General features: G+C 42.6%; 2 long non-coding RNA genes across 2 annotated transcripts; one reads left to right on the top strand and one right to left on the bottom strand.

Moving 5' to 3' along the window:
- The first annotated feature begins 16,476 nt into the window (after positions 1–16,476).
- On the top strand, positions 16,477–18,259 carry LOC139538989 (uncharacterized). Its single transcript, XR_011667843.1, has 2 exons — positions 16,477–16,715; positions 16,963–18,259. It is a non-coding gene; the product is annotated as an uncharacterized lncRNA (long non-coding RNA).
- Positions 18,260–23,142: 4,883 nt separating this feature from the next.
- Positions 23,143–71,375, bottom strand: LOC139538209 (uncharacterized). The gene is made up of 5 exons (XR_011667695.1): positions 71,231–71,375; positions 57,069–57,152; positions 49,724–49,793; positions 47,677–47,841; positions 23,143–23,922 (listed from the first exon to the last, which is right to left on the bottom strand). It is a non-coding gene; the product is annotated as an uncharacterized lncRNA (long non-coding RNA).
- Positions 71,376–72,089: the final 714 nt, after the last annotated feature.

Genomic DNA, 72,089 nt, shown 5'->3' with positions numbered 1-72,089 from the left:
TAGAACCTAGACATTTGTGCATTTTGACTGAGTTTGGAGATGTCACGCCCTGACCTGAGATCCTTTTTATGTCTCTATTTTGGTTTGGTCAGGGTGTGAGTTGGGGTGGGTATTCTATGTTGTATTATTTGTATTTCTATGTTTTGGCCGGGTAGGGTTCTCAATCAGGGACAGCTGTCTGTCGTTGTCTCTGATTGAGAACCATACTTAGGTAGCCATTTTTTTCCACCTGTCTTTGTGGGAAGTTGACTTTGTTTGTGGCACATAGCCTTTAGCTTCACGGTTTGTTTTGTATTGTTTATTGTTTTTGTCGGCATTTCCAATAAAAAAAGGAATATGTACGCTCACCACGCTGCGCTTTGGTCCACGTCCTTCAACGGCCGTGACAAGATGTCCCTCGTGTCCTTGTTCAGGAGCGGCAAGATGCGAGCAGAGCCATCAGTGTGCAGTCCGGTCCTTCAGTCTGACCCTCAGAATGTGAACGTGTTGAGGGTTACCTCCTGGATGAACAGTCTACCTCCTGGATGAACAGTACGGGGAAGGTGAGATCTAATGAATATTTCATAATTTAATGGATTTATATAGTACTTTTGCATTGCTTAATGAAGCACTTTGACATAGTAAGGGAGGAACTCAACTCTTCTGTAATGGCATCTGACCTTTTCCTGTCTTAGTCGGGCTTGTCCATTCAACATGCCCAACAATGGAATCTTGTCAGGTGTGCTGTTCGCCATTGTCTTGGCAGTAGCGTTTCTTGATTGTTGTAGACAGATGTGTTATTCTGTAGGATGACAGTAGAGGGCACTATTTTACCATTAAGAGAAACAGAGAAAGAATGTATAGTCCGTCCATATGGAATTAAATGATCCGTGAAACACTGATTGCTATCCAATTAAATGATCCGTGAAACACTGATTGCTTATACAATCAAATAGAATTTTTCTCCTAACTAGTTTTCTTTCTGTTAAAAAACACAGCAATATCATTATAAATGCAGAGGGTGCATTCCCCCTCTAGTCTGGACCCCAGTAAGCAGCAACCTGGTGGGATGCATAGCTGTGCTGCCTCCCCGGCTGGAGTTAAGCACAGCCACACGCTAATCAAGCCGCTAGCAATTCAATGGTGGCGGTGTCAAGTGCCAACGCACACACACACACACACACACACACACACAGCTACGTCTTAGTCTACTTGTGAGGACTTTTTGTGGACCAACAATTGATTTCCATTCAAAATCCTATTTTCCCTAACCTTAACCCCTAACCCTAACCCCTAATCTTAACCCTAACCCTAATTCTAAACTTAAAATAGCCTTTTTACAAGTGAGGACCAGCAAAATGTCCACACTTCTCAGAATTTTAGTTGGTTTACTATTTTTGTGAAGACTTCCGGCTCTTCTAGTAAAACATGTGTACACACACACACACACACACACACACACACACACACTCAGTGTAGCTATCCGCTCCAGGCCATATTTTGAAAACTTGATAGCTGACATACAAAATATTTTGGGACTATATCAACAACGGACTAATGAAACAAATACCAAAAGATGGATGGAATTGTCCTTGTGTGGAACACAAGTCATTGATAGCCTTACCTGTGGTCTCTGGAATAGCTACAGTGTACTTTCAAATCCATGATATGTACTCTACTGCTATGTTAGGCGAACAATTCTCACTACAACATTCTCACTACAAAATGCTCACTACAAATCATTGAAAGACTTGTCAAGGATGTAGAATTAAATAGTAACCAAGGCAACAGTAAACATGTCATCCCCCACGAATGATGCAGCGCCCCCCACTTGAGCCAATTGAGATATCCCATGTGACTAACATTTCAGTTATCGTGTGTGATCACAGATGATCCATTATTTTGAGCAGATACTCAAGCGGCCGCTCTAAAGATCCATCCACACCAAGGACGATAACTAGAATGATAACTATAACAACATTGACACATAATTATAAACACTGGCAGACATCCACACCCGTGGACAGTTTATCATTCTGCAGGAGGCTACACCTGTCAATCAACTTATTAACGCATCCTACAACACTGTAGGCCTATTAATAAGGTGGTAACAGGACCATTCAGGGCCTCAAGGTGTGTTCATTGCCATAGTGAAAACTGAAAATAATACTTCAATGGACATGTAATGAGAAATAATATAAAACTCGTATTTAAATGTAGCAATTCAACTACAAACGCTGTTTAGCCTGTGCACCTTTTACATCAAGTCATTGCTTGCCTCGTTGCTCAAGTGGTTTGCAAGTGATATCCATTTTTCGAACGACTGTCAATTAGTTTGGATCTTTTTTTCCACTGTGCTCGTCATCTCTGCATGTCCTGTGCGACCACTTGCAACAATGTTATCATCCAAAGTGATCACACCATCATGCGCTCTCGCTCTCTCCTTTCAAACTCCCCTATTTTACATTCAGCAAGCAAGAGCAATCTGGCATCGCTCCTCGATATAGGGTAGTAGTAGTAAATAAAATGCTTGAAATTTAGTCGTCTAGCCTTTCCTGGGAATCCAAGAGCTAAGAAGAATAGCTGTAGCTGAGAGACAGTGGGGAGGCCAGGTGTGTAATTGCACAAAGACACTCGCAAAGATAGATTAGATGTAGCATACAGTACCAGTCAAACGTTTGCAAACACCTACTCATTCCAGGGTTTTTCTTTATTTGTACTATTTTCTACATTGAGAATGATAGTGAAGATCAAAACTATGAAATAACACATATGGAATCATGTAATAACCAAAAAAGTGTTAAACAAATCAAATATATATTTTAGATTCTTCAATGTAGACACCTTTTGCCTTGATGACAGCTTTGCACACTCTTGGCATTCTCTCAACCTGTCACACCTGCTCCCGCTCTTCCTCCCTCTGGTGCTCGAGGGCGCCAGACTCCCAACATTACGACATTACAACATTACGTACTCAAGCCACTTTCAGTACGCACACCTGCCTTCCCCCGTCACGCGCATCAGCGATCATTGGGCTCACGTGAACTCAATTACTTGTGTCATTACCTTCCCTATATCTGTCTGTTCTCAAGCTCTGTTACCTTCTTTGGGATTGATTTTTGTCATATGTTCTTGTTTACCCGTGTGCTGAAGCTGTTCCTGTCGTGTTCTATGTCTGCAAAACATCCCCACACCATCACACCTCCTCCATACTTCACGGTGGGAACCACCGCGTCTCACAAAGACACAGCGGTGGAAACCAAAAATCTAAAATTTGGACTCATCAGACCAAAGGACAGATTTCCACCGGTCTAATGTCCATTGCTCGTGTTCCTTGGCCCAAGCAAGTCTCTTCTTCTTATTGGTGTCCTTTAGTTGTGGTTTCTTTGCAGTAATTCGACCATCGAGGCCTGATTCACACATTCTCCTCTGAACCGTTGATGTTGAGATGTGTCTGTTACTTGAACTCTCTGAAGCATTTATTTGGGCTGCAACCTGAGATGCAGGTAACTCTAATGAACTTATCCTCTGCAGTAGTCCTCATCAGAGCCAATTTCATCATAGTGCTTGATGGTTTTTGCGACTGCACTTAAAGAATCTTTAAAAGTTATTGAAATTTTCCGGATTGACTGACCTAAAGTAATCATCATTAAAGTAATGATGGAATGTCATTTCTCTTTGGTTATTTGAGCTGCTCTTGCTATTATCTGGACTTGGTCTTTTACCAAATAGGGCTATCTTCTGTATACCCCCCCTACCATGTCACAACACAACTGATTGGCTCAAATGCATTTAACAAGGCACACCTGTTAATTTAAATGCATAAAGCTGGTTGAGAGAATGCAAAGAGTGTGCAAAACTGTCATCAAAGCAAAGGGTGGCTACTTTGAAGAATCTCAAATATAAAATATATTTTGATTTATTTAACACTTTTTTGGTTACTGCATTAAATGTGTTAATTCATAGTTTTGATGTCTTCACTATTATTCTACAATGTAGAAAATAGTAAACATTAAAAACCCTGGAATGAGTAGGTGTTTCCAAACTTTTGACTCGTCTGTCTTTTCGGTGTCCCAGGAAAAGCTAGACTCCAATAGTTTGTTGTACACTTAATTCAAGCATTTTATTTACTACTACTACCCTAGTATGAAAGGAGAGAGCGAGACTGCGCAATGGTGTGATCACTTTGGATGATAACATTGATGCAAGTGGTCGCACAGGACAGGCAGAGAGATGAGCACAGTGAAAAAGAAGATCCAAACTAATTGAGTCATTCGAAAAATGGAAATCACTTGCAAACCACTTGAGCAAGAGGCAAGCAATGACTTGATGTAAAAGGTGCACAGGTTAAACAGCGTTTGTAGTTGAATTGCTACATTTAAATACAAGTTTTATATTATTTGACTGGTACTGTAGATAGAAGTGTATGCAACCCATAATTGATTACTTAAATATTAGGCCTAATACTGCAGGGATAGCCTAATCCCAATTAATTATTCTCACAGTTAAATATAAAACATTTTAAAATGAGATTACGAAATTACAGGTAACCTAGGATAGTGTGCTCCCCAGGCTGCACTCCAGTTCCCACAGGGAACACTGCTCCAAAATCTGGAAATGGGGTAGGATAGGGAAGGCTGTGGTGGGGTAAGGGCACGATTAGGTGGAGTAGGGTTGGGTGAGGTAGAATAGGGTAGTATGTGGTGGGGTAGGGTAGGCTGTGGTGAGGTAGGGTTAGGTGGGTAGGGTAGGCTGTGGTGAGGTGGGGTAGGGTAAGATGGGGTTAAGGGGGGGTGTGGTGTGGTGGGGTAGGGTTGGGTTGGGTGGGGTAGTATAGGGTAGGCTGTGGTGGGGTAGGGTGGGGTGGGTTGAGGTGGGATAGGATAGCTGTGGTGAGGTAGGGTGGGCTATGGTTAGGTGGGTAGGCTGTGGTGTGGTGGGGTGGGTAGGGTGTGGTGGGGTAGGGTTAAGGTGGGTGTGGTGGGGTAGGATGTGATGGGGTAGGGTAGGGTGGATAAGGGTAAGGTAGGGTTTGGTGGGATAGGATGTGATGGGGTACAGTGTGGTGGGGTAGGGTACGATGTGGTGGGGTAGAGTGTGGTAGGATTGGTTAGGGTTGGGTTGGGTGGGGTGGCCTGCTCTGCTTGACCAGGTATTCCCAAACTGTGTTATGCGTAATGCCATCGGGGGTACGCCAAATAAAAAATACAAATAATTTTTTTTTAACATGATTGTACATTTTTTTCCTTCACAATTTCAAACAGTCCATGTATATTTTCCAACGGGGCTATGAATTTGGGTGAGTTTTTTTTTCTCTTCTGAGTAGCCTCATTTGACTGCCAAAAATAAAATGTGTGTTCAGCAAAATAATAACACAATATCAAATACAGGTAGCCTCGTCAAATAATTAACATCCAATCACCTTAACCATTACTCTCTCGCGGGAATTCCACTAACTGTCCGTATGTAGCCAAACGTAGCTGCTGCTCATGTTGGTATCTGTACTGATGGCGCAAAAGTCATGACAGGGAGACATAGTGGAGTGGTAACGTGCGTGCAAGCAGTTGCTCCCGACGCCACTTGGGTACACTGCAGCATCCACCAAGAGGCTCTTGATGCCAAGGAATGCCTGACAGCTTTAAACCTGTTTGGGCTATAGGGGGCGAATTGGAAAAACTGGAAAATATGCGCAAATTTTCAAACGGCCTTTTAATCAATTTCTGCTCTTACAATATGCATATTGTTAATAGTATTGGATAGAAAAGAGTCTCAAGTTTCTAAAACCGTTTTAATTTTTTCTCTGAGTGGAACACAAGTCCTTTGGCAGCACTTTCCCCGACCAGGAAGTAAAATGCAAGATGTTTATGCTCGCTTCAACGCTCTGCCTATACATGGTCATGCCACTTATGACCCGAAACACACCTCGTACGCCTTCCTCTGAGTGTCTAGAGGACGTCAGAGGAGAAATCATGCGTTTATCTTGTTTTGACGTGAAATAAGACCTATTTCTTTGACGTGACCGTCAATTTCAGGAAGTCAGAAGCGTGCGACTTGGGAGAGATATCATGTTTTGTTTTGCTGCCGTTTCGGATGTGAACTATCTCCAGCTCGGATTTGATTTGATAAATGAGACCATGTCATCGTAATGTATGTTTTTTCGTTCAAATATTTTTTTATTGAACACATATATAGTTTAATCAGATTATTTGAATTTTTTCGGGAGTTTTGCCGTGTTCCGTAATGTTTACTTTGTTTACGTTGGAGAGTTCCGTGCCACTCGACGAGTACCCCTGCTAAATGAAGATGGAAAGTTGCCATTCTGAATGGATTGAACGACTCTTCTGGACTAAGGACAACTTGATCAACATTCTGATGAAAGATCAGCCAAAGTAAGACCAAATTTATAATGTTATTTCATATATCTGTCGTGCATGTCAACTGGTCGCGCGCGCCCAAGTGTGTCTGTCTGGCGTGGCTATGCTAATTTAGCGCTACATTTAGTTTTCGATGTAAAACATTTAATAAATCGGAAATATTGTCTGGAATCACAAGAATCCTGTTTTTCAATTGCTGCACAGTATGTATTTCTCAGAAATGTTTTATGAGGAGTAATTCGGTATTTGATGTTGGTGTCTGTAAATGTTATGGCTGCTTTCTGATTGTAGCTGAAATGTAATTTATGATTTATACCATAAATATACACATTTTTCAAAAAAAAAAAATGCTATACAATAAATATGTTATCAGACTGTCATCTTATGAAGTTGTTTTCTTGGTTAGTGGCTATATATATATCTTCATTTGGTCGAATTAGTGATAGCTGGTGATGGACGTTGGTGTTAGAAAGTGGTGTCTTTTGCTAAGGTGGTTAGCTAATAGATTTACATATTTTGTCTTCCCTGTAAAACATTTTAAAAATCGGACATGTTGGTTAGATTCACAAGATGTCTGCCTTTCATATGCTGTATTGGACTTGTTAATGTGTGAAAGTTAAATATTTTAAAAAAATGTTTTTTTTGAATTTGCCGCTCTGCCTTTTCAGTGGAATGTGGGAGGAGTTCCGCTAGCGGAATTAAAGACGTTTTGGACACTACAGTGAAAATGGTTCACTTTGTTACTCCCGTGTATTTTATGCTCTATGCAATGATATGGGCAGCGACCAGGTAACACTTTTACAACATACAGAAGTGCGCTGGTTATCAAGGGACAAAGTATTGACACTTTGTTTTTAATTGAGAGCTTAGCTTCTTTGGGGTAGGGGGCAGTATTTTCACGTACCGGATTAAAAGCGTGCCCAGAGTAAACTGCCTGCTACTCAGGCCCAGATGCTAGGATATGCATATTATTAGTAGATTCGGATAGAAAACTCTCTGAAGTTTCTGAAACTGTTTGAATGATGTCTGTGAGTATAACAGAACTCATATGGCAGGCAAAATCCTGAGAAAAAATCCAACCAGGAAGTGGGAAATCTGAGGTTTTTAGTTTTTCAACTCTTTGCTTATCCAAGATACAGTGGAAATGGGGTCTATCCAAGATACAGTGGAAATGGGGTCATGTTGGACTTCCTAAGGCTTCCACTAGATGTCAACAATCTTTAGAACCTTGTTCGATGCTTCTACTGTGAAGTGGGGGCGAATGAGAGGGGATTGAGTAAGGTCTGCCATGAGCTGACCATGCGCGTTCATGTGAGAGTTAGCTTGATTTCCATTGCATTTCTGAAGACAAAGGAATTCTCCGGTTGGAACATTATTGAAGATTTATGTTAAAAACATCCTAAAGATTGATTCTATACTTCATTTGACATGTTTCTACGGACTGCAATATTACTTTTCTGTCACACCCTGACCTTTTTATGTCTGGTTTGGTCAGGGTGTGATTTGGGGTGGGCATTCTATGTTTTGTTTTTCTATGATTTTGTATGTCTATGTTTTGGCCGGGTATGGTTCCCAATCAGGGACAGCTGTATATCGTTGTCTCTGATTGGGAACCATACTTAGGTAGCCTTTTTCCCTCCTTTCTTTGTGGCACATATGCCTTAAGCTTCACGGTTGTTTTTGTATTGTTTATTGTTTTTGTCGGCGTTATCCTACTATAAAGGAATTTGTACACTCACCACGCTGCGCTTTGGTCCTCTTCTGCTGGCGGCCGTGACATTTTTGTCTGAACTTTGGCCTGGACCTGCCCGCGCGTCGTGAGTTTAGATTGTGTACTGAACGCGCGAACAACAAGGAGGAATTTGGACAAAAATGCTGGACATTATCGAACAAAACAAACATTTATTGTGGAACTGGGATTCCTGGGAGTGCATTCTGATGATGATCATCAAAGGTAAGTGAATATTTATAATGCTATTGCTGGCTTCTGTTGACTCCAACATGGCGGATATCTCTTTGCGTTGATTTGTCGTCTGAGCGCCGTACTCAGATTATTGCATGGTTTGCTTTTTCCGTAAAGTTTTTTTGAAATCTGACACAGCGGTTGCATTAAGGAGAAGTGGATCTAAAATTCCATGTATAACACTTGTATTTTTATCAACATTTATGATGACTATTACTGTAAATTGATGTGGCTCTCTGGAAAACCACCGGAAGTTTTGGAACTACTGAACATAACGCGCCAATGTAATTGATTTTTTGATATAAATATGAACTTTACCGAACAAAACATACATGTATTGTGTAACATGAAGTCCTATGAGTGTCATCTGATGAAGATCATCAAAGGTTAGTGAATAATATTATCTATATTTCTGCTTTTTGTGACTCCTCTCTTTGGCTGGAAAAATGGCTGTGTTTTTCTGTGACTTGGCTCTGACCTAACATAATAGTTTGGTTTGCTTTCGTCGTAAAGCCTTTTTGAAATCGGACACTGTGGCAGGATTTACAACAAGTGTATCTTTAAAATGGTGTAAAATACATGTATGTTTGAGGAATTTTAAATATGGGATTTCTGTTGTTTTTAATTTGGCGCCCTGCAGTTTCACTGGCTGTTGACGAGGTGAGACTCTACCGTCCCACATACCCTAGATAGGTTAAAGTTCTTTACTTACCATCATTTTCACTTGACTTACAGCTTGCATGATGACGAGTTTCTCACACGATTGGCCTATCAGGGTGATGTTTTTTCTCACCTGAATGATCTGAATCTATGGATTACAGGGACTCCCCGCAACTATATTCAGTGTGGGGGACAAAATTGAGGCTATGATTAAGAAGTTGGAGCTCTTTGTCTGCATTAACAATGACAACACACAGGTCTTTCCATCGCATAATTTTTTTGTGTGCAAATTAACTCAAGCTTACAGACAATGTCAAATGTGACATAGCGAACACCTGAGTTGGGTGCACAATTATGCAGGTACTTTCCCGAAACGGATGACACATTCGTTATCCCTTTCATGCTATGCCTCCAGTCCACTTACCGATATCTAAACAAGAGCCTCATCGAAATTGCAACAAGCGGTTCTGTGAAAATTGAATTTAGATTTCTGGATAGGGCTGCGCTCAGAGTATCCTGCCTTGGCAAATCACGCTGTTAAGACACTGATGCCCTTTGTAACCACGTACCTATGTGAGAGTGGATTCTCGGCCCTCACTAGCATGAAACTAAATACAGGCACAGACTGTGTGGAGAGAATGATTTAAGACAGACTCTCCAATACAAATCATCATTGCAGAATTATGTGCATTCTTTCAAGCACACCCTTCACCTGTGTTGAGTTATTCACAATTTTTAATGAAGAAATAAGGTTTTATATGTAAGATGGTTAAATAAAGAGCAAAATTATTGAGTATTATTATATTATTATTTGTGGCCTGGTCCTATAAGAGCTCTTTGTCACTTCCCACGAGCCGGTTGTGACAAATTCACCCACATTCTTATGTTTAACAAATGTATCGTATAGTGTGTGTGTGGCAGGCTTACAATGATGGCAAAAAACAACATTTGAGAGTGCGCTGACCCTGGTGCTAGAGGGGGTACGCAGCTGGAGGTTGAATGTTTGAAGGGGTACGGGACTATAAAAAGTTTGGGAACCACTGTATAGACCATGTAGAATACTGTATAGCAGAATGTAATTGTATTACCTCTGTTGGACCCTGTCACAGGAGTACTCAGAAGAAGGAGATCATAAAGGCCTACAGGAAAATGGTGCAGCAGTGGCACCCCGTCAACTTCCAGGACTCTGAAGAGAAGGTTGAGAAGAAGTTAATTGTACCCAGGACAAGGTAGTGCTCACTGATCCAGGTAAATGTCATATGGGCCAGGGTTACTCCCCATTGGCAGCTGTTACGCTTGTTCCAGCGATTATCTGATATACCACAGGTCATCATTCACAACTCTGTACAGGCCCACGTTTTAGGGTTCAGTACGTATTGGAATACGTGTACCGTTACACCCTTACTTAGTTCTCTATAGTGCATTTTCAAAGCAGCAGAAATATTAATACTTCATCTACAAGCCAATACGTCATGAGATTCCAATTTCACTTTTAGTTTACTTCTAGCACTTCTTTCTGCATACTGTATCATCATCTTAACCTCCTCTTAACCTTCTCTCAACCACCCCTTTTCCTCCACTTCCTGCTGGATGGTCAAACCTCAATGGTTATTCAATTTCTGCTTTAGAATTGTATTGATTTAGCAATACCCTTGTCTCATGCTATTGGTAAGGACTCAGGGCTGTCTACCTACCCTTTCAATTAACATCATATAAACTGTCTAGACTCTTGTCTAGGCATCTTAACTGCTCTCGACCTCTGTGTTTTGAACTAGTCTTTCACAGTTTTAAAACGCTGATTTCTTCCACTCAGTCCATTGATGCTCTCTGGTGGGTGGCATAAAGCTAGACTCCATAGTTGCTATATCCATTTTGGGACTTATATATTATACGGTATATATCCACTGATTCTTGAAGAATATAATTTATAAATGCCTTTGAGCTTTGTTTAACTGTCACACCTCATCAGAAACAATAGTATAAGCTTGTTTTACTTTTCAATGTAATCAAACACTGTATAGCCTCAAAAAAAGATTACAACTATAATTTGGTCTATGAATTGATAGAGTTGTCTAGGAGTTGGTTACATTTCTCCAGGCCAATCCATAACCTTTTTCCAAAACAGAAGCTGAGTGACAGTTCTGTTATTGTTTCAATTAATGATTCTAGCTTTAACATTGTTGTTGTGTCTGTCCGTGTGCCTGTGCAGAGATGAGGCAGACGTTTGACCATGGCGAGGACGCCATGGACACAGAGAGCCAGCAGGCAGGTCACCACCATCATCAGAACTTCCACAGCGGTTTCCAGGGCTTTAAAACCCCTTCAGCTCCGGACCCTTCAACTTCAATTACCAGTGAGCCCTAAGAGAGAAGCTTCATCTTCAAATTCAACTACCAGTGAGCCCTAAGAGAGAAGCTTCATCTTCAAATTCAACTACCAGTGAGCCCTAAGAGAGAAGCTTCATCTTCAAATTCAACTACCAGTGAGCCCTAAGAGAGAAGCTTCATCTTCAAATTCAACTACCAGTGAGCCCTAAGAGATGCTTCAATCTTCATCCATCATAGCTGGAGAGTTACCTTCCACTTTCAGGGTGAGCACAATGAATTACATGGTCACAGCACAATGAACTACATGGCCACAGCACAATGAACTACATGGCCACAGCACAATGAATTACATGGTCACAGCACAATGAACTACATGGCCACAGCACAATGAACTACATGGCCACAGCACAATGAACTACATGGCCACAGCACAATGAACTACATGGCCACAGCACAATGAACTACATGGCCACAGCACAATGAATTACATGGCCACAGCACAATGAATTACATGGCCACAGCACAATGAATTACATGGCCACAGCACAATGAACTACATGGCCACAGCACAATGAACTACATGGCCACAGCACAATGAATTACATGGCCACAGCACAATGAACTACATGGCCACAGCACAATGAACTACATGGCCACAGCACAATGAACTACATGGCCACAGCACAATGAACTACCCACAGCACAATGAACTACATGGCCACAGCACAATGAATTACATGGCCACAGCACAATGAACTACATGGCTACAGCACAATGAATTACATGGCCACAGCACAATGAATTACATGGCCACAGCACAATGAATTACATGGCCACAGCACAATGAACTACATGGCCACAGCACAATGAATTACATGGCCACAGCACAATGAACTACATGGCCACAGCACAATGAACTACATGGCCACAGCACAATGAACTACATGGCCACAGCACAATGAATTACATGGCCACAGCACAATGAACTACAGGGCCACAGCACAATGAACTACAGGGCCACAGCACAATGAACTACATGGCCACAGCACAATGAACTACAGGGCCACAGCACAATGAACTACAGGGCCACATGTCTGCTACAACTTAAAGACTAAAGACGTTTACTTGCCGCTGAATTATACATTTTTGGATTTTATTCAGCAAAAAAAAAGAACGTTCTTTCAGACACAATTATGAAAGTTTTGTAATGTGTGCACCAACTCCAGCCATCTTCAGGGATCTTACAGTTGAGAGTTCAGGGTTCATTCCAAAGTGACACGATGCCTTTCTATGGTGTACGTAATGAACATTGTCATCCATTCCTAAGACCAATGTGTACATAGATACAGTACTGTTTTTATATGAATGGAGTCATTTTTGGAATTCAGCAGAGTCCTTCTACACATTTAAATTGACTGTTCAACATGCAAGTGCGGACTGTCAAATGGTACCACAGTGCATCCCAATCCGTCTTATCTCCCAAAATGTGCCCTTGTTCACTCCCCTTCATGGATTTCATATAAAATGACTGGTGTATGATGTAGATTGCACTGCAGCAGATCAGCCATGTCAGAAGACCGAGGACTTCTTCACAACACAACAACCCGGGCCCATTTCCGCCCAGTGTCTGTCTGCAGCCATCATTTAAAGCTGATTTATTTCCTTCTCCATTAAAGTAGAGAGGGGGGGGGGGGGGTCAATGCAAATAGTACGGGTGGCCATTTGATTAATTGTTCAGCAGTCTTATGGCTTGGGGGTAGAAGCTGTTAACTAGACTTTGCACTCCGGTACTGCTTGCCGACTGGAGTCTTTGACAATTTTTTGCACCTTCCTCTGACACTGCCTAGTATATAGGTCCTGGATGGCAGGAAGCTTGGCCCCAGTGATGTACTGGGCCATATGCACTACCCTCTGTAGAGCCTTAGTCGGATGCCGAGTAGTTGCCATACCGGGCGATGATGCAACCGGTTAGGATGCTCTCGATGGTGCAGCTGTAGAACTTTTTGAGGATCTGGGAATCCATGCCAAATCTTTTCAGTCTCCTGTGTGGGAAAAGGCTTTGTCGTGCTGTCTTCACGACTGTCTTGGTGTGTTTGGACCAATATAGTTTGTTGGTGATGTGGACACCAAGGTATCTTGAAACTCTCGACCCACCCCACTACAGCCCCGTTGATGTTAATGGGGGCCTGTTCTGCCCTCCTTTTCCTGTAGTCCACGATCAGCTCCTTTGTCTTGCTCACATTGAGGGAGAGGTTGTTGTCCTGGCACCACGCTGCCAGGTCTCTGACCTCCTCCCTATAGTCTGTATCATCGTTGACGGTGATCAGGTCTACCACTGTTGTGTGGTCAACAAACTTATTGATGGTTTTGGAGTCATGCTTGGCCACGCAGTCATGGGTGAACAGGGAGTACAAGAGGGGACTAAGCACGCACCCCTGAGGGGCCCCTGTGTTGAGGATCAGTGTGGCGGATGTGTTGTTGCCTACCCTTACCACCTGTGGGCCACACGTCAGGAAGTCCAAGATCCAGTTGCAGAGGTAGGTGTTTAGTCCCAGGGTCCTTAACTTAGTGATGAGCTTTGTGGGCACTATAGTGTTGAATGCTGAGTTGTAGTCAATTAACAGCATTCTCACATAGGTGTTCCTTTTGTCCAGGTGGGAAAGGGCAGTGTGGAGTGCGATTGATATTGTGTCATCTGTTGGGGCGGTATGCGAATTGGAGTGTGTCTAGGGTATCCGGGAGGATGGTGTAGATGTCAGTCATGACCAGCCTTTCAAAGCACTTCATGGCTACCGACGTGAGTGCTACAGGGCGGTAGTCATTTAGGCAGGTTACCTTCGCTTTCTTGTCGCTTTCTTGTACGAGAAGAGAAGGCATTTAACTCGTTTGGTAGGCTCGCATCGCTGGGCAGCTCGCGGCTGTGTTTCCCTTTGTAGTCCATAATAGTTTGCAAGCCCTGCCACATCCGACGAGGGTCAAAGCCGGTGTAATAGGATTCAATCCTTGTCCTTTATTGACACTTTGTTCGTCTGAGGGCATAGCGGGATTTCTTATAAACGTCTGGATTAGTGTCCTGCTCCTTGTAAGTGGCAGCTCTAGCCTTTAGCTTTGTGCGGATGTTGCCTGTAATCCATGGCTTCTGGTTGGGATATGTACGTACGGTCACTGTGGCAATGTCGATGCACATATTGATGAAGCCGGGGACTGAGGTGGTATACTCCTCAATGCCATTGGATGAATCACAGAACATATTCCAGTATGTGCAAGCAAAACAGTCCTGTAGCGTAGCATCTGCATCATTTTATCACTTCCGTATTTAGCGTGTCACTGGTACTTCCTGCTTTAGTTTTTTCTTTTAAGTAGGAATCAGGAGTGTAGAATTATGGTCAGATTTGACAAATGGAGGGTGGAGGAGAGCTTTCTATGCATCTCTGTGTGTGGAGTAAAGGTGGTCTAGAGTTTTTTTTCCCTCTGGTTGCACATTGGACATGCTGGTAGAAATTAGCTCAAACGGATTTAAGTTTCCCTGCATTAAAGTCCCTGGCCACCAGGAGCGCTGCTTCCGGATGAGCATTTTTTTGTTTGCTTATGGCCTTATACAACTCGTTGTGTGCGGTCTTAGTGCCAGCATCGGTTTGTGGTGGTAAGTGCACGGCTACAAATAATATAGATGAAAACTGGATAGATGGTGTGGTCTACAGCTTATCATGAGGTACTCTACCTCAGGCGAGCAATACCTTGAGACTTCTTTAATATTAGACATTGCGCACCAGCTGTTATTGACAAATAGACACACACCCCCACCCCTCGTCTTACCAGACGTAGCTGCTCTGTCCTGCCGATGCACGGAAACCCCACCCAGCTCTATATTATCCTGGTTGTTTTTCAGCCACGACTTTTTAATGTCCCGTTGGTAGGATAGTCTTGATCGTAGATCATCCAAATTATTTTCCAGTGATTGCACGTTGGCCAATAGTACGGATGGTAGAGGCGGTTTACCCACTCGCCGACGAATTCTCGCAAGGCACCCCGACCTCCGCCCCTTGTATTTCCGTCTTTTCGTCACACGAATGACAGGGATTTGGGCCTGGTCTCGGGGAAGCAGTATATCCTTTGCCTCTGACTCAGAAAAACATCTTCGTCCAGTTTGAGATGAGTAATCGCTGTTCTGATGTCCAGAAGCTCTTTTTGGTCATAAGAGACCAACATTATGTACAAAATAAGTTACAAACAATAATGGGTTGGTCCCATGCAGCTGTGCAGCCTGCTTGAATATAGGCCTACAGCAAATCATGAAATGTTTTATTCCAGCAGGCTGCACAGCTGCATGGGGCCAACCCATTATTGCCAACCCATTATAGCTAGCTATCTTCCTAGGCAGTGGACTCTTGCTCTGGCCCTGACCTTGTGGATAAAGCAACTAGCTGGGGAGCATCATCTGTTCAGCACGGCTGGCTGAATGGCTGGTCAGCACCAGTGCCAGCTTCATTTGACGTGGAGATTGAATGAATCGAGGTGTGTTGGAGGTGTATCTACAGATACGCCGTATTCTGACCTTGACTTTATTCCCTCATAATTCCACCACTTTTACGCGAGAGGAAACCCATAAATAAGGTCTTGAGAACCTGGCGGGTCCAAGTGGAAAAAGCTAGAGATAGCACCCTTCTCCGTGCACTGTAATTCATAAATAGATAAGAGTTATTGAGAAGACGAGCTGTAGGTCAATTAGTAATTTGTTCGAAAATTGTAAATATAAATGACGCTTGTTTAAGATCTATTTGACCTTATAATCGCTGGAGACAAATGTGAAAAAAAGTAATATGGCAGCAAACTGAAGCACATCAACATACTTTCCCACAGTAAAGTTTATGAAATGTTCTGCCATTATACAGAATTTAAGATGTACAGCCTTTTAACTTGCAGGGATGGGCACTCTCGAATGTCTTAATTAAAGGCTACCCCGACTTTCTCTGTATCCTATTTCTATCCTATTAAATAATAGCCACAATCAGTATCGACCGTCAGTAGGCCTAATAATCACACATATTCAACTGCCAATTTACTGTTAGTTCCCTTCAGTTGGTATAGCCTACATTACCATTCCATTGTTTAGTTTACATTAATTTTCTTCCTCTGTAAACACTGTGTTGTGGCTGCTGCTGAGGATCATTAACCTATTTAATCCCATCGGTCACAATAGTGACCGTAAAAAACGTTTTCAGTTATAAGGCTGTAAAAATGTTACTGAATGATCTATCAATGTATTTCCAGCAAATATTGAAATAATAAAGGGTCTCAATGAAAGATGTGCAGTGTCACATGTTTAGTGTGAATTGTCACATGACCAGAGCTGTTTACTTCCTGGTTGCACCATGAGAAGAGGATGACTGCATCAAAGCTCCCAAACAAAAGGTTAGTAAAGTATGTTAACATAAAGTTAGGACAAAGATTTTTGGTACACATCATCTTTCAGGTGTCTAGTATTGATACATTCATTTGCAATTACTCAAGTTTGTTCAGTGTGGTCATAGAATGTGTAAACATGTTGACGGCAACAATAGTGACCGGTGGGATAACACAGTGCGTCTAGGTATACACATAGTTATACACATACATAGTTCTTGTTTTACCTAACTTTCTACTCTGTTCTTTCTTTTAGTTTCACTTTGAGTCAAGTTCTGGATATGTTGGATCTAGGTGACTGCCCAGACAAGGCATGCAACATTGCAATTATCCCTCAAAATGAGAAAGATGCTGTCCTGAGTGATTGTGATAGCGATGGGTCAGATATGGACTATGGAAAGGCCATTTGCCAGCCAGGCTGTTGAATGCATATGCTGAACATATGCAAACAGATCATGACAGGAACAACGTTATCAGTGATGATGACCTACCCCTCACCCCCCCCCCCCCCATCCACAACCTCCCCCACCCCCCTCCATTGTTGATAATGAAGAGCCAAGGGCCTCTACCCGCCAGAGGGTCCAGTCAGAAGAGCCAAGGGCCTCTACAAGCCATAGGGGTCAGCCAGAAGAGCCAAGGGAAAAGCTGCAGGTGGTCAAAAATAAAGATTGAGTGTTCAAACGATCGAAGAGGCCTGCCACTGATGTGATTCCAAAACACATAGTATACAGCCCAAATATGCAAAAGTTTGGCATGAAACCACTGAGCCACGGAAGGAGATCTTTACTGACTGCTACTGTTGAAGATCAGGCAAGATATGACAAAACTTCTCACTGGCCAATCAAGACAATGCACCGGTTCCAGAGAAGTCGTCATTGTGACAAACTCACTACCTATGCATGTGAGAAATGCAAAGCGCCACTGCACATTGAGTGCTTCAATATATACCATGGACAGTAGAAAAGGAGATAAGATCGAATGAAAAAGGGCTGAAAAAGACAATAAAATAAAAATAGAAAAGTTGATAAAGGGTGAGGAGAAGCAGTACAACGGACTCTAGGAAGAAAAGACAAGTCAATAAAGGGTGAGGAGAAGCAGTACAACGGACTCTAGGAAGAAAAGACAAGTCAATAAAGGGTGAGGAGAAGCAGTACAACGGACTCTAGGAAGAAAAGACAAGTCAATAAAGGGTGAGGAGAAGCAGTACAACGGACTCTAGGAAGAAAAGACAAGTCAATAAAGGGTGAGGAGAAGCAGTACAACGGACTCTAGGAAGAAAAGACAAGTCAATAAAGGGTGAGGAGAAGAAGTACAACGGACTCTAGGAAGATAAGACAAGTCAATAAAGGGTGAGGAGAAGCAGTACAACGGACTCTAGGAAGAAAAGACAAGTCACTAAAGGGTGAGGAGAAGCAGTACAACGGACTCTAGGAAGAAAAGACAAGTCAATAAAGGGTGAGGAGAAGCAGTACAACGGACTCTAGGAAGAAAAGAAAAGTCAATAAAGGGTGAGGAGAAGCAGTACAACGGACTCTCAGAAGAAAAGAAAAGTCGACGAAAAAGACAATCAAAATGACTGAAATGTTTTTGGAAAAGAAGGTCAATTGATTCAAGATATACTGTATGACAGTAGGACTGACTGATCACAGTTCAAAATAGTGATGCACAAACTAATTTTGCTCTTGGTTCTGAAGCCTAACTCTATTATATACTGTATATATATATATATAAAGCACTCATTGTGCAGTGGTGCTTTTTAAATATATATATATATATATATATATAATTGTATTTTGTTCAGTCTCTACTTGAATGCATATTCTACAGGCTACCTCTATCCTAAATGTTACCTTTATGTTCAGTGGGAATGAATCACACGACTGCTATACAGTTGTTAGTGAATGTTGCACTAAAATGTCACAATGACAATGTTACAATGAATATTGCACTAAAGTACAAGTTCAAATGTTACAATAAAGTTACAATATTAATGTTTCAATACATGTTGCACTAAAGTAACAATGTTACAATAAAGTAACAATGTTGAAATACATTGATGGTTGTTTTTTTGTCTTTGCTCTCAGTATTCATATCGATGTAGTGTAATGGTTTTTGATGTGTAAAATAGTCACACTAGAATGTGACGGGGCATTCTAGTGGCAATGCTGGGGACTGCTAGTGACAGAGTTTTAAATGTGTTAATAACTGGGTTGGGATATATAAGAACTTTGATAACTGCATAGGAGAAATATGTTAATTCAGTATACGTAACATTATCCCACCGGTCACAATTGTGACCGACCATAAAACACACTTTTTCACCTACTTTTCCATTAAAATTTCAAAATATAATGATTGATTACTTCAAAGGGTTACTAATGGCACTTGATTTGGATATTTTCATGTCTGGGAAAAATTCGGGATTAAATGGGTTAACAACAGTTGATAATATAAAAAAAGACATGACGGCTGATCAAATGGTTATGGAGCGGAGCGCATACCAAGCCGTAACAGTTTGACACCCGACGCAATGGTGCAATACTTGGCCATGTCATCACACAGTCCCATGCTTAGTGTAGCCAATACATGAGGGTATACAGTGCTTATTCCACATTTTGTTGTGTTACAGCCTGAATTCATAATGAATTCAATTTTTCTCACCTATCTACACACAATAACCAATAATGCCAAAGTGAAAACATGTTTTTAGAAAAGTTTGCAAATATATGAAGTATTCACACCACTGAGCCAATAAATGTTAGAATCACCTTTGGCAGCGATTACAGCTGTGAGTCTCTAAGCGCTTTGCACACCTGGATTGTATATTATTTGCTCATTATTCTTTTCAAATTCTTCAAGCGCTGTAAAATGAGTTGTTGATTATTGCTAGACAACCATTTTCAAGTCTTGCCATAGATGTTTATGCAGATTTAAGTAAAAACTGTAACTCGGCCACTCAGGAACATCCACTGTCTTCTTGGTAAGCAACTCCAGTGTAGATTTGGCCTTTTGCTTTTGGTTATTGTCCTGCTGAAATTTGAATTAATCTCCCAGTGTCTGGCAGACTGAAACAGGCTTCCTCTAGGATTTTACCTGTGCTTAGCCCCGTTCCGTTTATTTTTTATCCTGAAAAACTCCCCAGTCATTAACGATTACAAGCATACCCATAACATGATGCAGTCAACACTGCTTGAAAATGTGGAGAGTGGTACTCAGTAACGTGTTGTATCAGATTTGCCCCAAACACAACACATTTTTTGCAGTATTACTTTAGTGCATTGTTGTAAACAGGATGCATGTTTTGGAATGTTTTTATTCTGTACAGGCTTCCTTCTTCTCACTCTGTCAATTGGGTTAGTATTGTGGAGTAAGTACAATGTTGTTGATCCATCATCAGTTTTCTCCTATCACAGCCATTAAACTGTTTATCCTTTCTGAAATCCCCATCCCGGATCCGGGATTTCTGTCATTAAAAACCCTGACTAGCATAGCGTAGCCTAGCGCCAGAGGCTAATCATAAAATATAATTTCATGAAATCACAAGTACAATATTGCAAAACACAGCTTAGCCTTTTGTTAATCCATCTGTCGTCTCAGATTTTGAAATTATGCTTTCCAGCGAAAGCAATACTTGCATTTGTGTAAATGTATCGATCGCTCGACAAAACAATAAGAACAGCTAGCGCCAGGTAACTCGGTAACAAAAACCAGCAAAGCAATCAAATTAATCGCTTACCTTTGTTGATCTTCGGTTGGTTTCACTCACGAGACTCTCAGTTAGACAGCAAATGTTCCTTTTGTTCCATAAAGATATGTTTTATATCCAAATACCTCCGTTTGTTTGATGCGTCATCACGTAATCCACTGGAAAAAGCGTTCGCGACAACGGCGGAAAAAAATCCAAATTATATCCATAATGTCCACATAAACATGTCAAACGTTGTTTTTGATCCAACTTCAGGGTGTTTTTCACATATCTATTCGATAATAAATCAACCGGGACAGTTGGCTTTTCACTAGGAGCGAGAGAGACAATGGCTACCTTTCAGATTTGCGCAAAAATTACCTGGAGAGCCTGTCCACTTACCCAATGTGCTCTTGAAGGGTCATCCTTCAAAATAAAGGCCTGAAACTACGTCTAAAGGCTGTTGACACCTTAGGGAAGACATAGAAAAAGAGGTCTTATTGATGAGACTTCACATATGCGATAGGAAGGCATTGGAACACAGAGCTCTCAAAATGAGTGCCACTTCCTGCTTGAAATTTTCTCAGGTTTTCACCTGCAATATCAGTTCTGTTTAACTCACAGACAAAATTCTTACAGTTTTGGAAACTTCAGAGTGTTTTCTATCCTAATATGCATATTCTAGTTTCGGGGGCTGAGAAATAGGCAGTTTAAAATGGGTACGCATATTTTGCCAAATGTTAAAATTGCGCCCCCTAGTTAGAAGAAGTTATTAAAGTCACCTTTGGCCTCATGGTGAGATCCCTGAGCGGTTTCCTTCTGGAAAATGAATTAGAAGGACGCCTGTATCTTTGAAGTGACCGGGTGTATTGATACACCATACAAAGTGTAATTAATAACTTCACCATGCTCAAAGGGATATTCAATGTCTGCAATAGGTGCCTTTCTTTGTGAGGCATTGTACAACCTCCCTGCTCTTTGTAGTTGAATCTGTGTTTGAAATTTACTGCTCGACTGAGGGACCTTACAGATAATTGTTTGTGTGGGATACAGAGATGAGAGAGCCATTAAAAAATCAGGTTAAACACCACTATTGCACACAGAGTGAGTCCATACAACTTATTATATGACTTGTTAAGCGCATTTTTACTCCTGAACTAATTTAGCCTTGCCATAACTAAGAGTTTGAAAACTTACTGACTCAAGATATTTCAGATTTTTATTTTAAATGAATTTATGAATTTATGAATTTATTTTTCTATTATTTTATGTTCTTTTTTAAAATGTCTTTTTTTTTTTTTTACATAATTCCACCTTGACATTATGGGGTATTGTGTGTAAGCCAGTGACAAAAACATCCCGATATAATCCATTTTAAATTCAGGCTGTTACACAACACAATGTGGAAAAAGTCAAGGTATGTGAATACTTTCTGAAAGAACTGTAGCTCACTATTGTCCCTATTATAATTCTATGTACAGTAATCTTCCAACATTACCATGGGTTGAAGAACTGAACGTGTCAATATTCAGAATTAAACCGGCGTTTTCTTTCTTTTGTGCGTAAAGGCTCTCCACACCTGTTTTTTATGATTCATAAATACTTTCCTAAACCTAAATAACCTACAAGATCAGAGTATTTTTAAAATCGACCAATTGGTGGATTTGAGAGAAGAATATGCATATATTTAGATGGCCTTCTTTCACTGATCCCTAATATTCTGAAGCCATTCTCTCCATATAGTCTGTCAACAACATTCTACCTAAAAGGTACACTGTATTTAAAGGGACTAAAAGGTACACTGTTTAAAGGGACTAAAAGGTACACTGTGTTTAAAGGGACTAAAAGGTACACTGTATTTAAAGAGATGAAAAGTTACACTAAAATACACACTGTATTTAAAGGGACTACAAGGTACACTGTATTTAAAGGGACTACAAGGTACACTGTATTTAAAGGGACTACAAGGTACACTGTGTTTAAAGGGACTTAAAGGTACACTAAAAGGTACACTATATTTGAAAAGCCTTTTGATTGAAAATCTGTCTGCCAGCAAAGGTTGAGTGAAATGTATTCAGAGCACTCTAGGTAGCCACACCTGCAGAGCGCATTATGCAACTGAATAAGGTCATTCTGAATACCAAATACTGAGGAGTGGTAAGTGCGTAGGAAAGGCCTTAATTCCTAAATTGGAATTTGCCCCTCATAGATCAGTAATGCGGATACAGGGGCCCTCATAGATCAGTAATGCGGATACAGGGGCCCTCATAGATCAGTAATGCGGATACAGGGGCCCTCATAGATCAGTAATGCGGATACAGGGGCCCTCATAGATCAGTAATGCGGATACAGGGCAATAAATAATGCGACTCAAGTAAACACATTTTATCTCTTCTGGAAGTCTCTTCAATGTCGTGCTCCACATACATATTCTATGGCTTTCTTGGTTCCGTCTCGTAGAATACAACGGATAACACAACATGTCAACGAAGACCAACCCCAAGCAGACTATAGTGTTGTGATTCTGTAGTAAATATTCTGGTGTGAGTGTTTGCGACAAAAGGAATGTTTTATCTGAAAACATAATTCATTTATGCAGAGACGATTTCATCCTGCTGCATCGTCCACTTTTCCCTCTGAGGACCATGTTGTTACTCTATGTGAAGAACAAGGAATAATTGATGCATTTTCTGGATAGTCAATACACGACTCAAAGAAGCCACTGTCAAAAACTTTTCAAATGTATGCATTTATTCTGCAGAATACATTGAGAGGGAACACATTTTCCTTGAACTGTATTTTCCTTCATCTCTTCTGCGAATAACTTACGTGCAATATCGATACCATGAACAAAGAGGAGGATACCATAACTGTCAAGCTGGTACGAATGAGTAAATAATGTGTGCTTTCTACGCAATAGTAACATTGTAAAAATACAAACCCAGTGGCTGGTGGACATTCTCAATGTCACACACAACAGCGCTACAAAATTACATTTTCAAACTCTGTAGATATTTTTTATTATTATTTATTCAACCTTTATTTAATTAGGCAAGTCAGTTAAGAACAAATTAGTATTTACAATGAAGGCCTACCCCAGACAAACCCTAAACCGTACGATGCTGGACCAATTGTGCGCCGCCCTACGGGACTCCCAATCACGGCCAGTTGTGATACAGCGTGGAATCGAACCAGGGTCTGTAGTGACGCCTCTAGCACTGAGATGAAATGCCTTAGACCGCTGCACTACTCGAGAGCCCCAGTGTGTACCTAGCGCGGTTCCCCAGATGTGATACAGCCTGGAATTGAACCATGGTCTGTAGTGACGCCTCTAGCACTGAGATGAAGTGCCTTAGACCGCTGCGCCACTCAGGAGCCCCCGTGTCTCCACAGTGTAGGTATTGTAGCATTGTGTACCTGGTGCGGTTCCCCAGGTGTGAAGCTCAGTAGCCCCCCGTTTCCTTACTGCTGTCACAGAACGGAGTGTACCCATAGGTGGTGCCCTCCAGATTCAAATCTCTCAGATCTGCCCTGCGTGGACAAGGAGCAACAGTAAAGCACAGCAGTAAAACCAACAGGTTGACACCAATTCTAGGTGACATATTATATTTATTTGTACAGCAGTATCTTGGTATCACCAGTCAGTTAGCTGGTCAGTGTCCACAAATATGATTTTGTTCACAGGCAGGGGGAGGAAAATATCCAGATGCTGTATACCCAGAAGAATCTCTCTTTCTCAGTCTGCTGCTGGAGCCATGTAAGGTATGGACTTGTGTAGACACAAACCTCTTATGAGGAAAACTTGATAGCCCCTTGCAGAAGAAATTATTGATGTGCTTCTTCAGGTGTATGAGAAAATGTACAATATGTGCTGCCATTTGGTATTAGAAAATAATTATTGAAATTGACTGAAATCGTCCTAAAAAAACAGCTGGAATTCTTCGAAATAGGCTTACACTTGATCAATTGAAATATATAAATAGACGCTGAGCACTTGATAATAAACATTTCATGGACCGAGCTCAACGGCCTCAAGACATAAAATAGTTTGAATCTCAAAAAATATTTCATAAACAGTGAAACATTCCAAATGCAGAAAATGTTGCTAATACTCCACCTTTCCCATGGCTTGTTAATTTTAGATACATATGATGTAGCTTAGTAGGCGTTAATGTATATGGACTCATCCCTATAGGAGGAACAGATAAGGAGAGAAGGCATCCCCCAATTCCTTTCATCCTTCAACACAAACAATTCTATTTCTCCCAGGGGTCGCGCTGGAGCGAGGAGAAAGTTATCACGGCAAGGTAGGAAGGCAGAAAGTTTGCATGGAGTCAAGCCGTGAGGCGGTTACCTTGAAGGTGAGAGAGAGGTTATTCTTGAGGAACCAAAACTTGACAGGGGTTTTGGTGTGGTAGAGGGCGGACAGCAGCATTATTCTGGAACAGGAAGTGAGCGAATGGAGGGAGGGAGGGCGGGAGGGAAGGAGTAAGTCTCAGAGGATGAGGGCTAATTACAGCTAAAAGGCGCTTGGGGCCTCCAGACCAGAAGAGAGTGTGAGGGACAGAGAGAGCGAGAGAGAGCCAGAGAGAGAGAGAGTAGACACTATGGAACACAAAGATGTTACTATCTCATCCTGGAATATCAATCAATCAATCAATCAATTTTATTTTATATAGCCCTTCGTACATCAGCTAATATCTCGAAGTGCTGTACAGACACCCAGCCTAAAACCCCAAACAGCTAGTAATGCAGGTGTAGAAGCACGGTGGCTAGGAAAAACTCCCTAGAAAGGCCAAAACCTAGGAAGAAACCTAGAGAGGAACCAGGCTGAGGGGTGGCCAGTCCTCTTCTGGCTGTGCCGGGTGGAGATTATAACAGAACTATGCCAAGATGTTCAAAAATGTTCATAAGTGACAAGCATGGTCAAATAATAATCATGAATAATTTTCATTTGGCTTTTCATAGCCGATCATCAATATGAATATAAATTCTGAGGTCACCTGCCTTTGGCCTAAAGAGCAGGAACCCAGACTTCATCAAAGAAACTGGAAATACAGACATTGTCATCCTACAAGAAACATGGTATAGAGGAGACAGACCCACTAGTTGCCCTCTAGGTTACAGAGAGCTAGTAGTCCCATCCACCAAACTACCATGTTTGAAACAGGGAAGATACTCAGGGAGTATGCTAATTTGAGAAAGAGCAGACCTAACCAACTCTATTAAATTAGTCAAAACAGGAACACATCTGGCTAGAAATTAATAAGGAAATTATCTCAGCAGAGAAAAATGGCCTCATGTGTGCTATATCCCTATATCCCCCCAACAGAATCACCATACTTTAATGATGACAGCTTCTCCATCCTAGAGGGGGAGATCAACCATTTCCAGGCCCGGGAACATGTACTAGTCTTTGGCGACCTAAATGCCAGAACTGGACAAGAACCTGACACTCTTAACACACAGGGGGACAAATACCTACCTGGAGGTGACAGCATTCCCTCCTCCATATGCCCCCCTAGACACAACTATGACAAAACAACCAACAAAAACAGGTCACAACTCCTGCAGCTCTGTCGCACGCTGGGTCTGTACATAGTCAATGGTAGGCTTCGAGGGGACTCTTACGGTAGGTACACCTACAGCTCATCCCTTTGACATTAGTACTGTATATTACTTTATCACTGACCTCAACCCAAAGTCTCTGTGTTCACAGTCAACCCACTGACACCCTTATCAGATCACAGAAAAATCACAGCAAAATCATCTGCCTGAGCAGAGCAATACTCAATCATGAGGCATCAAAGCCAACGGAACTGCATAATATTAAGAAATGCTATAGATGGAAGGAAAGTAGTGCAGAAACCTACCAAAAAAACAATTAGGCAAGAACAAATTCAAACCTTTTTAACAACTACCTGGACAAAATGTTTCACTGTAATAGTGAAGGTGTAAACTTGGCAGAAGAACATCTAAACAGTATATTTGACCTCTCAGATTCCCTATCCAATCTACATATTTCAAGTAGACAACATAGAAAAATTAACAATAAAAATTGGTTTGATGAAGAATGCATAAACCTAAGAAAGAAATGAGAAAAATTAAATAAGAAACCTATCCAACCAAAAACATAGAGACCCAGAAAACTTGAGCCTATGCCTTCACTATGGTGAATCACTAAAACAATACAGAAATACACTACGGAAAAAGAAGGAACATCATGTCAGAAATCAGCTCAATGTAATTGAAGAATCCATAGAATTGTCACGCCCTGACCTTAGTTCCTTTGTTATGTCTCTATTTTTGGTTTGGTCAGGGCGTGAGTTGGGGTGGGCATTCTATGTTTTATATTTCTATGTGTTTGGCCGAGTGTGGTTCTCAATCAGAGGTAGCTGTCTATCGTTGTCTCTGATTGAGAACCATACTTAGGTAGCCTCATCCCACCTGTGTTTTGTGGGTTGTTGTTTCCTGTTGTGTGTCTGCACCAGCCAGAACTGTTTCGGTCGTTATTCTTTGTTATTTTTGTTATTTCAGTGTTCATTTAATAAATATGGACACGTACCACGCTGCACCTTGGTCTTCTCCTTCCAACAGCCGTTACAAGAATCTATTCACTTCTGGGAAAATTGGAACACACTAAATGAACAACAACACGAAGAGTTAACCTGTAGACCATAAGCTGTAGCCCACACTATCTACCTAGAGACCATTTTTCATAGCTGTTTGCATACCAACACAGTCAGCATTGAATGAGCTGTATTCCGCCATAAGCAAACAAGAAAACGCTCATCCAGAGGCGGCTCTCCTAGTAGCCGGTTACTTTAATGCAGGGAAATGCATACAAAGCTCTCCCTCTCCCTCCATTTGGAAAATCTGACCTTAATTCTATCCTCCTGATTCCGGTTTACAAGCAAAAATTAAAGAAGGAAGCACCAGTGACTAGATCAATAAAAAAGTGGTCAGATGAAGCAGATGCTAAGCTATAAGACTGTTTTGCTAACACAGACTGCAATATATTCCGGGATTCTTCCGATGACATTGAGGAATACACCACATCCGGCATTGGCTTCCTCAAAAAGTGCATCGATGACGTCGTCCCCACGGTGACCGTACGTACATACTCCAACCAGAAGCCATGGATTACAAAAAACATCCGCACTGAGCTAAAGGCTAGATCTGCCGCTTTCAAGGAGCGGGACTCTAACCCGGACGCTTATAAGAAATCCCGTAATGCCCTCCGACAAACCATCAAACAGGGAAAGCATCAATACAGGACTAAGAACGAATCATACTACACTGGCTCTGACGCTCTTCGAATGTGACAGGGCTTGAAAAACATTACAGACTACAAAGGGAAGCACAGCCGAGAGCTGCCCAGTGACACGAGCCTACCAGATGAGCTAAACTACTTCTATGCTCACTTTGAGGCAAATAACACTGAAACATGCATGAGAACACCAGCTGTTCCGGAAGACTGTGTGATCACGCTCTCTGCAGCCGATGTGAGTAAGACCTTTAAACAGGTCAACATTCACAAGGCCGCAGTGTCAGACGGATTACCAGGACGTGTAATGCGAGCATGCGCTGACCAACTGGCAAGAGTCTTCACTGACATTTTCAACCTCTCCCTGTCCGAGTCTGTAATTCCAACATGTTTTAAGCAGACCACCATAGTGCCTGTGCCCAAGAACACTAAGGTAACCTGCCTGATTGACTACCGACCCATAGCACTCACGTCTGTAGCCATGAAGTGCTTTGAAAGGCTGGTCATGGCTCACATCAACACCATTATCCCAGAAACCCTAGATCCACTCCAATATGCATACCGCCCCAACAATTCTACACATGATGCAATCTCTATTACACTCCACACTGCCCTTTCCCACCTGGACAAAAGGAACACCTATGTGAGAATGCTATTCATTGGCTACAGCTCAGCGTTCAACACCATAGTGCCCTCAAAGCTCATCAACAAGCTAAGGACCCTGGGACTAAACACCTACCTCTGCAACTGGATCCTGGACTTCCTGGCGGGCCGCCCCCAGGTGGTAAGGGTAGGTAGCAACACATCCGCCACACTGATCCTCAACACAGGGGCCCCTCAGGGGTGCGTGTACAGTCCCTTCCTGTGCTCCCTGTTCACTCATGACTGCACGGCCAAGCATGACTCCACGCCATCATTAAGTTTGCCGATGGCACAACAGTGGTAGGCCTGATCACCGACAACGATGAGACAGCCTGAAGAGAGGAGGTCAGAGACCTGGCCATGTGGTGCCAGGACAACATCATCTCCCTCAACGTGACCAAGACAAAGAAGGTGATTGTGGACTACAGGAAAAAGAGGACCGAGCACGTCTCCATTCTCATCAACGGGGCTGCAGTGGAGCAGGTTGAGAGCTCCTTGGTGTCCACATCACCAACAAACTAACATGGTCCAAGCACACCAAGACAGTTGTGAAGAGGGCACGACAACACCTATTCCCCCTCAGGAGACTGAAAAGATTTGGAATGGGTCCTCATATCCTCATAAAGGTTCTACAGCTGCACCATCGAGAGCATTCTGTATGGTTGCATCACTGCCCGGTATGGCAACTGTTCGGCCTCTGACCGCAAGGCACTACAGAGGGTAGAGCGAATGACCCAGTACATCACTGGGGCCAAGCTTTCTGCCATCCAAGACCTCTATAACAGGTGGTGTCAGCGGAAGGCCCTAAAAATTGTCAAAGACTCCAGCCACCCTAGTCGTAGACTGTTCTCTCGAAATACCGCAAGGCAAGCGGTACCGGATAGTCAAGTCTTGGTCCAAGAGGCTTCTAAACAGCTTCTACCCCTAAGCTATAAGACTATTGAACACCTAATCAAATGGCTATCCAGACTACTTGCATTGCCCCCCTCTCCCTCTCTTTTACACCGCTGCTACTCTCTGTTGTTATCATCTATGCATAGTCACTTTAATAACTCTACCTACAGTGGGGAGAACAAGTATTTGATACACTGCCGATTTTGCAGGTTTTCCTATTTACAAAGCATGTAGAGGTCTGTAATTTTTATCATAGGTACACTTCAACTGTGAGAGACGGAATCTAAAACAAAAATCCAGAAAATCACATTGTATGATTTTTAAATAATTAATTTGCATTTTATTGCATGACATAAGTATTTGATCACCTACCAACCAGTAAGAATTCCGGCTCTCACAGACCTGTTCGTTTTTCTTTAAGAAGCCCTCCTGTTCTCCACTCATTACCTGTATTAACTGCACCTGTTTGAACTCGTTACCTGTATAAAAGACACCTGTCCACACACAATCAAACAGATTCCAACCTCTCCACAATGGCCAAGACCAGAGAGCTGTGTAAGGACATCAGGGATAAGATTGTAGACCTGCACAAGGCTGGGATGGGCTACAGGACAATAGGCAAGCAGCTTGGTGAGAAGGAAACAACTGTTGGCGCAATTATTAGAAAATGGAAGAAGTTCAAGATGACGGTCAATCACCCTCGGTCTGGGGCTCCATGCAAGATTTCACCTCGTGGGGCATCAATGATCATGAGGAAGGTGAGGGATCAGCCCAGAACTACACGGCAGGACCTGGTCAATGACCTGAAGAGAGCTGGGACCACAGTCTCAAAGAAAACCATTAGTAACACACTACGCCGTCATGGATTAAAATCCTGCAGCGCACGCAAGGTCCCCCTGCTTAAGCCAGTGCATGTCCAGGCCTGTCTGAAGTTTGCCAATGACCATCTGGATGATCCAGAGGAGGAATGGGAGAAGGTCATGTGGTCTGATGAGACAAAAATAGAGCTTTTTGGTCTAACTCCACTCGCCGTGTTTGGAGGAAGAAGAAGTATGAGTACAACCCCAAGAACACCATCCCAACCGTGAAGCATGGAGGTGGAAACATCATTCTTTGGGGATGCTTTTCTGCAAAGGGGACAGGACGACTGCACCGTATTGAGGGGAGGATGGATGGGGCCATGTATCGCGAGATCTTGGCCAACAACCTCCTTCCCTCAGTAAGAGCATTGAAGATGGGTCGTGGCTGGGTCTTCCAGCATGACAACGACACGAAGCACACAGCCATGGCAACTAAGGAGTGGCTCCGTAAGAAGCATCTCAAGGTCCTGGAGTGGCCTAGCCAGTCTCCAGACCTGAACCCAATAGAAAATCTTTGGAGGGAGCTGAAACTCCGTATTGCCCAGCGACAGCCCCGAAACCTGAAGGATCTGGAGAAGATCTGTAGGGAGGAGTGGGCCAAAATCCCTGCTGCAGTGTGTGCAAACCTAGTCAAGAACTACAGGAAACGTATGATCTCTGTAATTGCAAACAAAGGTTTCTGTACCAAATATTAAGTTCTGCTTTTCTGATGTATCAAATACTTATGTCATGCAATAAAATGCAAATTAATTACTTAAAAATCATACAATGTGATTTTCTGGATTTTTGTTTTAGATTCCGTCTCTCATAGTTGAAGTGTACCTATGATAAAAATTACAGACCTCTACATGCTTTGTAAGTAGGAAAACCTGCAAAATCGGCAGTGTATCAAATACTTGTTCTCCCCACTGTACATGTACATATAACCTTAACTAACCGGTGCCCCCTCACATTGACTCTGTTCCGGTACCCCCCTGTATATAGTCTCGCTATTGTTATTTTACTGCTGCTCTTTAATTACTTGTTACTTTTACTTCTTATTCTTATCTGTATTTTTTTAAACTGCATTGTTGGTTATGGCCTCGTAAGTAAGCATTTCACTGTAAGGTCTACACCTGTTGTATTCGGCGCATGTGACTAATACAATTTTATTTGATCTATCCAAAACAGAGATGTATGGATAAATCACTTCTCCAGTCTTTTTGGCTCTATAACAAAGAACAAACAGCAAAAACAAGACTACCAGAACCCACTGGATTCTCCAATTACATTGAAGGAACTACAGGAGAAAATACAAACCTTCCAACCCATAAAGGCCTGTGGTGTTGATGGTATCTTCAATGAATTGATCAAATATACAGACCACAAATTCCATTTGGTTATACTGAAACTCTATAAAATCATCCTCAACTCTGGTATCTTCCCCCATATTTGGAACCAAGGACTGATCCCTCCCCCAATCCACAAAAGTGGAGACAAAGTTGATCCCGATAAGTACCATGGGATATGCATCAACAGAAATCTTGGGAAAATCCTCTGCATTGTCATTAACAGCAGACTCATACATTTCCTCAGTGAAAACAATGTACTGAGCAAATGTCAAATTGGCTTTTTACCAAATCACTGTACGACAGACCACGTGTTCACCCTGCACACGCTAATTGGCAAACAAACAAACCAAAACAAAGGCAAAGTCTTCTCATGCTTTGTTGATTTCAAATACAGCTTTTGCCTCAATTTGGCATGAGGATCTTCTATACAAATTGATGGAAAGCGGTGTTGGGGTAAAAACATACAACATTATACAATCAATGTACACAAACAACAAGTGTGTGGTTAAAATTGTCAAAAAACCAAGGTTTGTCTACAGCAGCACCTAGATCTTCTGCACAGATTCTGCCAGACCTGGGACCTGACAGTAAATATCAGTAAGACAAAAATAATGGTGTTCCAAAAAAGGCCCAGTTGCCAGGACCAGAAATACAAATTCCATCTAGACATCGTTGCCTTAGAGCACATAAAAAACTATACATACCTCGGCCTAAACATCAGCGCAATAGTTAACTTCCACAAAGCTGTGAACGATCTGAGAGACAAAGCAAGAAGGGCCTTCTAGACCATCAAAAGGAACATAAAATTCGACATACCAATTAATAACTGGGTAAAAATACTTGAAATCAGTTATAGAACCCATTGCCCTTAATGTCTGTGAGGTCTGGGGTCCACTCTCCATCCAAATATTCACAAAATAGGACAAACACCAAATTGAGACTGCATGCAGAATTCTGCCCAATAATCCTCTGTGTACAACGTAAAACACAAAATAATGCATGCAGATCAGAATTAGGCCGATACCCGCTAATTATCAAAATCCAGAAAAGAGACGTTAAATTCTACAACTACCTAAAAGGAAGCAGTTCCCAAACCTTCCACAAGAAAGCAATCACCTACAGAGAGATGAACCTGGAGAAGAGTCCACTAAGCAAGCTGGTCCTGGGGATCTGTTCACAAACACAAACAGACCCCACGGAGCCCTAGGACTGCAACACAATTAGACCCAACCAAATCATGAGAAAACAAAAAGATCATTACTTGACGCATTGGAAATAATTAATTTTAAAAAACTCTGCAAACTAGAATGCTATTTGGCCCCAAATAGAGAATACACAGTGGCAGAATACCTTACCACCGTGACTGACCCAAAATGAAGGAAAGCTTTAACTATGTACAGACTCAGTGAGCATAGTATTGCTATTGAGAAAGGCCGCCGTAGGCAGACCTGGCTCTCAAGAGAAGACAGGCTATGTGTACACTGCCCACAAAATGAGGTGGACACTGAGCTGCACTTCCTGACCTCCTGCCAAATGTATGACCATATCCCTCAGATTACACAGATCCACAAAGAATTTGAAAACAAATCAAATTTTGATGAACTCCAATATATTTTGGGTGAAACACCACAGTGTGCAATCACAGCAGCAAGATTTGTGACCTGTTACCACAAGAAAAGGGCAACCAGTGAAGAAGAAACACCATTGTAAATACATATTCATTTTCCTTTTGTACTTTAATTATTTGCAAATGTTTCACAACACTATAGATAGCCATAATATGACATTTGAATGTTTATTTAACTTGTGTATATTATCTATTTCACTTGCTTTGGCAATGTAACCATATGTTTCCCATGGCGATAAAGCCCTTTGAATTTAATTAAATTGAATCGACGGTTATGGACGAAGAATGTCATGAAAACAAAATGGAACAAACAGCTGACTGAAGACGGGACAGCCAGGTATTTGTGCGGTTGAATCCGTTTCTGCGATAGCATGGACTTAACAACGTGATGAAACTTTGTTGCCCCTTGCTGAAACAAGCAAGGTGTTGTAGCAGACGATAAATAGACAGGGCTTGGAACCTGTAACAATGGCAATTTGACTGGTACCCAATTTCATGGGTACACCCGCAATGGCTGCCTGGTATTGTGATGCAATCATTTCCACAGTAATGTAGAATGCTCATCCAAATTGAAATGCGGCTTATGGAATGGAATGTATTTTTTTTTATAATGTCAGTTGAGTTGAATCAACAAATCACAGCACAGATTGATGGGTACACTTCCTGTTTTTGCTCTAGGTTAAAAAAACAAGGTAAAAATACAATCATTGTAATAATTCCATGCGGAAGTTTTAGAAAATATACAAATTCAGAGTGGTAGGACCTCCGCATTATTGTGACGCCGTTGTCTTAACCTTCAACCTAAGGTTTACTTGTGCTTTGCCTCCTATGGGTACACTCACAATGGCCGCCAGTTCACACATCATGCCATCATTGACTTGAATGGGGACACCAGTTCTATTCCTTCTATTTCTATGGAAGAACACACAGTCCGGAGCGGAGGAAAGGAGACAATGTGTAAAAGGTTATTTGAAAGGTTGTTACGGAGACTGCGGTCATTTGGCTTGCCAATTACCATCCAAAATCAGATCAACTTGTTTGTGTCTTTTACAGCAGAAAGCTGCTCTCCTGCTGGATCTTCTCCAGAGTAATCAACTGATTACAGCAGAAAACCACTGAAGGCAGCTGTAACTTTTATAGGGCTCCTTCTGTTTTCCTACGCAGATGTAAAATAAAGAGCAGATAATTAGTCTCTCACAACACCTCTAGAGCAATAGCTCCTGTCTATCCCCACTCGGCTGTTAATGGCAAATAGTTTTTGGACTCAGTCTTGAGATGGCTAAGACCTCTGGGATAGTCATTGACTAACTGGCTAAGACCTCTAGGATGTATTGACTAACTGGATCTATTCTGGACATGGCATGTGAACAGAGTATTGCAGAATACTGTATGCCGCAGAAGCCGCCATGGGAGAGAAGTGCAGGCAGCATTGTATTAATGGAAATCAAGACTGTTCTCAGGGCAGCAAGATACTATAGCTAGATATGCGTTGGGGGTCATTTTAGCTGACCCTAACCCCAACCCTTTTCCTAACCTTAACCTAATTCTCTTAACCATTTTAATTCTCCTAACTTGCCACGTTAATTCTCCTTACCTGCTGCGTACGTCCTCCTAACCGGCAGATAGCCTAGTGGTTACAGCGTTGGACTAGTAACCGAAAGGTTGCAATATCAAATCCCCGAGCTGACAATATAAAACATCTGTCGTTCTGCCCCTGAACAAGGCAGTTAATCCACTGTTCATAGGCCATCATTGAAAATTTTGGGTCAGTCACTAGTTAAATTAAGGTAAAATTAAAAATGTAAAAACTCCTACAAAAAGTAACTTCTGCTGGTCAAAACTGGCAGATCTGCCATGAGAACAGTCTTGATTTCCACTAATGCAATGCAGTTGAAAGTGCTGCATCCAGATTCTATTCAATATCCATACCAGGGGCAAAATCTAAACTAAATGTGATCTGATAGTGTGTAGTATAAAAACACTGAAATCATTACCATGTGTAAGCACTGTAAAATAACTGTATGAACTAGCAGGACAGAACAGGCATGTGCTTATCAAACCAGGCACTGTCTAAACTCATTGGATCATGCCACATTTGGTGGGAAAAAATCAGGGTCTGTGCTTGGGGCAGTGATGTCAGTCAAACTGTGTCGTCCTCTGTAACAGACAGCTGATGAGGGGAGTGTGTCTTTCTTTGTGGTATGCTATCTCATGAGTTGATGTGATGTATTTAGGTGAGCGGACACCTGGGGGCGATTTGATTCATGACCGCTCCCATACCCTATAGTTCTGTATCTCTTTGTGACTAATTTGTATACGGGTATAGCAGAAAAGTCACATCCCTGATTAGCAGGTGAGTGACAACCCTGATTAGAACCACCTGCTGCTCATCTGTAGTTCCTTACAAATATTGTTTTGAATGAAAAGAATTGTACCCACACAGTGAAGATGGCTGTAAAGCCGAAACATCTGTGTACGCTATCCCTGATGCAGTAAAAACAAATGAAAACATTGAATAATGAAGTAAGCGTCATGCGACATCCTTTTGAGTGCAAACCCATTACCAACTCTGAGTGCGTCTCTCCTCCCACACTCCATCAACAGAGAGAGCAAGGCCCACAGGCTCCAGTGCATAAAATTTAACAGGGGATAGAAAGTCTGTATCTGTCTGCCCTCTCTCACACACAATACTGTAGAAACCTGTCTATTTTCTCTCCCGGTCTAACAAGAGTCTGCCCAACTTGTCTGTATCTCTCACGAAATAGTAGCCTATTCTCACACACACACACACACACACACACACACACACACACACACACACACACACACACACACACACACACACACAAGCCTGTCTTGCAGCACTCTACCTCTCACACAATACAAGGCTAGAGCTTGCCTCTCTCGCTCTTGCTCTATAACGCTAAGCTATGTCTCCCTCTCTTCTATCTCTACCTGTCTCATTATCATACTAGAACCAGCCTCACAGTTCCACTGTCTCATCATTATCATACAAGAACCAGCCTCACAGTTCTACTGTCTCATCATTATCATACTAGAACCAGCCTCACAGTTCTACTGTCTCATCAGTATCATACTAGAACCAGCCTCACAGTTCTACTGTCTCATCAGTATCATACTAGAACCAGCCTCACAGTTCTACTGTCTCATCAGTATCATACTAGAACCAGCCTCACAGTTCTACTGTCTCATCATTATCATACTAGAACCAGCCTCACAGTTCCACTGTCTCATCATTAACATACTAGAACCAGCCTCACAGTTCCACTGTCTCATCATTAACATACTAGAACCAGCCTCACAGTTCTACTATCTCATCAGTATCATACTAGAACCAACCTCACAGTTCTACTATCTCATCATTAACATACTAGAACCAGCCTCACAGTTCTACTGTCTCATCAGTATCATACTAGAACCAGCCTCACAGTTCTACTGTCTCATCATTCACATACTAGAACCAGCCTCACAGTTCCACTGTCTCATCATTAACATACTAGAACCAGCCTCACAGTTCCACTGTCTCATCATTAACATACTAGAACCAGCCTCACAGTTCCACTGTCTCATCATTAACATACTAGAACCAGCCTCACAGTTCTACTATCTCATCATTATCATACTAGAACCAGCCTCACAGTTCCACTGTCTCATCATTATCATACTAGATCCAGCCTCACAGTTCTACTGTCTCATCATTAACATACTAGAACCAGCCTCACAGTTCTACTGTCTCATCATTATCATACTAGAACCAGCCTCACAGTTCTACTGTCTCATCAGTATCATACTAGAACCAGCCTCACAGTTCCACTGTCTCATCATTAACATACTAGAACCAGCCTCACAGTTCCACTGTCTCATCATTAACATACTAGAACCAGCCTCACAGTTCTACTATCTCATCATTATCATACTAGAACCAGCCTCACAGTTCTACTATCTCATCATTATCATACTAGAACCAGCCTCACAGTTCCACTGTCTCATCATTAACATACTAGAACCAGCCTCACAGTTCTACTATCTCATCAGTATCATACTAGAACCAGCCTCACAGTTCTACTGTCTCATCATTAACATACTAGAACCAGCCTCACAGTTCTACTGTCTCATCATTAACATACTAGAACCAGCCTCACAGTTCCACTGTCTCATCATTAACATACTAGAACCAGCCTCAGTTCTACTGTCTCATCATTATCATACTAGAACCAGCCTCACAGTTCTACTGTCTCATCAGTATCATACTAGAACCAGCCTCACAGTTCTACTGTCTCATCAGTATCATACTAGAACCAGCCTCACAGTTCTACTGTCTCATCATTAACATACTAGAACCAGCCTCACAGTTCTACTGTCTCATCATTAACATACAAGAACCAGCCTCACAGTTCTACTGTCTCATCAGTATCATACTAGAACCAGCCTCACAGTTCCACTGTCTCATCATTAACATACTAGAACCAGCCTCACAGTTCTACTGTCTCATCATTATCATACTAGAACCAGCCTCACAGTTCTACTGTCTCATCATTAACATACTAGAACCAGCCTCACAGTTCTACTGTCTCATCATTAACATACTAGAACCAGCCTCACAGTTCTACTGTCTCATCATTAACATACTAGAACCAGCCTCACAGTTCTACTGTCTCATCATTATCATACAAGAGCCAGCCTCACAGTTTTAAGTCTGTCATTATGAAGGGCTGGAGGGGCGAGAGGCGAGGGGTGAACTCAAATACGAGGCCAGATAATTCCATCTGCAGCGCTCCACTCCAGCAGGACCCCTGATAATCAATCAAATCTATTTATAAAGCCCTTTGTACATCAGCATAGTTGTTTCACAAAGTGCTTATACAGAAATCCAGCCTAAAACCCCAAAGAGCAACCACTGCAGATGTAGGAGCACAGTGTCTAGGAAAATCTCCCTGGAAAGGCAGAAACCTAGAGAGGAACCAGGCTCTGAGGGGTGGCCAGTCCTTTTATGCATGTGCCGGTGGAGATTTTAAGAGTAGATGGCCATTAAGGCCAGATTGTTCTTCAAGATGTTCAAACGTTCAAAGATGACCAGCAGGTTCAAATAATAATCACCGTGGTTATAGAGGATGCAACAGGAGTAAATGTTAGTTGCCATTTCTTGGCTGAGCATTCAGAGGGTGAGACAGCAGTAGAGAGAGATAGAAACGGAGAGTGCTTCAGTGGTCCATTGTAGCTCAGTTGACAGAGCATGGAGCTTATAACGCCGGGGTAGTGGGTTCGATACCTGGGACCACCCATTCGTAAAATGTATGCGTGACTAAGTTGCTTTGGACAAAAGTGTCTGCTAAATATATAGGGCTCTATGTTTTTCTTGCGTTAAGGCAGTTCTAGTGTCAAACTCACGTTAGTTTGCAATTTCATCAATGATACACTGGCATTTCCCAGCCCTAGCGCCAGGTTCGGCAATTTACCTGTCTTAAATCAGCTCCTTGCGTTCAGAATGGGCGGGGTGGAAATATTTGAAGTGTTTCCTAAAAACATGATCCAAAGTGCTAATTTCAGGCAGCACTGAGAAGTATATTTAATACCAACCAAAAGCTGGTTTTATCGGTAACGCAGTTGGTTATGTCATGAATTTTGACAGCTGAAACGCACCCTATCCATCGGTGAGGCACACTACCCATATGCACATGGAACAAGAGTAGCCTAATGTGCTTTTGGTGCCTGTAATAACCAAGCATAGCTTCCTCTCCTCTCAGTTAAGGCCATTTTTTGTCTGCCTATTGCGAAGAAGTCAACACTGTTATTTTTTTCTTCTTTTGTTTAGAATTTATTTAGAATTATTCATTTTCTTTTTACGCCTTATCAATAATCAATGTAATCTTACTGATTGACAATGTTTTTTTTTAACTTAGAACAATGTGGACTGCACATGGGTTGAAGTGCGCCAATAATTGCAATAGTGAAAATAGCAAAAATATTTCTGACACACCCCTTGACCTATAGTGCTATCAGCTACGCTTAGATATACCATTGCGTTAGGTTTGTTAAAATATAGGCCTGAGCCTTAGATGTACCATTGCGTTAGGTTTGTTAAAGTAGAGGCCTGAGCCTTAGATGTACTATTGCGTTAGGTTTGTTAAAATAGAGGCCTGAGCCTTAGATGTACTATTGCGTTAGGTTTGTTAAAATAGAGGCCTGAGCCTTAGATGTACCATTGCGTTAGGTTTGTTAAAGTAGAGGCCTGAGCCTTAGATGTACTATTGCGTTAGGTTTGTTAAAATAGAGGCCTGAGCCTTAGCTGTACCATTGCGTTAGGTTTGTTAAAGTAGAGGCCATAATGTATTATTATATTAGTAGTCAGGTGAGGGACGGTTTGGAACCAGATAACCCCACCATCAGAGTGCTGTCCATCCGTCCACAAACTGAGCAGGATCCAAGAGGAACTCCAGAGCTGAACTTTAACTCTCTGCATTTCACTTTCTGCTACATCCACAATAGCATCACTCTACTGTGTGTGTGGGCAGTTCTAGGGCTAGCAGAACTCTCTACGTCAAAGCATATTTTTGTTGTGAGAAAATATAATGTTCAATAAATAAAGCCTTTATACCAGGGACTTGAACTGCATGTGACATTAATATTAACAAAATATATACAACTTTTAAAGCACATTAGAAACTGAGACTTGAAAGCAACCAATATCTACAAGACACTACTATGTTAATCAGTATGATAAACTGACAGGTTAAGTGGTTGCAGCAACACATGTCCTACCTTTTCTCAAAAGTGCTCCAAATACTTGTGTGAGGAGACCGATCACACAAGTAGGGTGTGTCAGTGACAACGGTCATCGAAATTGTAATGTTTTTATTTTATTTTATTTTTTTACAATTTTAATAAATGTAACAGTTGGACAATGGCTCAAGATACTCCAGACGTTTAGAATTTTTGGAATCCATCAGTTATTGACTGAATTTACTGGCACGGACTAATAATGAATGGAGTTCAGGGATTTAGGTGGGAATTCAGGAATTCAATTTATTGTCAAATTCTACTTTTTTGATATTAGAATGTAGTGTTATATACATTTTCTTATTGTATGAGGTATTCTTATATTTATTTTTTGTCAAAATAAAGAAAATTATGTGCCTAATTTGCATAAATCCACTGGGTGTATTTACATATATTAATACATTAACATAAAGGGGTGGGACATGGCTACAACCACCAAACACTCTGTCTACCCTACGTGCACTCACCTGCGCTGTCTAGACTGCCTCATTAATTACTGTTGTTGTCACGTTGTCTTGTGTAATTTAACAAGTGTGTCAAAAGCAGGATACCCTCGGATTAAAAATCAACAGCTTGGCTCTAGATTATACCTGTCTAAACATACTTTACATTGTTTGCGAGATCAGACGTAACACAACTATAATCCGAGTGTTCGTTTTTGGACGTTGCTATCATTTCAGCGCATCTAATTTGTAAAATTGTCAACCTTATTAAATCATTACTTTTTAAATTAATGAACACGCATCAAATAAGAGTTGTCTTTCTTCTCTTTCTTGTGATGTGCCGATACAGTGCGTTAAATCCCTGACGAAGCTTTAGTGTTCTTTAGTGTTCTTCAATGGAAAGACCATTTATTCCACTGAGCCCATTTTCATTGAAAAAGGTTTGTTACTAGCTACCTTTTGAATTTGGATCACGGAACGCGGGACCGCTATAAAAGGTCTAGGGATCCTGGCAACCAAAAGTCTGAAGAGCTGCTTTGCGCTAGCAGCTAGCCTAGCTGCTAACTAGCTATCAAGCTAGCAAAGTTCCCTGAAAGCTTGAACACAGCCCGCGACACAGTTAGCCCTTGTGGATGGGACCACGGATTGTCCTGGGCTGTCTAAATCCATGCTGTTTGTTGCTGTTTCCATCTGCCCTCTGCGACCTACCCTATTTGGAACTGCGTGGAGTTCAAAACAAATCCGGTGGGAGTAACATAGAGGACAGTGTTTCTCTAGGCCGTCCATGTAAATAACAATTTGTTCTTAAGAACAGTTTGCAGTTCTCCCAGGGAGAGGTGGATGTCCTGAACGAGACTTGCAGCAAGATCGGAGTCACACTCAAAATTAAAGTGGAAAACCACACTACAGGCTGATCCAACATAGATGTAATGTCCTTAAAACAAGTCAAAATGAGGCTCAGTAGTGTGTGTGGCCTCCACGTGCCTGTATGACCTCCCTACAATGCCTGGGCATGCTCCTGATGAGGTGGCAGATGGTCTCTTGAGGGATCTCCTCCCAGACCTGGACTAAAGCATCCGGCAACTCCTGGACAGTCTGTGGTGCAACGTGGCGTTGGTGGATGTAGCGAGACATGATGTCCTAGATGTGCTCAATTGGATTCAGGTCTGGGGAACGGGCGGGCCAGTCCATAGCATCAATGGCTTCCTCTTGCAGGAACTGCTGACACACTCCAGCCACATGAGGTCTAGCATTGTCTTGCATTAGGGGGAACCCAGGGCCAACAGCACCAGCATATGGTCTCACAAGGGGTCTGAGGATCTCATCTCGGTACCTAATGGCAGTCAGGCTACCTCTGGCGAGCACATGGAGGGCTGTGCGGCCCCCCAAAGAAATGCCACCCCACACCATGACTGACCCACCGCCAAACCGGTCATGCTGGAGGATGTTGCAGGCAGCAGAACGTTCCCACGGTGTCTCCAGACTCTGTCATGTCTGTCACATGTGCTCAGTGTGAACCTGCTTTCATCTGTGAAGAGCACAGGGCGCCAGTGGCGAATTTGCCAATCTTGGTGTTCTCTGGCAAATGCCAAACGTCCTGCACGGTGTTGGGCTGTAAGCACAACCCCCACCTGTGGACGCCGGGCCCTCATACCACCCTCATGGAGTCTGTTTCTGACCGTTTGAGCAGACACATGCACATTTTTGGCCTGCTGGAGGTCATTTTGCAGGGCTCTGGCAGTGCTCCTCCTGCTCCTCCTTGCACAAAGGCGGAGGTAGCGGTCCTGCTGCTGGGTTGTTGCCCTCCTACGGCCTCCTCCACGTCTTCTGATGTACTGGCCTGTCTCCTGGTAGCGCCTCCATGCTCTGGACACTACGCTGACAGACACAGCAAACATTCTTGCCACAGCTCGCATTGATGTGCCATCCGAGATGAGCTGCACTACCTGAGCCACTTGTGTGGGTTGTAGACTCCGTCTCATGCTACCACTAGAGTGAAAGCACCGCCAGCATTCAAAAGTGACCAAAACATCAGCCAGGAAGCATAGGAACTGAGAAGTGGTCTGTGGTCACCACCTGCAGAACCACTCCTTTATTGGGGGTGTCTTGCTAATTGCCTATAATTTCCACCTGTTCTCTATTCCATTTGCACAACAGCATGTGAAATTTATTGTCAATCAGTGTTGCTTCCTAAGTGGATAGTTTGATTTCACAGAAGTGTGATTGACTTGGAGTTACATTGTGTTGTTTAAGTGTTCCCTTTATTTTTTTGAGCAGTGTATATTGGCCATCTCTGATACTCACTAAGATAATTCCTTTGATGATACAGCCGTAACATCATAATCTACAGTAAAGCCTATTATTTTGGGGTGCTGCTATAGGCCACCAAGTGCTAACATTTATTATCTGGATAATATGTGTGCAACGCTTGATAATGTGTGTGATGTTAACAGAGAGATCTATTTTCTGGTTGACTGGTTTTCATCAAGCTGTCCACTCAAGAGGAAGCTGCTCACTGTAACCAGTGCCTGTAATCTGGTTCAGGTTATTAATCAACCTACCAGGGTGTTTACAAAGAGTACAGGAACTACAGTTAATTCAGAAAGTATTCAGACCCTCTTCCATTTTTCAACATTTTGTTACGTTACAGCCTTATTCTAAAATGTATTCAACCAATCTACACACAATACATTTGAATTTACATCAGGTGGACTCCAATCAATTTATTGTCAATACATTTTCTAAAATTTCTAAAAACCTGCTTTTGCTTTGTCATTATAGGGTATTGTGTGTAGATTGCTTAGGATTTGTATTTATTTTATACATTTTAGAATAAGGCTGTAACGTAACAAAATGTGGAAAAAATCAAGGGGTCTGAATAATTTCCGAATGCACTCTATATCATCCATGTATATTGATCTCATTTTAACCAATACTGCAGAACTCTGCTTCTAAAGCTGTATTCCCATTGGATGTACTGACCATAATATAGTGGCCATATCTAGAAAAGTCAAAGTTCCAAAGGCTAGATCTAAAATAGTGTATAAGAGATCATACAAAATGTTTTGTACTGATTCCTATGTTGAAGATACAAAACAAACAAAAAGTATTTGTTGGTCTGATGTGTGTAATGGGTAGCATCCAGACGCTGCACTTGATGCAGTTATTGATAAGCATGCACCTACTTAGAAACAGACTTTTAGAACGGTTAAGGCCCTGTGGATTGATGAGGAATTGAAAAGCTGTATGATGGAGAGGGACGAGATAAAAGGAGCGGTGAATAAATCTGGCTGCACATCTGATTTGCAAACTTACTGTAAATTGAGAAAGAATTAACTAAACAAAAAGAATAAGAAATTGAACTATGAAACCAAGACGAAGGACAATGTATAATACAGAAAGACTAATTCAACTCCATCTTTTATTAAATCACATGGCTAATTTATCACAAAAACCTTTTGGTGTTGCCAATTACGTTAATCACTATTTTATTGGGAAAGTAAGCAAACTTAGTCATGAAATGCCAACATCAAACTGTGAATCATCATATTCATGCATTATATACCTAATAATGAAAGAAAAGCATTGTCATTTTGAATTCTGTAAAATTAGTGTGGGTGAGGTGGAAAAATGATTGTCATCCCTCAATAATGAGAAACCACCTGGTATTGCCAACTTGGAAAGCTACTGAGGATGGTGGTGGACAATGTTGCCACTCTTATTTGTCATATTTTGTATCTGAGTCTAGAGACAAATGTTTGTTCTCAGCTTGAGCAGATACAATGCTATTTCTCTGTAAACAAATTATCATCAGACTTTCAGGGCACTCAACAAGTACTGCATTGGCACAAATTACTGATGATTTGGTTGAAAGAAATTGATAAGAAGAAGAATGTGGGATCTGTACTGTTAGATTTCAGTGCGGACTATAATATTATTGACCATAACCTGTTGTTGAAAAAACTTACGTGTTAAGGCTTAAGGCTCTACCTCTGCCATATTGTTGATTTAGAGTCATCTATCTAATAGAACACAGATGGTTTTCTTTAATGGTGTAACACCCAACGCAGAAAATGAGAAGCAGGTACAGGGAGTGAACCATTAAATATAGACGGACATGCAATGGAACAAGAACAGCGTCTGGACATAAACACAACAAACAATACTACTACAGGGAACAACACAGAGGAGCAGGCATATATGCAGGGGCAATCAACAATCGCTGGCCATGGCAGAACACTGACATTCCTGTCTTGCAGGAAATCATGCACAGAACGAGCAGTATGGCTGGTGGCATTGTCATGCTGGAGGGTCATGTCAGGATGAGCCTGCAGGAAGAACACCACATGAGGGAGGAGGATGTCTTCCCAGTAACACACAGCGTTGAGATTGCAGGCAATGACAACAACCTCAGTCCGATGATGCTGTGACACACCGCCCCATACCATGACGGACCCTCCACCTCCAAATCGATGCCACTACATAGTACAGGCCTCAGTGTAACACTCATTCCTTCGACGATAAACTTGAGTCCGACTCGTCAGTAAAAGTTTTTTTTTGACAGTTCTGTCTGGTACAGTGACGGTGAGTTTGTGCCCATAGGCAACGTTGTTGCCGGTGATGTCTGGTGAGGACCTGCCTTACAACAGGCCTATAAGCCCTCAGTCCCGCCTCTCTCAGCCTATTGCAGACAGTCTGAGCACTGATGGAGGGATTGTGCGTTCCTGGTGTAACTTGGGCAGTTGTTGTTGCCATCCTGTACCTGTCTCGCAGGTGTGATGTTCGGATGTACGTATCCTGTGCAGGTGTTGTTACACATGGTCTGCCACTGCGAGGACGATCAGCTGTCCGTCCTGTCTCCCTGTAGCGCTGTCTTAGGCGTCTCTCTCGCAATTAATTGCCCTGGCCACATCGGCAGTCCTCATGCCTACTTGCAGCATGCCTAAGGCACATTTACACAGATGAGCAAGGACCCTGGGCATTTTTGTTTTGGTGTTTTTCTGAGTCAGTAGAAAGTCCTCTTTAGTGTCCTAAGTTTTCATAACTGTGACCTTAATTGCCTACCGTCTGTAAGCTGTTAGTGCCTTAACGACCGTTCCACAGGTGCATGTTCATTAATTGTTTATGGTTCATTGAACAAGCATGGAAAACCGTGTTTAAACCCTTTACAATGAAGATCTGTGAAGTTATTTGGATTTTTACGAATTATCTTTGAAAGACGGGGTCCTGAAAAAGGGCTGTTTCTTTTTTTGCTGAGTTTATATGCAGGGGCAATCAACAAAGTGAGGGAGTCCAATGAGCGCAGCTGCTCGTATTGATGGTAACAGGTGTGTATGATGACGGGTAGCCTGGCGCCCTCGAACATGTAAAGTGTGGTGCACTGCAGGGCAGCTCTTTTGGCCCTCTACTCTTTTCTATTTGTACTAATGGCCTGCCACTGGCATTAAACAAAGCCTGCGTGTCTATGTATGCTGATGATTTAACCCTGTACGCTTCAGCAGCCACAGCCTCCTTGCTCGTACACACTTTTTCAGTTCTGCCCACAAATTTTCTATAGGATTGAGGTCAGGGCTTTGTGATGGCCACTCCAATACCTTGACTGTGTTGTCCTTAAGCCATTTTGCCACAACTTTGGAAGTATGCTTGGGGTCATTGTCCATTTGCAAGACCCGTTTGCGACCAAGCTTTAACTTCCTGACTGATGTCTTGAGATGTTGCTTATATCCACATCATTTTTCTACCTCATGATGCCATCTATTTTGTGAAGTGCACCAGTCCCTCCTGCAGCAAAGCACACCCACAACATGATGCTGCCACCCCCGTGCTTCATGGTTTGGATTGTCTTCTTCGGCTTGCAAGCCTCCCCATTTTTCCTCCAAAAATAACGATGGTAATTATTGCCAAACAGTTCTATTTTTGTTACATCAGAGCAGAGGACATTTCTCCAAAAAGTACCATCTTTGTCCCCATGTGCAGTTGCAAACCATAGTCTGGTTTTTTTATGGCGGTTTTGGAACAGTGGCTTCTTCCTTGCTGAGCGGACTTTCAGGTTATGTCGATATAGGACTCGTTTTCCTGTGGATATAGATACTTTTGTACCAGTTTCCTCCAGCATCCTCACAAGGTCCTTTGCTGTTGTTCTGGGATTGATTTGCACTTTTCGCACCAAAGTACGTTCATCTCTAGGAGACAGAACGTGTCTCCTTTCTGAGCGGTATGACGGCTGCGTGGTCCCATGGTATTTATACTTGCATACTATTGTTTGTACAGATGAACGTGGTACCTTCAGGCCTTTGGAAATTGTTCCCAAGGATGAACCAGACTTGTGGAGGTCTACAATTTATCTTGGAGGTCTTGGCTGATTTCTATTGATTTTCCCATGATGTCAAGCAAAGAGGCACTGATTTTAAAGGTAGGCCTTGAAATACATCCACAGGTACACCTCCAATTGACTCAAATGATGTCAATTAGCCTATCAGAAGCTTCTAAAGCCATGACATATTTTTCTGGAATTTTCCAAGCTGTTGAAAGGCACAGTCAACTTAGTGTATGTAAACTTCTGACCCACTGGAATTGTGATACAGTGACTGAAGTGAAATAATCTGTCTGTAAACAATTGTTGGAAAAATGTATTGTGTCATGCACAAAGTAGATGTCCTAACCGACTTGCCAAAACTATAGTTTGTTAACATGAAATTTGTGGAGTGGTTGAAAAACGAGTTTTAATGACTCCAACCTAAGTGTATGTAAACTTCAGACTTCAACTGTATTTTGTGTGTATGTATTGATATGTAGGCTGTGTGTACTGTTTTTAAGTATATGTAGTTATGTCCTTGCACTGTTCTTGTTTATTATTGTTCTGTATTATGTAATGTTAATGTTTTGTGTGGACCCCTGGAAGAAAGCTGCTGCTTTTGCAACAGCTAATGGGGATCCTAATAGGTCCCTGACAGGTCATTACAAACATTTCCGCGGTCGTAACTTTAACATAACAATTTGACAGGCCGAAGCAAGACTATGAAAGAGTCCCAGGAGTAAAATTAAAGCAATCAATCCAGCGAGATCTATGTGACAAGTGGATTTTGCACCTCTCAAACACAGGAAATAGATGGCTGCAAAGACAGCTCCTCAGGTGGGCGGTGCATGCACGTTGCTTGTGTCAGTAGAAACGCAACACGCTAAACACAGACACACACACCTAGGTCTACAGTAGCACAATTTTAATTTTTTTATCTTAAAGTAACAGCTCAGTCTGGCTACGAGGGCACCGTGTCTCCTGCTGAAACCGAAGCATTATTAGTGTCCATATATTTTGGATCAACTCGCCCAACAGTCAATGCTCTCACCACACTTCTGTTGATGTAACTTGATAAAATTAAGTATATGTAACATCTATGTATGGGAGAATGCACCGCACTCTTACCTAGCAATGGGGTCCCATGTTCCCTTGTTCTCTGTGGCTTCACTGAGGAGGTCCTCACTGATATTTGTTCTCTGTGGCTTCACTGAGGAGGTCCTCACTGAGATTTGTTCTCCGTGGCTTCACTGAGGAGATCCTCACTGAGATTTGTCAGCCTTTTTTATGCACCTACAGTGTGAAATCAGATGGAGGCACACAGTGTTTTCATTTCGATCTAAAGCCTGGAAGAACGCTTGGAATCCAGCATGCAATATCCTTAGATTATGAGATGACACATTACACTAACCGATACAAATAACGTCTCCTTAACTGCAGTATCTTGGAATTATGCACGAGCTACAGTGCCTTCAGAAAGTATTCACATCCTTGGACCTTTTCCACATTTTGTTGTGTTAAAAAGTGTGATTATTATTTTTGTCAACAATCTACACAAACTACTATTATGTCAAAGTGGATAAAAAAAAACACTACTGTATCTTTGGTACATAACTATTCAACCCCTTGAGTCAATACATGTTAGAATCACCGTTGGTAATGATTACAGCTGTGAGTATTTCTGGGTAACGTTTTAAGCTCTTTGCACACCTGGATTGTACAATATTTGCACGTTATTATTTTTTAAATCCTTCAAGCTCTGTCATTGGTTGTTGATCATTGCTAGACAGCAATATTCTTGCCATAGATTTTCATGCCGATATAAGTAAAACTGTAACTAGGCCACTCAGGAACATTCAATGTCGTCTTGATAAGCAACAGTATATATTTGGCCTTGTGTTTTAGGTTATTGTCCTGCTGAAAGGTGAATTTGTCTCTTGGAAAGCAGACTGAACAAGGTTTTCATCTAGGATTTTGCCTGTGCTAAGCTCTATTACATTTATTTTTATCCTAAAAAACTCCCCAGTCTTTGCCGATGACAAACATAGCCATAACATGGTGCAGCCACACCATGCTTGAAAATATTAAAGAGTGGTGTTCAGTGATGTGTTGTGCTGGATTTTCCCCAAACATAACACCCTGCATACAGGACATAAAGTTTATTTATTTTCCAATTTATTTGCAGTTTTACTTTAGTGTCTTATTGCAAACAGGATGCATGTTTTGGAATAGTTTTATTCTGTACAGGCTTGTTTCTTTTCACTCACTTAGGTTAGTATTGTGGAGTAACTACAATGTTGTTGATCCATCCTTACTTTTCTCCCACCACAGCCATTCAACTCTAACTGTTATAAAGTCATCATTGGCCTCATGGTGAAATCCCAGAGCAGTTTCCTTCCTCTCCAGCAACTGAGTTAGGAAGGACAACTGTATCTTTGTAGTGACTGGGTGTATTGATACAACATCTAAGGTGTAATTAATAACTTTACCATGCTCAAAGGGATATTCAATATCTACTTTTTTTTTCTCCCATATACCATCGTTGTGACGCATTGGAAAACTTCCCTGGTCTTTGTGGTGGATTCTGTGTTTGAAATGCACTGCTTGACTGAGGGATCTTACAGATAATTGTATGTGTGGGGTACAAAGATGAGGTACAGTGGTCATTCAAAAATCATGTTAAACACTGTTATTAATGCACACAGAGTGATTCCATGCAACTTATTATGTAACTTGTTTAGCAAATGTTTACTCCTGAACGTATTTAGGCTTGCCATAACAAAGAGGTTGAATACTTATTGACTCAGAACATTTCAGCTTTACATTTTTTATTAATTTGAAAACAATTCTAAAAACATCATTCCACTTTGACATTATGGGGTATTGTGTGTAGGCCAGTGACACAAAATCTCAATTTAATCCATTTTAAATTCAGGCTGTTACACAACAAAATGTGGTAAAAGTCCAGGGGTGTGTATACTTTCTGAAGGCACTGTTTGTGGGTAGAGTATACATACCCTGACATTGATGATTTTGCTATGGAAGCTGTTCAGCACAACTTTAAAGTCACGATAAACTTTAGGAGAATCGGTCTTGTCATGTCAACAATTATGGTGAAATAGTTCTAATTCAGTAGTTATAACATAGTATTCTCTAAACAGCATCTCCCATTTACCTTCCCTCTGTAGAGTTGTACATATTTTAGTATCCATACACGTGGACCATCAGCTAACGTGTACTAGTGACTGAAGAAGCCCACAGCACATCCCAGTCCCAGCCAAAACCATCAATCCAGAGGGAAGAAAAAAACAAGGACAACAACAAAGGTTATGCTCATGAAGGAAACATGATGAGAGAAAAGCATTGGAGACTGCCGACAAGGCACACATACAGACACAACAGAATGATGCGAACAGGCCATTCTGGGAACTCTGCCAGGGTCATGCTCAGACCATATTAATTCCTCCCTCTCATCCTTCAGTATCCCCTTTATTCCATTTTATTAGTTGTTACTTTCCAATCGTGCTTTCTGTGTTATCTATTGGCACATTCTTTAAAAGGAAACCCCTGTGGTATCGATTATGTGGCCACTGGCCTTGGCTTTGATTGTTTTTAAGACAACCCACTGCTCGATCCTTAACCCTTGTCCAGTGGAGAGTGTACAGGGTCTGAAGGTTGGAACATCACTGAACCAACCCACAGCCATATGACCAATAGGCTGTCATGGCTCTGCAAGCCATCATGACTTCCACGCTTACTAAAGGCAGAGAATTAACCTTATCACTATGATAAATGTCTGCCCTCATTGGGCACAAAGTGCATTTTCCCCCGTCGTAGAGTGCTGTACGGTTTGGACTGGTCCACTGTCGCCTCTGCCTCAGTCGAGACCATTAGTGGTCTGTGGTAGGAAAAGGACCAGAGATCAATTTGTATCCCTGCTACAAGGAGAGCTGAGCGTCACATTCATCGCTGTCAGGGCCAGTCCGTGCCCTGCCCATACAGTTCGCTACAGGAGAGAGCAGGCATTAAGACTAGCATGGAACAGGCACTCCCACTCAGCTCCTCCCCCCCCCCCCCCCCCCCCCTAATCAAAGCAGAGCGCCATTAACCACAAATCTTTTTATTTCACCTTTATTTAACCAGGTAGGCTAGTTGAGAACGAGTTCTCATTTACAACTGCGACCTGGCCAAGAAACCAAAGCAGTGCGACACAAACAACAACACAAAGTCACACATGGAATAAACAAAACATACATTCAATAACACAATAGAAAAAAAGTCTATATACAGTGTGTGCAAATGAGGTAAGATAAGGGAGGTAAGGCAATAATTAGGCCATAATGGCGAAATAACTACAATTTAGCAATTAAACACTGGAGTGATAGATGTGCAGAAAATTTATGTGCAAGTAGAGATACTGGGGTGCAAAGGAGCAAAATAATAATAATAACAGTATGGGGGTGAGGTAGTTGGATGGGCTATTTACAGATGGGCTATGTACAGGTGCAGTGGTCTGTGAGCTGCTCTGACAGCTGGTGCTTAAAGTTAGTGAGGGAGATATGAGTCTCCAGCTTCAGTGATTTTTGCAATTCGTTCCAGTCAATGGCAGCAGAGAACTGGAAGGAAAAGCGGCCAAATGAGGAATTGTCTTTGGGGGGTGAGCAGTGAAATATACCTGCTGGAGCGCGTGCTACGTGTGGGTGCTGCTATGGTGACCAGTGAGCTGAGATAAGGTGGGGCTTTACCTAGCAGAGACTTATAGATGACCTGGAGCCAGTGGGTTTGGTGACGAATATGAAGCGAGGGCCAGCCAACGAGAGCATACAGGTCGCAGTGGTGGGTAGTATATAGGGCTTTGGTGACAAAACTGATGGCACTGTGATAGACTACATCCAATTTGCTGAGTAGTGTTGGAGGCAATTTTGTAAATGACATCGCCGATATCAAGGATCGGTAGGATAAAAAGTTTTACAAGGGTATGTTTGGCAGCATGAGTGCAGGATGCTTTGTTGCGAAATACGAAGCCGATTCTAGATTTAAGTTTGGATTGGAGATGCTTAATGTGAGTCTGGAAGGAGAGTTTACAGTCTAACCAGACACCTAGGTATTTGTAGATGTCCACATATTCTAAGTCAGAACCGTCCAGAGTAGTGATGCAGGACAAGCGGGCACGTGCGGGCAGCGATTGGTTAAAGAACATGCATTTAGTTTTACTTGTGTTTAAGAGCAGTTGGAGGCCACGGAATGAGAGTTGTATGGCATTGAAGCTCGTCTGGAGGTTAGTTAACACAGTGTCCAAAGAAGGGTCAGAACTATACAGAATGGTATCGTCTGTGTAGAGGTGGATCAGAGAATCACCAGCAGCAAGAGCGACATCATTGATATATACAGAGAAGAGTCGGCCCTAGAGAATTGAACCTTGTGGTACCCCCATAGAGACTGCCAGAGGTCCAGACAACAGGCCCGAGAATTGAACCTTGTGGCACCCCCATAGAGACTGCCAGATTTGACACACTGAACTCTGTCTGAGAAGTAGTTGGTGAACCAGGCGAGGCAGCCATTTGAGAAACCAAGGATGTTGAGTCTGCCGATAAGAATGTGGTGATTGACAGAGTCGAAAGCCTTGGCCAGGTCTATCAATACAGCTGCACAGTATTGTCTCTTATGATATCGTTTAGGACCTTGAGCATGGCAGAGGTGCACCCATGACCAGCTCAGAAACCAGATTGCATAGCGGAGAAGGTACAGTGGGACTCGAAATGGTCGGTGAGCTGTTTGTTAACCTGGCTTTCGAAGACCTTAGAAGGCAGGGTAGGATAGATATAGGAGAGCCTTAGCTTTCCTAACTGCCTGTGTATATTGGTTCCTAACTTCCCTGAAAAGTTGCATATCGCGGGGGCTATTCAAATGCAGTACGCCACAGGATGTTTTTGTGCTGGTCAAGGGCAGTCAGGTCTGGAGTGAACCACATGCTATATCTGTTCCTGGTTCTAAATGTTTTGAATGGGGCAATCTCTCTCTCTCTCTCTCTCTCTCTCTCTCTCTCTCTCTCTCTCTCTCTCTCTCTCTCGCTCTCTCTCTCTCTCGCTCTCGCTCTCTCGCTCGCTCTCTCAGCTCCCTGCGTTACCATAGTGATGTGCTTGGTACTGTACCTCCAGCGAGCAGTTACCGAGGTAAAACACCTCTGATGTTAACGGATAATTACTGGCAGGCTCTGCATGCTTTCACAGAATATACAAACATTTATCTTGAACAGAGTGAAATCAATACATGATATGATGAGCGAAAACTGTGATGGGCGACTGGGAGATTCAAAGAAAAATGTACACTCAATCAGTCGGAAAATCAAGTATAATATTGACTCGTAGACTGAGTGTATTCTCACGCTAGAATTTGATAGATATCCTCTGACTTCCCCTTCCGTAGATCCAGGCTCAAGGATTGGCTTTCAACTGGAAGTATTCATATTGACAGCACGGATTCAAGTAACATAGAGAGAGTGATCAGATATATATTTTCAATACCAGAGGCATAGATGTACAAAGTTCTGAAAACTGCTATCGACTTCAGAACAAATAATAGGCATAGCACTCAATATAATACCATTCAAATTCCTATTTGTGCCATTTTGAAACTTGAAGCCAAGTAATTTGAGACAGATGCATCACAACTGAATAGCCTTTATTAGTTATAGACAGACACATCATACAATTTAACATTTTCTAGGGAAGGGAGTCATTCTATTGAGACAGCTGAGGATACTACTTCTATGATATTAGTCAGCCAGAATCTTCTATGGTATTAGTCATCCAGAGTCTATGGTATTAGTCAGCCAGTCTTCTCTGAAGTTATTGGGCTTGTTTGAGTGGTAAGGCTGAAGCAACCGATTGCAGGGAAAGAGAAAGGGGGTATCTAGTCAGTTGCACAACTGAGTGCATTCAACCGAAATGTCTCTTCCTCATTTAACCTAACCCTTCTCAATCAGAGAAGTGTGGGGTGCTGTCTTAATCGACATCCACATTATCAGAGCCCGGGGCGCAGTTGTTGTAGGTGTTTAACTGCCTTGCTCAAGAGCAGAACGGCAGATTATTGCACCTTTCTGCCTTGGGGTTTCGAACCAGCAACCTTCCGGTTGCTCTTAATCGCTAGGCTAGAGACGGAAGTCGAGGAGTGAAGTCAGGGGAGGTGCGTCTGCCACAGCTGAAAGTCAGACACTGATGTGGTTTTCCAACAGCAAGGCTAAGTGCAACATGGCAGTGTTGCCATTGTTTGTAAAGGTTTTTATTTGTAATGTCAAAATAAACATGTCTCCAGCCCCCATATCACACACTGACAAACTGTAAATACACACTCAGTGTGAAGTGTATTAGGTACAGCACCCCATTTACGAAAATGGTTCACTCCTACAGACAGTGAGTCATGTGGCCATGGCTTGCTATATAAAGCAGGCAGACAGACATCGAGGCATTCAGTTACTGTTAGATTGTTTGCTAGAATGGGCAAAACGAGTGACCTAAGCCACTTTGAGCGTAGTATGATCGTCTGTGCCAGGCGCACCAGCTCTAGTATCTCAGAAAGGCCGGCCTCTTGGGCTTTTCATGCACAACAGTGTCTAAGGGTTTACGAGAATGGTGCGACAAACAAACAACATCCAGTCAGCGACTGTCCTGTGGGAGACTGTCGCCGATGAAACGTTGAAAGACAATGGCAAGAATCATGCAAGCTAACAGGTGGGCCTGTTAGACAAATAACGTAATTTGTACAAATCTATTGTATACATATGAATCCTGGCAAAAGTTGCGTTCTGTTTCAGTGATGTCTTTGGCCCTGTTCGCGTGGGTCAAACAAAAACAATCTAATGAATGACAAATAGTGCCGCCCATAATTCAGGCAAGTTTCAACTGGTGAGGAGCAACTGCAGAAAATTGAAGGCAACTGCAGTCGAAACACCATGACCTTAGATAACATGGTTGTTGTAAATCCCTGCAGTCGGCATGTAGGCCATGACCTTAGATAACATGGTTGTTGTAAATCCCTGCAGTCGGCATGTAGGCCATGACCTTAGATAACATGGTTGTTGTAAATCCCTGCAGTCGACATGTAGGCCATGACCTTAGATAACATGGTTGTTGTAAATCCCTGCAGTCGGCATGTAGGCCATGACCTTAGATAACATGGTTGTTGTAAATCCCTGCAGTCGACATGTAGGCCATTACCTTAGATAACATGGTTGTTGTAAATCCCTGCAGTCGGCATGTAGGCCATGACCTTAGATAACATGGTTGTTGTAAATCCCTGCAGTCGGCATGTAGGCCATGACCTTAGATAACATGGTTGTTGTAAATCCCTGCAGTCGACATGTAGGCCATGACCTTAGATAACATGGTTGTTGTAAATCCCTGCAGTCGGCATGTAGGCCATGACCTTAGATAACATGGTTGTTGTAAATCCCTGCAGTCGACATGTAGGCCATTACCTTAGATAACATGGTTGTTGTAAATCCCTGCAGTCGGCATGTAGGCCATGACCTTAGATAACATGGTTGTTGTAAATCCCTGCAGTCGACATGTAGGCCATGACCTTAGATAACATGGTTGTTGTAAATCCCTGCAGTCGGCATGTAGGCCATGACCTTAGATAACATGGTTGTTGTAAATCCCTGCAGTCGGCATGTAGGCCATGACCTTAGATAACATGGTTGTTGTAAATCCCTGCAGTCGGCATGTAGGCCATGACCTTAGATAACATGGTTGTTGTAAATCCCTGCAGTCGGCATGTAGGCCATGACCTTAGATAACATGGTTGTTGTAAATCCCTGCAGTCGGCATGTAGGCAATGACCTTAGATAACATGGTTGTTGTAAATCCCTGCACTCAACATGTAGGCAATGACCTTAGATAACATGGTTGTTGTAAATCCCTGCAGTCGACATGTAGGCCATGACCTTAGATAACATGGTTGTTGTAAATCCCTGCAGTCGGCATGTAGGCCATGACCTTAGATAACATGGTTGTTGTAAATCCCTGCAGTCGGCATGTAGGCCATGACCTTAGATAACATGGTTGTTGTAAATCCCTGCAGTCGACATGTAGGCCATTACCTTAGATAACATGGTTGTTGTAAATCCCTGCAGTCGGCATGTAGGCCATGACCTTAGATAACATGGTTGTTGTAAATCCCTGCAGTCGACATGTAGGCCATTACCTTAGATAACATGGTTGTTGTAAATTCCTGCAGTCGACATGTAGGCGCAAGTGAGATCATTTTTATCTCCATAATGCAACGCACTTTGAAAGGCCGTGTTCGAGAGGATAAAAACCGCAATGTATCATGGGTAAATTGTGACTGACTGACTGCGCTACAAATAATAATGAGTCGTTGTTTATGATGCAAGGTGATTTGTAGATCAGTCCGCGCGCAGTCGCCCGCAGTCATTTTGATGCCCCCAAACACAGCCATTGTCTGCTAATCTTTATGCTTATAGCTTGGATTCAATCTACCCTCTCACACAGGGGAGTCGTAATTAGTGAAGATAACACGGCAGACGATCAATACAACTTAAATATTTTCTGCATATTTAAAACTGCCATCCCAGAGACTGATCCTCACATTTCCTCACATTTAATCCTCAGCAGTTTATCTTGCCACAGAGGTGCTGGGGAGAGTTAGAGTTAGGGCTCAGAGTTAGGGCTCAGAGTTAGGGCTCAGACTCACACCAATAGCTTTTGCTGGCCGAGAGTACTTAGCACCTCTGAACGTATTTTGCTAACCGATTTTCTCTCTGGAAAACCGAGTGCGCGCTCTCTCTCTCTCTCTCTCTCTCTCTCTCTCTCTCTCTCTCTCTCTCTCTCTCTCTCTCTCTCTCTCTCTCTCTCTCTCTCTCTCTCTCTCTCTCTCTCTCTCTCTCTCTCTCTCTCTCTCTCTCTCTCTCTCTCTCTCTCTCTCTCTCTCTCCTCTCTCCTCTCTCCTCTCTCTCTGGAAAAGCGAACAATTTCTCAACAGATAGAAAAGTAAGAAAGAGCTTAAGACGGGCAGCCAACTGAACTAATATCCTCATCGCCATCCACCTCAAGCTATGGACGTCCTGGAAGATATTCCAATGTGCTCACAGTTGCAGAGGATGGAATGCACCTGTGCTCGCCAGCAGCAAAGTAGACATAGCAGCCCTCGGTCACTGCTGGGGCATTGCAGTTGGAAGGAGTCTTGTGCTCTAAATTGGCTTATCATAAGCTTGTCCATATTCTCCTAAAGCCACAAATAAGGTTAATGCCACTCAATTGCGCCAACTTGATCGAGAGAATACATTAAAATATCTCTATTGCCACCATACCTCTATGCACTACCAAATGTGTTTTTAAACAATTTGCCTTAAGAACCAGGGGAGGCCCAGAGCAATAAGATGGTGTAATTAAGCAGATAGCATCTGTGATGCAATCTCAGAGAGTTCCTGGGTGGTCAGACACACCCACACTACAGCACTTGGACAGGAAGTTTAATTAGGATCAGAGGAGGAGGCTTACCTCTTGAGGGGCATCTCGGACAGACAGCTTGGCCCAGCAGTTCATAAACACCTGCAGTTTCGCATTGACCACTTGACTGAGCACCTGCAAGAGGAGGGAGGGGAAGGGGGGGGGGGGGGCACAGCGGGGGCAACCCAGTTACCACACAGCTAAATAAACCGCACTCAGCGGTTCTACAGACAAGCTCAAAGTCTGTGATCTGTCACTACTCAGATACTGTATACTACCTTGAAAACCTGTTTGAACCAACGTTGATCAATGAGATTACAAGCTATATTCACCCACTCACAAAGACAACCAAAAATGTTCAATGATTTATCACTATGATTTCAACCATCTAAAAAGCACAACCAAATTACAATGGTTGAAATTACAATGGTTGAAATTACAATGGTTGAAATTACAATGGTTGAAATTACAATGGTACAAATTAAATGGTACAAATTAAAAACAATGTCTGATTTTTGGTTTAGTTGTCACGCAAATGTACAGTATATCACTGCGCTTACAACCATTTAAAAGCACAGCAAAATTCAAATGGGAATACAGCGTCAGATATGTTGCTTATTTCATTAACAGATTATGGTGTTGTCACTGTGCTTCATCTAATAGAAGACCCAAATGACCTGGATTGTAGTTGAAATTACATTAAAAGTACATGGTGCAATGGATCACTGCCGTTCGAGATCTGCATAGATTATTATAGCAATTGTGAAGATCTCTACAGACCTGTGACGACCTACTGTATGCATGCTATCTTTATTTAACATGCTTGCTTTATATGATTACATAACAAGAAATGTGTAGTTACAGTAACCTCAACATGTGACCATGGATGTGTTACTCATTTTAAGGTTGAATGTTACATTAGTTTGTAAGATAGCCTTAACTTTAGTCTATTTACTGTATTACAAAGTAATATTGAATTGTGTTTGGTTGACAATGCAACCAAATATCAAGGAGATGTATCTACTTAAAGGAGATCTACTGCTTGGATAGTTCCATCTGAGACACTGGCTTAAACCAATTTGTTAACTTGTCGACAAGTTAATAGGCTATTTATTGTATTTCAAAAGTTATATTGAATTGTGTATGGTTGTCAACACAACCAAATATCACCATTTGAAGGAGATGTATATTCTGACTGGATAGTTCCAGCTGTGCCACTGATTTAATCTGGCTTTAATTCCAGTTTGTCTACAAATAAATTATTGATATGTTGGATTCACATCTCCATCTCCACCAAAAATCAAAGGCAGCCCTTTACACTTGTACCCATATCCGAGTTGAAAATGGCAGATTTGGACACTGATAAGCGCCTAAATTGGAACGCAGTGGCTGTACAGTAATATGCTGCACATGACGTCTGAGCTCTGGCTCCGCTCTTCACAGCTCTGTATGGGTTTTGACTGACAGCCGTTCTGAACTTGAGCACCACACGTGACACTAAAAATAGTTGAAGATTCTTCTTTTAGTCAAAGAAAAGTTAATTGAACTTACTTAATACCTGTGCACACTTTGGAGAGGTGTGTGCGCACTTTGGAGAGGTGTGTGGGCACTTTGGAGAGGTGTGTGGGCACTTTGGAGAGGTGTGTGGGCACTTTGGAGAGGTGTGTGGGCACTTTGGAGAAGTGTGTGGGCACTTTGGAGAGGTGTGTGGGCACTTTGGAGAGGTGTGTGGTCACTTTGGAGAGGTGTGTGCACTTTGGAGAGGTGTGTGGCCACTTTGGAGAGGTGTGTGGCCACTTTGGAGAGGTGTGGGCACTTTGGAGAGGTGTGGGCACTTTGGAGAGGTGTGTGGCCACTTTGGAGAGGTGTGTGGCCACTTTGGAGAGGTGTGTGGCCACTTTGGAGAGGTGTGTGGGCACTTTGGAGAGGTGTGTGGCCACTTTGGAGAGGTGTGGCCACTTTGAAACAACAGTTAGACCTCTCACTCAAACCCTTGTCATTTTTCTTTTATGTTCCACCTACCCCAAATTTTCCAATAATATCCTCATCATGTTACTGAATGCATACAGAGTATTTTCATAGTTCGTTATCAACAAATGTGGCAAAAAGTACAGTAAATGTAAAATAGACATTTGTCCTCTCCTTTAGTCCAATACTTGGAGTAATACTTTTCCCATAACCTTTGAATTGCTACCATGGTTATCGTATGCTTTTCAATTTTTCTTCTGTACAAACATTTCAGTTTAGCCCTATCAATATAGGCCAATTCCCACAAGTGTAAAGGCTTAAAGAATAGGACCAAATCAAAACAACCTTAAAGGCACTTTAAATGAAGTGTGATTTGATTTAGTCATATTCTTTAACTTTGATTTTTGTTTGAGATGAAGACGTGAATCCAACTTATTAATTTGTAAACAAACTGGAATTAAAGCCAGACTAAGTCAGTGGCACAGACGATACATCTGTTTCAAATGTTAATATTTGGTTGCGTTGACAACCAAACACAATTCAATATCACTAAATGTCAATGCATTAGAAATCAACCAGAGATTGAAACTCTAGGCCTATTGTATTGACTATTTTTTGTGGAATTCTGGGTTGAATTGAAACAATAGCTGTTGACGACTTTGCAAATTCTATATAGGCCTAAATAGCATCATTAATGATATATGATTGATAGAGTATGGTCACATTTCATTTGCTCTGTTAAACTTACCCTTTGGTATGACTTCGATAGCAACAGTGAATCTATTAAGTGGAGATTTCTCAACAATCCATCTCATGATACCACATTGGTAATAGTCAGTGACAAATATCATATCATAAAAGCAGATCTGGGCTTGGTTAAAACCTTGGATGGGAGACCAGTTCTCCAGTAAGAGGTGCTGCCCAGTGGATATAACATTGAAGATCTGACATGGTTTTAAAGGTAGAAATTCAACATGGTTTAAACAAGGTTTGTCTATGTTGAAATTTGGTTACCATGGTTTAAATATCACCCTCAAAACAACAGTTTTTTCAAATCCAATGTATTTTCCACGTAGATTCCACATCACAATACGTTGATAAATTACATTGAAACAACGTTGATTCAATCAGTTTGTGCCCAATGGGAGTGTGAGTCTGGCTGACTACAGCTGGTTCTCTCCTATACGTCCCAGACGTTCCTGGCTGCCTGTGAACACCACCCCATCACTACATACTGCAATACACTCTCACGGTCTCCCCGACACACTCTCCCAGTCTCCTCAACACACTCTCCCAGTCTCCTCAACACACTCTCCCAGTCTCCCCAAGACACTCTCCTAGTCTCCTCAACACACTCTTCCAGTCTCCTCAACACACTCACCCAGTCTCCCCAACACACTCACCCAGTCTCCCCAACACACTCTCCCAGTCTCCTCAACACACTCTCCCAGTCTCCCCAACATACTCTCCCAGTCTCCTCAACACACTCTCCCAGTCTCCTCAACACACTCTCCCAGTCTCCTCAACACACTCACCCAGTCTCCCCAACACACTCTCCCAGTCTCCTCAACACACTCTCCCAGTCTCCCCAACACACTCTCCCAGTCTCCTCAACACACTCTCCCAGTCTCCTCAACACACTCTCCCAGTCTCCCCAACACACTCTCCCAGTCTCCTCAACACACTCACCCAGTCTCCCCAACACACTCTCCCAGTCTCCTCAACACACTCTCCCAGTCTCCTCAACACACTCTCCCAGTCTCCCCAACACACTCTCCCAGTCTCCTCAACACACTCTCCCAGTCTCCCCGACACACTCTCCCAGTCTCCCCGACACACTCTCCCAGTCTCCCCTCCTCCCTCTCCCAGTCTCCCCAACACACTCTCCCAGTCTCCTCAACACATTCTCCCAGTCTCCTCAACACACTCTCCCAGTCTCCCCTCCTCCCTCTCCCAGTCTCCTCAACACACTCTCCCAGTCTCCTCAACACACTCTCCCAGTCTCCCCTCCTCCCTCTCCCAGTCTCCCCAACACACTCTCCCAGTCTCCTCAACACACTCTCCCAGTCTCCTCGACACACTCTCCCAGTCTCCCCGACACACTCTCCCAGTCTCCCCAACACACTCTCCCAGTCTCCTCAACACACTCTCCCAGTCTCCCCAACCCACTCTCCCAGTCTCCTCAACACACTCTCCCAGTCTCCTCAACACACTCTCCCAGTCTCCCCGACACACTCTCCCAGTCTCCCCGACACAATCTCCCAGTCTCCTCAACACACTCTCCCGGTCTCCCCGACACACTCTCCCAGTCTCCCCGACACACTCTCCCAGTCTCCTCGACACACTCTCCCAGTCTCCCCAACACACTCTCCCAGTCTCCCCAACACACTCTCCCAGTCTCCCCAACCCACTCTCCCAGGCTCCTCAACACACTCTCCCAGTCTCCTCAACACACTCTCCTAGTCTCCCCAACCCACTCTCCCAGTCTCCCCTCCTCCCTCTCCCAGTCTCCTCAACACACTCTCCCAGTCTCCCCGACACAATCTCCCAGTCTCCTCAACACACTCTCGCGGTCTCCCCGACACAATCTCCCGGTCTCCCCGACACACTCTCCCAGTCTCCTCAACACACTCTCCCAGTCTCCTCAACACACTCTCCCAGTCTCCCCAACACACTCTCCTAGTCTCCCCAACCCACTCTCCCAGTCTCCCCAACACACTCTCCCAGTCTCCCCAACACACTCTCCCAGTCTCCCCAACACACTCTCCCAGTCTCCCCAACACACTCTCCCAGTCTCCCCAACACACTCTCCCAGTCTCCCCAACACACTCTCCCAGTCTCCCCAACACACTCTCCCAGTCTCCTCAACATACTCTCCCAGTCTTCCTAACACACTCTCCCAGTCTCCCCAACACACTCTCCCAGTCTCCCCGACACACTCTCCCAGTCTTCCCAACACACTATCCCAGTCTCCCCAAGACACTCTCCTAGTCTCCCCAACACACTGTATATCATATTGGCTGGCTAGCTGGCTGGCTGGCTGGGTGGGTAGTTGGCTGGCTGGCTGGTTGGTTGGCTTGCTGCTCAGGCAGTGATAGATAGATTTCACATCAGTCATGTAACTGGGTTGGTTAAAGAGCCCAGCTAGCCCACAGCTGCAGCAGGCAAGCAGGCAGGCAGACAGGCAGGATGGCAGGCAGCTAATGTACAGAGAGCAGCAAGTGGGATTGTGTCAGTGAGTCATCATCAATAGCATATTGAATACGCAGGCAGCTCCAAATAGCACCATACCTTCCTTTCCCTGAGGAACTTAGAGCTTTACATCACACACTGTGCAGAATAAATAACTGGTTAATATCAAGATGGGTAATTACACTGAACAAAAATATAAACACAACATGTAAAGTGCTGGTCCCATGTTTCATGAGCTGAAATAAAAGATCCCAGAAATGTTCCATATGCACAAAAAGCGTATTTCTCTCATTTGTTTACATCCCTGTTAGTGAACTTTTCTCCTTTACCAAGATAATCCATCCACCTGACAGGCGTGGCATATTACGAAGCTGATTAAACAGCATGATCATTACACATGTGCGCCTTGTGCTGGGTACAATAAAAAAAACTCTAAAAAAGTGCAGTTTTGTCACATAACACAATGCCGCATGCTGACTGCAGGAATGTCCACCAGAGCTATTGCCAGATAATTGAGTGCTAATTTTTCTACCATAAGCCGCCTCCAATGTCGTTTTAGAGAATTTGGCAGTATGTCTAACCAGCCTCACAACCGAAGACCACGTGTAACCACGTCAGAACAGGACCTCCACATCCAGCTTCTTCACCTGCGGGATCGTCCAAAAAATGATTTCTGCACAAACTGTCAGAAACCGTCTCAGGGAAGCTCATCTGCGTGCTCATAGTCCTCACCAGGGTCTTGACCTGACTGCAGGTCGGCTTCAGTGGGCAAATGCTCACCTTCCATGGCCACTGGCCCGCTGGAGAAGTGTGCTTTTCATGGATGAATCCCGGTTTCAGCTATACCGGGCAAATGGTAGACAGCGTGTATGGCTCCATGTGGGCGAGCGGTTTGCTGATGTCAACGTTGTGAACAGTGTGCCCCATGGTGGCGGTGGGGTTATGGTACAGGCAGGCATAAGCTATGGACAACGAACACAATTGCATTTTATCGATGGCAATTTCAATGCAGAGAAATACCGTGACGAGATCCTGAGGCCCATTGTCGTGCCATTCATCTGCCGCCATCATCTCATGTTTCAGAATGATAATGCACGGCCCAATGTTGCAAGAATCTGTACACAATTTCTATAAGCTGAAAATGTCCCAGTTCTTCCATGGCCTGCATACTCACCAGACATGTCACCCATTGAGCATATTTGGGTTGATCTGGATCGACGTGTACGACAGTGTGTTCCAGTTCCTGCCAATATCCATCAACTTCGCACAGCCATTGAAGAGGAGTGGAACAACATTTCACAATCAACAGCCAGATTAATATCAGATCATATGATCATATGTCAAGGAGATGTGTCGAGCTGGTTATATGGTCACACCAGACACTGACTGGTTTTCAGATCCACGCCCCTACCTTTTTTTTAAAGATATTCCAACTCAATCATCAAGTTTGCAGACGACACTACAGTGGTAGACTTGATTACCAATAACAACGAGATGGCCTACAGGGAGGAGGTGAGGGCCCTCGGAGTGTGGTGTCAGGAAAATAACCTCTCACTCAACGTCAACAAAACAAAGGAGATGATCGTGGACATCAGGAAACTGCAGAGGGAGCACCCCCCTATCCACATCGACGGGACAGTAGTGGAGAGGGTAGAAAGTTTTAAGTTCCTCGGCGTACACATCACGGACAAACTGAAATGGTCCAACCACACAGACAGCGTGGTGAAGAAGGCGCAGCAGCGCCTCTTCAACCTCAGGAGGCTGAAGAAATTTGGTTTGTCACCAAAACACTCACAAACTTTTACAGATGCACAATCGAGAGCATCCTTTCGGGCTGTATCACCGCCTGGTACGTCAACTGCTCTGCCCATAACCGTAAGGTTCTCCAGAGGGTAGTGACACAAGGTCTGCACAACGCATCGCCAGGGGCAAACTACCTGCCCTCCAGGACACCTACACCACCCAATGTCACAGGAAGGCCAGAAAGATAATCAAGGACAACAACCACCCGAGCCACTGCCTGTTCACCCCGCTATCATCCAGAAGGCGAGGTCAGTACAGGTGCATCAAAGCAGGGACCGAGAGACTGAAAAACAGATTCTAACATTCACTAACATTGAGTGGCTGCTGCCAATATACTGACTCAACTCCAGCCACTTTAATAATGGAAAAATGTATGTAATGAATGTATCACTAGCCACTTTAAACAATGCCACTTCAAATAATGTTTACATACCCTACATTACTCATCTCATATGTATATACTGTACTCTATACCATCTACTGCATCTTGCCATATTGATGTAATGTATCACTAGCCACTTTAAACAATGCCACTATTATATGTTTACATATCCTACATTACTCATCTCATATGTATATACTGTACTCTATGCCATCCACTGCATCTTGCCTATGCTATTTATGTACATGTTCTTATTCATTCCTTTACACTTGTGTGTAGAAGGTAATTGTTGTGAAATTGTTAGGTTAGATTACTCGTTGGATATTACTGCATTGTCGGAACTAGAAGCACAAGCATTTCTTTACACTCGCATTAACATCTGCTAACCATGTGTATGTGACAAATAACATTTGATTTGATGAGAGCCATTTTCATCATAGCGCTTGATGGTTTTTGCGACTGCACTTTGAAGAAACGTTCAATGTCTTTGAAATGTTCCACATTGACTGACCTTAATGTCTCAAAGTAATGATGGACTGTCATTTCTCTTTGCTATGTTGAGCTGTTCTTGTCATAATATGGACTTGGTCAATTACCAAATAGGGCTATCTTCTATGTACCAACCCTACCTTGTCACAACACAACTCATTGGCTCAAACGCAATAAGGAAAGAAGTTCCAAGGCATACCTGTTAATTGAAATGCATTCCAGGAGACTACCTCATGAAGCTGATTGAGAGAATGCCAAGAGTGTGCAAAGCTGTAATCAAGGCAAAGGGTGGCTACTTTGAAGAAGCTCAAATATAAAATATATTTTGATTTGTTTAACACTTTTTTGGTCACTACATGATTCCATATGTATTATTTCACAGTTTTGATGTCTTCACTATTATTCCACAATGTAGAAAATAGTCAAATCAAAGAAAAACCCTGGAATGAGTAGGTGTGTCCAAATGATTGAGTGGTACTGCACATTCACGAATGATGAAATTAAAAAGAAGCATTAAAAAAGTACCAATTTACAATTAAGAACAATGAGATTGTAGAGAATGAAAAATAACAACATCAGTTATTGGTTTGAAAACATTTTCTCTTCAGCCTGCAGTTGCGCACTTGCTGTAACGTTGTGCGCTGGGAGTTGGGAAGCAAGTTCAGGGAGTGAATCATTTAATAAATACATGAAAACATAACACAAAACAAGAAACACGAACAACGCACAGCCATGAAACTGAAATAGAAACAATGACGCCTGGGGAAGGAACCAAAGGGAGTGACATATATAGGGCAGGTAATCAGGGAAGTGATAGAGTCCAGGTGAGTCTAATGACGCGCAGGTGCGCGTAACGATGGTGACAGGTTTGCGCCATAACGAGCAGCCTGGTGACCTAGAGGCCGGAGAGGGAGCACACGTGACACTTGCTCTTGTCTCAGGTCATTAATATAACTGTAGCCTTTCTGCAAATGAAACTACATGCTGAATGTCCTTGACGTAGTCACAATAAAATATGGGATGATAGAGGAAAGGGCTGCTCAACAGCGATGACATCTTCTGGGTGGCTCAAGCGGGCCACGTGGTCTTCTCCAGGAGTGAGATGGAGCACACTGGAGAGGAGAAAGTGAGAGCAGTCAGCACAGCACAGCAGCGTCAGTGTAACAGTATAGCTTCTGTCCCTCTCCTCGCCTCTACCTGGGCTCGAACCAGGGACCCTCTGCACACATCGACAACAGCCACCCTCAAAGCATCGTTACCCATCACTCCACAAAACCGCGGCCCTTGCAGAGCAAGGGGAACAACTACTTCAAGGTCTCAGAGCGAGTGAAATCACCGATTGAAACGTTATTAGCGCGCAACCTGCTAACTAGCTAGCCATTTCACACTGGTTACATCAGCACAGCAGGGTCAGCACAGCAGCATCAGCACAGCAGCGTCAGCACAGCAGTCAGCACAGCCGAGTCAGGACAGCCGAGTCAGCACAGCAGCGTCAGCACAGCAGCATCAGAAAGATACAAGGGTTATTACATCACTTATTCATTATGCTTATTAAGGTGGTCAGAAATGAGTCCCAAATGACAACCTATTCCCTTTTTTTAGAGCACTTTTGACAAGGGTCCATTTGGGGAATAGGGTGCACTATATTGGTATAGGGTGCCATTTGGAACACATGTCAGAGACATCTATCCTCGGTTATGACTTCAATCTGTTTTCGTGGGGGGGGGGGACGTGTCCAATGAATAAGATGGCTAGAGACAGATCCAGAAAGGAGATCACAAGACAATTTCCAAAAAGCAGTAGTTTCTAAAGTCTTTATAGATAGATTGTAGTTCAGAAGATAATCTTACTGTGAGACTAGAAGATACGACAAGCGCTTTAGAAAATGATCAGAGTATTTTCCCTTGATAACATCTTATGGCTTTCATCATAAAATGATACTTTGTGCAGATGGTGAAGCACAGGGCACTGATACAGACAGTGAGTCCAAACAGAGAAAAAGAGAGAGAGATGTTAACAAACGTACTGATTTCCCTTCATTCCCATACTGCTTGATTCTAGTTTTGATTTTCTCGGCTGTGGTGCTGAGTGTAATCTCTGTAACAAATCGAAATCCTCCACGTTGAATTACTCCTCCTTCTCAAATGGTGCCAGGCAATGTTCCCTTTAAACTGCGCACATGAGAGGGCCCGCAGCTCCCCAGGACTGCCAAGCAGAATAAATATCAGCGTGCGCAGAGAAGCACGAGATTGAACTTCAGTCAACTTTATAGAGTTTTCCCCTATGCTATCAACATTTCTCTTTACTTGTGATCGAATCAACGCAACATTAGCCAATTTCAATGCAACACACTGAAACAAAACGAACTACGCAATACTTAATATGGACAACCATCTATACAACAGATTTTGTTGTCGGCAGAACGCATCAGAATAGGATTCTATTGCATTGACAGGCAAGATTCAGGTACATACTCTAAATAGACCGGTGTGGCATAACCAAAGCTGCAGTAGGCCTATATGTAAATAGAATGTGCCATGTACTTTGAACTGGACTGTTTTTACAGCATGAGCAGTTGTGAGTAGATGCGCTTGTTTTGAGATCAAAGCGAGAGCTACATGTAGTGCCGTGTGCACATTTTGTCCATATCCTTTGCTAGTTAGTGAGTTATTAGCCCAGTAATACATCATTGGTACTCAGCAATGGGGGAGTGATTGCTTCCTACAAGAGCACAAAACGTGTACATTTCTAGACATCTTTGAAAAGTGAGTCACATAAAGAGCTTTTTGGTCTTAAAGGGGCAGTGTTGTATTTTGTGACAGGCTTGAATAAGCTAAGTAGCCAATAGGCAGAGGGTAGCACAATTTGTCTGATTCTCTAAAATAATGGTAATGGAATAATGATGCATTTTATTTTGGAAAGTTGTTTCTTGCATCAAACAACACAACAACATGTTCAGTCACCTTGTCTGAAGGACACGTGGAAAAACAGGTTCATGTCAAGCCCTGCATGTTTCTTTTCAAGTCTCATGGAATGTAGGTCTACATTGAAACACCACACATTGACACATGAATGTATAGGCAGAAAACCACACATTGGCTGTAAATGTAGGCTGAACGAGAGAATAGCTATTTCCATGTTCAAATGTTATTGGATGCACATTATCCATTGTTTTTGATGGTAGGCCACTCTGGCAGGCCTACATTATGATCAAGTAGTCACAGTAGCCTACTTGACCACTGTGAAAACTTACTTAAGAGTGGGAACAGCCTCAATGTTCACAGTAAACGCACAAAGAATTTTCACAACGTTCAAGTTTGCACACAGCAGACATAAAATTTGCTCAGTGATGAAGAAAATGAGGGAACATTTGGTCCCTGGATCTAGCATGGAGAGAAGACCATTTCATTCAATGTTTTGAGAGGAATGGGTGGAAAAGTGAGGTGCCACACATAGAGCAATAAAAACGTTCAAATGTAATAATAAACTAATAAAATGCATTCTTCAACAATGTCCAAGTCAAACAATGTGCTCTGATGTATCTGTTTCTAGACTTTACATGTTGGACTTTGATACAGAGCAGCAGTATACCTACAGTAGAGAACTAAAGCAAAGGGAGATGGGTGTTTCATCTCTTCCACCTACAGTTGAAGTCGGAAGTTTACATACACCTTTGCCAAATACATTTAGACTCAGTTTTTCACAATTCCTGACATTTAATCATAGTAAAAAATTCCCTGTCTTACGTCAGTTAGGATCATCACTTTATTTTAAGACTGTGAAATGTCAGAATAACAGTAGAGATAATGATTTATTTCAGCTTTTATTTCTTTCATCACATTCCCAGTTGGTCAGAAGTTTACATACACTCAATTAGTATTTGGTAGCATTGCCTTTAAATTGTTTAACTTGGGTCAAATGTTTTGGGTAGCCTTCCACAAGCTTCCCACAATAAGTTGGGTGAATTTTGGCCCATTCCTCCTGACAGAGCTGGAGTAACTGACTCAGGTTTGTAGGCCTCCTTGCTCGTACACACTTTTTCAGTTCTGCCCACTCATTTTCTATAGGATTGAGGTCAGGGCTTTGTGATGGCCACTCCAATACACTGACTTTGTTGTCCTTAAGCCATTTTGCCACAACTTTGGAAGTATGCTTGGGGTCATTGTTCATTTGGAAGACCCATTTGCGACCAAGCTTTAACTTCCTGACTGATGTCTTGAGATGTTGCTTCAATATATCCACATCATTTTCCTCCCTCGTGATGCCATTTATTTTGTGAAGTTTAACAGTCCCTCCTGCAGCAAAGCAGGTAGTTTTCTGAGGTCGTGGCTCATTTCTTTTGATTTCCCCATGATGTCAAGCAAAAAGGCACTGAGTTTGAAGGTAGGCCTTGAAATACATCCACAGGTACACCTCCAATTGACTCAAATCATGTCAATTAGCCTATCAGAAGCTTCTAAAGCCATGACATAATTTTCTGGAATTTTCCAAGCTGTTTGAAGGCACAGTCTACTTAGTGTATGTAAAGTTCTGACCCACTGGAATTGTGATACAGTGAGTTATAAGTGAAATAATCTGTAAGTTAGCGGGATCAAAATCGACAATATCCGGTGAAGCTGGAGCGCACCAAATTCAAATTACAAAATTGTAATATTAAACATTCATGAACACACAAGTGTCTTACATCATTTAAAAACTTCTTGTTAAACCAACCGCTTTGTCAGATTTCAAAAAGGCTTTACGGCGAAAGCATACCATGCGATTATCTGAGGACAGCGCCGGCTTCACAAAAATCACAAATAGCGATAAAATAAATCACTTACCTTTGAAGATCTTCCTCTGTTTGCAATCCCAAGGCTCACAGCTACACAATGAATGTTCGTTTTGTTCGATAAAGTCCTTGTTTATATCCAAAATAATCAGTTTAGTTGGTGCCATTGATTTCAGTAATCCACTCCTTCAACCTGCATACAAAGGAATCCAAAAAACTTCATCCAAACAAGTAAAACAATGTTTCTAATCAATCCTCAGGTACCCTGATATAAAAATAAACGATCATATTTCAGATGGAAAGAACGGTGTTCAATAGAAAAGGAAAATAACGAAGAGCGCGCCCTCATTCACGCGCGCCAAAAGCCTACCTTTCCTGATGAGAACACCTTGGATAAACTACAACTACTTGTTTGTTTTTCAAGAAACAAGCCTGAAACCCTGTCTAAAGACGGTTGACATCTAGTGGAAGCCATAGGAACTGCAATCTGGGAGCTATTTTTGTATATCCCATAGGCTTGCATTGAAAAGGCCTGTCACCTCAAAAAATATATTTTACGGATGTTTTTTTTTCTGGTTTTCGCCTGCCATATCAGTTCTGAAATACTCACAGATATTATTTTAACAGTTTTAGAAACTTCAGAGTGTTTTCTATCCAATGCTGCCATCCTACATCCTAGCTTCTGGGCCTGAGTAACAGACAGTTTACTTTGGGCACGTCAGTCATCCGGAAATTCAGGATACTGCCCCCTAGCCTTAAGAAGTATTAACAAGACATTTGTGGAGTGGTTGAAAAATGAGTTTTAATGACTCCAACCTAAGTGTTTGTAAACTTCCGACTGCAACTGTATATGGTCACTCTGCGTTCCAGAGCTGCTGCCTATCCATTTTTTCGTTTCTATTTTAAGAGGAGAGAGAGCACCCCCTACCCTGCAGGACTGACTGTAGAGGAATGTACAATTATATTAATTGTTACTGCCATCTCAGGGCCTGGCCCCTTCATCCTCTGCTGCTGAGACATCAGTCCTCAGCTCTGCACTATGATAACACACACACACACGGACAGACACACACACACACGCTCGCTGCAGACCTCTGTGAAACAGACGTCATGCTGACTGGACAGTCTAGAGGAGTTCAGTGAAACACCAGAGAGAGAATAGTCCCCTGCTACAGCAGCTTACTGTGGGATACCCCACTCATCTCATCTCCCCCTGACAGCACTGACAGCGCTTACCGCACCAAAACGTCAATGTTCTATACTACCCCTCCAGATTGACAGTAATCCATGGTTCATATAATTATTTTTTATGTTGATTTAGTATGACTCAGTAAGTATTGCTGAGCAGAGACATTCCCTGGGTTATTCATGTCATTGCAGTGGACAGTAGACTGTCACTACAGCACTGGTAAAAAAAAATGTGTTACAGGGTCAGCCATAGTAGTACAGCGCACCTGGAACAAATAAGGTTGAAGTACCTTGCTTAAGGGCACAACGGCAGATTTTTCACCTTATCAGCTCAGGAATTCGAACCAGCTACCTTTTGGTTACTGGCCCAATGCTCTAACCACTGCGCAGAGCAAGGACTGTAGTGTCCTGTCCACTCACCCTGCCGTTGCTGACCCACAGCCCTTTGTCCAGCATTCAGCTTCAGGATATCTCTGCAGAACAGCTGCGGATGAAATCCACCACCATTGTGTTGAATTTCTTCTCAAAGGCGTCCACAATCCATGCCCTGCAGTGGAGAGGGAGACACAACACATACACTGTTGGAGGAGGATCAGGTGATATATGATCTGATAGGCCTCAAGGACATTGCTCCCATTGAAGTCCGCTCAGAACAAAGTCTGAATCAGATTGACATAAAGTATGATGCATGCCGGGCTAGAAATCACTTTGTTATTAACAAATCATTGAAGTCCTGCATCACTGCAATCACTGCGACGCTTTTAAACATAAATACTGTATTTCATAGGCTATCAGCAATGCGAATGCCGGGGGAAGGAAATCTGAAGAGATGAATCAATGTGTAATTAATCTAAGGCAATTTTAATTAAACATTGGCAATTTTGGCAATAACAAACCAGCAACCAGAGAAAGCGTTAAGTTTGCAGAGTCAGATTATTAGTTTCTCAAACAATGTTTTTAGCCCCCAAGGAGAACAGGTGAAATAACAAAAATGTCAGGCCCAACTCTGTCAGCAAGTCTGTCTTGCAGCCAGTAATAACCTCATATCCCCAGCCCTCTGGATCCCAAACCCCAACCCACAAAGCCTCCACATAGAGACAGAGTAAAGCTGGGACGATAAAGCAAACATTTCTGACGATAAACCAAACATTTCTGACATTGACTTCCTCTTACCGAAGCATTTTGACTATGTCGGTAATTTTTGGTGATTTTGCTACACAACATTCCTGTAGATTGTTCTAGAACCATTATTCGAGCAACAGTAATAGCCTATCAAATC

Source organism: Salvelinus alpinus, chromosome 14 (genome assembly GCF_045679555.1).
Source record: "Salvelinus alpinus chromosome 14, SLU_Salpinus.1, whole genome shotgun sequence".
Classification (NCBI taxonomy): domain Eukaryota; kingdom Metazoa; phylum Chordata; class Actinopteri; order Salmoniformes; family Salmonidae; genus Salvelinus; species Salvelinus alpinus.
The sequence above is the reverse complement of the archived record's forward strand: the minus strand, read 5'-3'. Positions and strand labels throughout refer to the sequence as shown.